This window comes from Melozone crissalis, unplaced genomic scaffold (genome assembly GCF_028551555.1).
Source record: "Melozone crissalis strain CALT ecotype California unplaced genomic scaffold, PUWL_Pcris_2 ptg000132l_1, whole genome shotgun sequence".
Classification (NCBI taxonomy): Eukaryota; Metazoa; Chordata; class Aves; order Passeriformes; family Passerellidae; genus Melozone; species Melozone crissalis.
Window position 1 is genome coordinate 130,296 of NW_026535905.1, and position 68,362 is coordinate 198,657.

The 68,362-nt window shown below is 43.9% G+C and overlaps 4 protein-coding genes across 5 annotated transcripts in view; 3 read left to right on the forward strand and 1 right to left on the reverse strand.

Moving 5' to 3' along the window:
- Window positions 1-3,056, reverse strand: part of TACC3 (transforming acidic coiled-coil containing protein 3) — a 15,899-nt gene extending 12,843 nt beyond the window's left edge. The window contains exons 1-3 of the mRNA XM_054293279.1: window positions 2,877-3,056; window positions 2,597-2,739; window positions 1-289 (exon numbers count right to left, since the gene is read on the reverse strand). The exon at window positions 1-289 is cut by the window's left edge and continues 794 nt beyond it. Of these exons, the coding sequence (XP_054149254.1) occupies window positions 1-289; window positions 2,597-2,739; window positions 2,877-3,056 (612 nt within the window). The remainder of the gene's footprint in view (window positions 290-2,596; window positions 2,740-2,876) is intronic.
- A 5,310-nt stretch (window positions 3,057-8,366) lies between these two features.
- Window positions 8,367-15,064, forward strand: TMEM129 (transmembrane protein 129, E3 ubiquitin ligase). Its single transcript, XM_054293226.1, has 4 exons — window positions 8,367-8,645; window positions 9,456-9,930; window positions 12,116-12,275; window positions 14,760-15,064. Exons 1-4 carry the CDS (start codon window positions 8,441-8,443, stop codon window positions 15,006-15,008), a joined length of 1,089 nt encoding a protein of 362 aa, XP_054149201.1. The 5' UTR covers window positions 8,367-8,440; the 3' UTR covers window positions 15,009-15,064.
- Window positions 15,065-19,483: 4,419 nt separating this feature from the next.
- On the forward strand, window positions 19,484-30,123 carry LOC128948498 (histone RNA hairpin-binding protein-like). Of its 2 annotated transcripts, none has more exons than XM_054293239.1 (10): window positions 19,484-19,542; window positions 21,045-21,161; window positions 22,391-22,495; window positions 22,883-23,002; window positions 23,768-23,917; window positions 24,710-24,847; window positions 25,456-26,079; window positions 26,914-27,027; window positions 27,769-27,959; window positions 28,831-30,123. In XM_054293239.1, exons 1-7 carry the CDS (start codon window positions 19,490-19,492, stop codon window positions 25,604-25,606), a joined length of 834 nt encoding a protein of 277 aa, XP_054149214.1. In that variant the 5' UTR covers window positions 19,484-19,489; the 3' UTR covers window positions 25,607-26,079; window positions 26,914-27,027; window positions 27,769-27,959; window positions 28,831-30,123. The 2 variants fall into 2 exon arrangements, with proteins under 2 accessions (XP_054149214.1, XP_054149215.1); XM_054293240.1 differs by having other exon boundaries at window positions 27,786-27,959.
- A 3,002-nt stretch (window positions 30,124-33,125) lies between these two features.
- Window positions 33,126-40,418, forward strand: LOC128948519 (histone RNA hairpin-binding protein-like). The gene is made up of 8 exons (XM_054293269.1): window positions 33,126-33,378; window positions 33,659-33,790; window positions 35,691-35,795; window positions 36,314-36,373; window positions 36,622-36,753; window positions 37,332-37,481; window positions 38,653-38,737; window positions 39,448-40,418. Exons 1-8 carry the CDS (start codon window positions 33,335-33,337, stop codon window positions 39,562-39,564), a joined length of 825 nt encoding a protein of 274 aa, XP_054149244.1. The 5' UTR covers window positions 33,126-33,334; the 3' UTR covers window positions 39,565-40,418.
- The last annotated feature ends 27,944 nt before the right edge of the window (window positions 40,419-68,362 follow it).

Consider the following 68,362-nt stretch of genomic DNA (forward strand, 5'->3'; position numbering starts at 1 on the left):
GGTTGAAGCAAAAGGAGCTGCATCATCCCGCAGAAGAGAATCATTACTTTTTTCAATGGTTTTCTGAGGGCTGCTGGATACTTTTACAGGAGACTTTTGCAGATTTCCAGGAGAATGAGGCAACTGTACTGAACTTTGAAAAGGATTGATGTCGTTTAAGTTATTAAAATCAAGACTGTAGGAACCTTGACTCTTCACTGGCATCTCATCATCTGGGTAAGCAGCCACGCTGACCTTCTCTGGCATTTGTGTATTGCTTGTTTCAGCTTCAGGCTTTTGTTGACATGTGCTGCATTAAAAAAAAAAAGACAATTACTTTGCAGGCATAGTTTGAAATTAGAAAAATTTGCACAAGTAGATTTGCATGGTCAGAGTAATCAGTTTGGTTTTTTGGTTTTTTTTTTTTTTTTGCAATATGACAGCTGACAGCAAAATAAAACAACAAAAATTCAGTTGTCACCTTAACATCCAAGGCTTAAGAGCTCTGGTACTTATGAAACATAGGGAGATCAATCCCTGAAGTTAACCAGTGCTCTTAAGCTACCTGTTCTACACAGCCTTGATACCTTATGCCAGTCCATCCCTGGACACTGCTGTACTCAGCACAGCATTTGGACACTGCCATTTGGACACTGCCCTTTCACTAGGCAGTGAAACACACACTGCTTAGGAGAGTTATTGACAGTCAACAGCTCAAACACAAACACAATTTGTGGTACCATCTTCATGCAGATTCATCTGAGTCATGACAGACTCAAGTCTGGGACCAAACAAAGTCATGATTCAGGTCCTCCCACACTGGTCATTACTCTGTCTGGACATTCTGGGAAGTATTTCCCCCCCCGAAAACATGCACCACCATTTGATTTTGGAGGGCCTACATACAAAACCAGACCCTGAACTTCAGGCACTCTATTTTCTGTACAACAGCAGATGTGAAGAGCAGAGCAATACACAAGAAAACACTTCTCCAGTAAGAGACCGTGCAAGATCTTCTAGTGAAAGATACAGGTTAAAGCATTTATGTACTCACTATTGCTGAATATTCTACAAGTTACTGCTGCCCACTTTATTTCCCCAAACTCCACACAACTTCTGAAAGCTTAGCCTCAGACTACAGAGAGTTAAGCCATTACTTCCTGAAAGAGGATTTCCTCCCATTGTTTTGTCCCTCCATAAAGTTATTATTTCTATATGCCATCCTTATCTGCTGCAGAACAGAACATGACTAAAAGGCACTCACTAGAAACTCCACTTTGATAAACTCGAAAGCAGAGGCGGGAGATAAGAGCTGAAGAAGTTGTTCTCACCCGGTTTGAGCACCTCTTCCCGGCAATAGCTCAGCCCCAGGCTGCGACTACTCGGGTCCTCCCACTTTCCTTCAGCGTTTAACCTCATAAATGCCAGGCAGGAGCGAGACACCTGCTCGGAACGTCAGTCGCTTGTGACCAGTCCAAAGTGACCCCGTTCAGCAACACGGAGCCTTTTCACCGATTTGTTACAAACAAATCCCCACATTTTAAAACTAGAGAGGACACGTTCAGCACAAGCAGTGCATTGATACAATCGTGCCCTAACTAAAACAATTCGGTGCTGATCCTTTAAACTCACTTGAACTTCATAAGTACTAAGTCTTTGTTTATTTGTGCAAGCAATGAATTTGGGGCATAAATACCATAACATTATTTAGTTGTGGTGATTAGTTCAGAAATAGCTTTCTGAACTAGACTGTACATGGAAATAAACAGTTGAAGCAAACACACTAAACATTTAAGCGTTGCCACCTTTTTGCCTTTCTCCCCCTTCCAACAACAAAAACAGGGATCAAACAAAAGTGCTGGGTAGTTAAAAACAAATAAAAAGGTGTATTTGCTTGCAGAAGGCAAAATTAAGACCTGACACTTCTTGCTGGTGGGAATTACACATGTCTATACTAGTTTAAAGGGGGGCTAAAAGGCAGTAACAAAATTTGCATTTAATATTGTCATGACACCCCCAAATTGAAACATTACAGATTTTATGCTCTTCTACAAACAGCTACTATGAGCCACTTTGAGACTCAGGCTGCTAGACTATAAAGGCACATAAACATGTTTACACTTGTGACTGATGGTATATTCACTTTGTGCTGCTAGATTAAAGAAAATCTTAATATCCCCTGGCTCAAGGTGTCAATTCAATCTAACCCTTCAGAAGATTTATCTCTTTAGATTTTAGTCCTCAAGATGCAACAGTACTTAACATACAAGATAAGATATTTTAAGGCTTAGCTTCAGAATAGTTGTATTCTCACACAGAAACCTTACCTCAAGTAGAGGATAAAAAACTGTTTCTTACAGTATCTGTTCTCAAGCTATTTATCCATACCATTAGTTACCTTAATGAAATCAGTTACAGAGGAGTTAGGACAATCAAGGTAAAATTTTCTTAAAAGTAATGACAGTTATCTTCGGAAAAGTTCATGCATTGGCCAATATTAATTTTGCTCCTCTTGCATAGTTTACATCTTGTTATAGAATATTATACTTTAACTATACAGGATTACATTAGGGAAAGTTAACTTGAGCATGCCCCATGTGGGTAACACACTACTCACTCAGCATCAGAGGGTGCAAATAAAACATCTGCCACATCTTCACGGCAGTCATCAAGTGCAAAAGCAGTCTGAAGTTTGTCTGTCATAGCAGGACTCAGGATTTTTCTAGTGTGAGGATCTCTTTGAGGAGTTTGAAAGGTTACCTTTAAGAAAGGAGTGGGGGGAAAGAAAAAGAAAAAACATGAGCACAGTACTTCTCAAGCACCAAATAACACATGCATTCAGTGGCAACTACCATAGAAGGAGAAAGAATAGAAATAATACAGAACCAGAAGTTTACCTTCATCGCCTTTCCCCCACTTTTTGGTGGCAAGTTTTCTTTCTGGGACAGGCGGAGAATAGAAGGTCTCCCTGTGGGTTCCGGCGGCGCAAAGAAAAAGTCACAGTCTTCCGCTGTTAAATCATCCTTAAGGCTTCCTCCATTTTCTCCATTTTCTGCATTTAAAATCTGCAGACTCATTCTAGAACATCAACACACATAGCACCGCAGCATGAATGAGAGGGTGTGGTTAGCCAGATGCACTTTGAGATAATGGAAGAAGTTGGCAGCCTGGCACTGGCTAGCCAGGACTAACAGCTTCAAAGGGAAAGTTGGAAGCATGGAAAGGTTTCACAGGGAAAGGTCTATCTCAGGAGACTCTGAAGGATCTGAAAGCAGCAGTGCACAGCCCCTCTGCTTTTGGTAGGGGCTTGAGAAGCTCCTTGTGCCTTCCCCAGCTCACACTCCAGCCTGTCTGTCCTCTAAAGGCAGCCCTGTCACCTGCAGGTTTCCTCCTCCCAGCCCCTTCAGCAGCGGCGTTCAGCCGTGTCTCCCGGAACAGGGCACCCGGCTGAGCAACACAACTGCTCCGGCAAGGGCCACCTGAGACAGATGACAGTCACCTGTTCACTCCCATGGCCTCATGACTACATTGCACACCAGCTAACAGAAACAAATGTGGTTAGTTAGGGTGTGTTTGGGATCAGTCCTGGATCAAATCAGCCTTTTCCTGCACTGTCTGAGCGTATGCTGCTCTTGTAAAGCACAGAGTACTTAGGAATCCTTTGCAGCAGAGACATTATTGGTGTGCAAATGATAAAAATCATCATTAAAAAGGTATTTCTGAAATATTCTTCTTACACTGGACATGCACAAGCTTTAGTAGATTGTTAAATACTGATCTACCTGTATTAGTGTGAAGGACTTGAAACTAAAGCCTGGGCTGCTACCAAGAGCAAGGATGAAAATAACTTAGAAATAGAGAAAAAGCACATTTAAAACACACCAGGCAAGACACCATGTAGTACTTGAACTCTACCTGCTTTTTAATCCCATTGGAGCCATTGCTGTTTTAAAGGTTTAACAATAACACTCAGGGATGCACAGCTGCTTTTGAAAAAAGAGCTAGACAGAAGGCAAGGAAGATCTAAACATAACCACTGTCCATGAAGGATGACACCTGAGAAGTGCAGTTATTCATCTGGAAAACTGCTATCAAAGCAACTGATTTCATATGAGCTGATGTATTATCTTTTGTCACCTGTGCAAGATAGCCAGTATCAAGTGGAAGAGACTCTGGGTTTCTGCAATGTGTAACCATTCTAAGGGATCTCAAACACTTGATTTGACCAAACATGTCATCCTTAGCCTGTTTTTCCATCATATATTCAGGATTAATCTATACATACAAGTGTTTTCAGTGTCATAAAGAGGTAACAAGAACACTTGGACTGAAAATTTTAAGTCATGTTTTCAATCTCCTTACCCCTCTGTATTTAAATTTCTGTACATAAGCCTCCAAAGATTTCTGCACATTAATGTAGGCATTAATCCTTATGGGAAAATTTGCTACCTACTCTCCACAGAACTCAGCTGCTTTGTCTGCAAGCCTGACAGCAGCACTTTCAATCAGCAGTGGAATGCAAACAATAGCTGCAGAAGCAAAGGCATGCAAAGCACGCCAGTATTAGCTATTCCTTCATTCCTTCTTTATTCATCATATTAATGCTTCAGTTCAGGTTGGTTTTTGGATTAAGTATTTTTACATTAACCACTTGTAGAACTTGAAGTGAACTTCATTGCTTTCGTTATTCCAACCTAAAATTGAGACAACAGATGAGGCAAATCTTTACAAACTGTATTTTTTACTATAATTACTTTAGAAGCAAGCCTAGGATGTGGTAAAGTTGTCAACACCTTCTAAAACAAGCTCCATAAACAGGGGAGATTTGTTTGAAGACTTTTTCAGCTTTGTCATTGAGCTACTTGTGCACCATTGCTAAAACAAATAAATTGACACCATATACATATACCACTTTAAATAGTAAGTCTAAAAATCAAATTTCTTTCTGGGATTAAAAGACTAAAAGTAATTAATAATTTTATTTTAAAAGTTTGCAGTCAAATTTTGATCCAAATAATATTTCACAAGTTCATTAGCTAGCAGCTGTGATAAAGTGAAAGGGTGGCCTTACTGATATCTTTGTTTGAAGTAATCAGCATCCAAGGCACAGAAGTATTATGAAAAGCAGAAAGTTTTCCCACTATTGCAAAACAATGCTCAAGGCCAGGCTGCATGGGGCTGGGAGCAGCCTGGTCTATTGGAAAGCATCCATGTCCCTGTGAGGGAGGTTGGACCTAGATGATATTCAAGGTCCCTTTCAACCCCAACTTTTCCATGGATCTATCAAAGTTAAGAAAAATGGAAATGCTCCTTATTTTAGAAGGATATTGTTGTGGGCACATGCAGGAACCTGCCATTCTACAGTTAAGAATTGACATAAACTTAGTGACATGACATCAGGAAATTAATCCTCAGTTAACCATCATTTGTAAAGTGCTTCAGCCTAACCTGTTGTTTAACAAATTCCAGGACACAATATCCAAAACATCAACGTGGTCTCAAATGCCTGAAAAGCCACTGAACATGCAGGGCAGAGATGGCATTTTTCTACTTAATTATCCTTCTGAACTCCTCCAGCAGCCGATGTGCAGAGCACTCACTGATGGCAAAGCAAATTGGTACGTGCTGTGAATATTTCCACACAAACTGACACATAGCTGACTGCTGTACATATATGTATTTATTTCAGTGCAAATATCTCACTTCAGAACAAATAAACACTCTCCTGAGAAGCAGCTCTCTCATAATCACCTTCTCCTGACTGCAGGGGAGGAGCAGCAAGGCCCGGGAAGAAGCAGCAGGTCCATCCCTGCCCATCATGGCACCAAGACATGTTTTAAATCAAAACAACAAACTCAAAAAAAACCCCAAAAACCTAAACCCAACCCTGCCTCGGTCCCTCTTTATTCCTGACTCACCCCGGGCTCCCCATCAATCCTGCAAACACACAGAGATGCCCCCAAAATCCTCACCTCGCCCCCCACTTCAGTGGGGCAGAGCACCTGAGCTCCACCCATTACCCCAAGTTCCTGACTTCATCCTTAAATTGACAGAAATAACCCTCAAATATGTTAATCTGAAGCTCTCAGAGCTGTCCCAGACACCCCTAGAAAAGGGGATAGCCCCGGTCCCACAGCACTCAAGCGTGAATTTCACAAAGGAGTCGCTAAACTCCCCAAACACCTCAAGCTCACTGAGGGGCCCTCAGCCAGCCCCTCCAAAAAATTCAAACCATCCCAAGATCAGAGGGGTCACCAAGCCTTCCTCCAAACTCACAGAACAACCCCGGCACTGCAGGGTCTCAGAAAGGCCCCTGAACCCTCCCCCAACCCCAAGCTCCCAAAGGGGCCCCACAGCTCACCCCTATAACACCCCAAGCTGCCAGAGCGGTCCCCGAGCCCTCCAATCTCACAAAGAAGTCCCGACACAACCCCTCCCAGCCCCAAAGCGCTTACAGAGCCCGAACTTCCCCGAGCTTGTCCCTCCCCCTCCCTCACAGAGGGCTCACCGAGATTGCAGCGCCCAATCTCACAAAGGGAAACCCAAAAACTTCGCCCCAGCCTCACACCACCTCACAGCGGGGTCCCCAAGCTCCCCCCGTACCTGCCGGCAGATGCCAGGACGAGCCCTGAGGACACCCAACAGAGAGAACACACAACGCCAACTGCAGCCGCTCCGCCGCCGCCTCACGATTTCAAACCCAACGGAAGCCCCGGTCCGCCAATGAGGGAGCGACGTTCGGGGCGCGCCCGCCAATCAGAAGAGCGCCCTGCGGGAGGGGGTGGGGCCAGCGCCACGCGTGACCGTTGCGTCCCCCCGAGTCCGAGCCCGCCCCCGCGCGGGGCAGAGCGGGCGGTGCGGGCCGAGCGGCTCCGCCCGGGACAAGCCCCGCTGGCTGAACCGTGTCGTCCCCGTGTCCCCACGGACGGACCCGCACCGGAGGCTGAACTGTGTCCCCACGGACGGTCCCCACGGACGGACCCGCACCGGAGGCTGCCCCACCCCCGGCAGCGTTCAGGGCCGCGCTGGATGGGGCGCTGAGCAACCTGGGCTAGTGGAAAGTGTCCCTGCCCATGACGGGGGGTAGGAATGAGATAAGTTTTAAGCTTCCTTCCAACACAAACGTTTCTATGATTCTGCAGTCTCAGCTGTTATGCTTCATTCTTTTGCATGAAATCACAGAAAGAAAGCTTGCTGCTTCAACAAGCCTTTTTTTATTACTGGACTTCACAGTCTATTTAGCACATTAAAACAGTCCTTACTGTTGAGTCATCAGACAGCAACAACGAAGTGATTGTTAGAACAATAAAGTTGTTAACAAGGATGTCTTTTAGAATGAAGTAAGATGCACAGAATCCAAGCATGATTTTACTGATGTAACCATCCTCAAGAGTCACTAAACCACCATGAATTCCCGATCTCCATCACAGCAGTAGCACATCAGCCATCTGCCAGCTTTAGAATGTCACACTCCATGGGTGGCATTTACTATTGACTTGGTTTTCCATCATTAGTAGCATGTAACATCACATGCTGTTTTCTGTGCTGTGCTTTTCCAGTTATACAATCTCCTCTTTCTCTAAAAGAGAGAAATATGGAAGTTTGTGGTTATAACAGGATGTGTGCAGGGGGCTTCCTACATTCTGTAAGAAACAGCAAATCTTGTGGTTATTGGCTATTGTTTTTACTTCAATAGTAACAAGAGATTCTTGTCAGGCCTCTCCCTTAACTGTGTGGGGGTGTACGAAGATACCTTGAAACACACCTCCCTTTAAGGCATTTTAAGTTGCTACATCACTGTCTTATTAGAAAATATTAGAAAACATTACATAAAATACACCAGGAAAAGCAAAGAGAACCTCAACCCCGACGCTTAAATAAAACAGGCCATTTCCCTGCTTCAGAAAGACGCTGCCCTCATCCAGCAGAGCTCTTTTACATTCATGAAGAACTGGAATCAGTTCCCTCTGCCAGGCCTGTGGAGCATGACCTCGAGCACGGACAGTGCTTGGGGCCACGGGCAGGGGCTGCGCGTCCCGGCGGGGCCGGGCCGGGCCGGGCCGGGCCGGGCTGGGCGGGCGCAGGGTGCGGGCTCGATCCGGCCCCGGCCGGAACGGGGACGTGGCTCGGGGCTGGCGGCCGGCCAGGCGCGGAGGGGCGGGAGGAGACGGAGGGAGGGGCGGGGACCATCCGTGCGAGGAGAGGCGGGTCCCGCCCCGGCGGCCCTGCCGGCCCGGCAGCGCCCGCGCCGCGCATCCGGGGGTGCGGCGGGAACTGCCGCTGGAGCGGGGGGAGCTGCCCCTGGAGCATCCGGGGCCGCGGGGGAACCACCGCTGGAGCGTCCGGGGTTGAGGGGGGAGCTGCCGCTGGAGCGGCGGGAAGCACCGCTCTCCGCTGGGGCATCCGGGGCTGCGGCGGGAACCACCGCTCCCGGGGACCCCGGCGCCCCACGGGGCGCAGCATGGAGAGCCCCGCGGTGACCTTCACACTGGCCTACCTGGTGTTCGCCGTGTGCTTCGTGTTCCCGCCCGACGAGGTGCGCTCGGCGGGGCTGACGGTGCAGAGCCTGCTGTCCGCCTGGCTGGGCAGCGAGGACGCGGCCTTCGTGCAGTACCACCTGCGGCGCAGCACCGGCACGCTGCTGGCGCACTCCCTGCTGCCCCTCGGTGAGTGTGCCCCGGCTCCCCTGGAGTGAGCGCCCCGAGCTTTGTAACCAGCGGGCTGCACCGCTGCACATGCACTCACAAAGGAATTGCGGTTTGAATACGGACTGGGGAGCGCGGGGCTGGAGGGCAGTGCCAGGGAAAGGGACCTGGGGCTCTGGGCAGGGGAAAGCTGAGGGTGAGCCAGCAGGGCCCTGGCAGCCAGCAGGGACATCCCTGTGCTGGGGACATCAGGCCCAGCATGGCCGGCCGGGCAAGGCAGGGATTGTCCCGCTCTGCTGGGGCTGGGGCGGCCTCACCTCGAGTACTGGGGCAGCTCTGGGTGCCACAAGGTAACAAAAACATCAAACTGTCAGAGAGTGCCCAAAGGAGGGCACGGGGAGGGTGAAGGGCCTGCAGGGGAAGCCGTGTGAGGAGAGGCTGAGGGCACTGGGGCTGTTCAGCCTGGAGGGACAGAGAGGAGACCTCAGCGCAGTCACAAATTCCTCCTGAGGGGAACAGGAGGGACAGACACCGATCCCTGCTCTGTGGTGACAGTGCCAGCACTGAGGGAACGGCCTGAAGCTGTTATTTTATTCAACAACCGAATTCAGATCACTATCCTTTAGGTATGTAATTCTGGTAAAAATCACTGATGCCTAAGAATTTATCTCAACTTGCTTGAGACGAGAGGCTTGAATTTGAAGTGATCCAGAAATACAATACCTCTCTTGGAGGTGAGCTCACTAGTTAGATAACCATATGGTTATGGGGTATCTGCTTTTGCAGGTGCTTAATTGTTTTCTGAAAGTATGTTTTTTTTTTCCTTTTCAGGTTATTACCTTGGTATGTGCTTTGCTGCACCTGAAAAACATCTTTGTTTTTTCTACCTGGCTTCAAAAGAGTGGAAAACTTTCTTCTTCTTCGCCGTTCTCCTGCCAGCAATCACCAGTGCCCTGGCATATTACTGGTCACGGAAAGGTTGGAATAATCATCCGCTAGCCCGGACACTCGCTGTTCATGCCCTCCCACAGTCGGGCTGGAGGGCAGTGGCTTCTTCCATCAACACAGAATTCAGGAGAATCGACAAATTCGCTACAGGAGCGCCAGGAGCCAGGGTGATCGTCACGGACACGTGGGTGATTAAAGTGACCACCTACTGTTTACATGTTGCCCAGCAGCAGGACATTCACCTGACGGTGACAGACTCCAGACAGCACGAGCTCACCCCAGACTCCAACGTGCCCGTGCAGTTCCTGACCATCCGCGTTGCCAGCGTTAATCCCTACGTCAAGGCATTCGATATCCGGTAAAACAACTGCTGAACCTGTTCTGTTACGTGCATGCTGTTTGATGGTGCTGAAGGAGCACTTCTGTGACCAATCTGGAGACTCATCCCTTCCTTTCTGGTCCCTGCCTGGTGTTCAGTGCTGCTCTGTGTGCACTTCTGCCATGCAATGTAGGGAAGGTTGTTTAGTGCAACACTGAATACACAGTGGATAAACAAAGGGATTGGCCTCTTTGATCCATTCTTAGGGAGAGGATTGTGCTGGATGCAGAAGGAAGAAACTAGATAAAATTAGGTGAGAGATGGACAACAGGAATGAAAGGTAGAATTTTTAGTCTTTTAAATTTTGGGTGAGGAGAAATAGCTATTTTGTCTAAAACTGTCTGTTGTTCATCCACGACACTGGATTTTTCTTTGTGTTTAAGGCTCACAATTTCATCACTGCTCAGAAGAGCGCTCACTGAGCTCCTGCAAACCAACTGCCCCTAAAACAAGGAAGAAATTTTGGTCCCTTTCTGACTTATGTGTTCTCATAGGAGTAAATCATAATAATTGTGAACTGTTAGGGCTTGTTTTGCGAGGGCCCATGCTGTTTATCTCATTGGTCTCTGTGTAACCAGGCTGAAGTACAAGTTCAACAGAAACCTCTGCATGCTAAAGTCTTTGTTGTTGTGTTGTTAAAAACCATCTTGGTGCTCCTAAAATTATATTTGCAAAGGTATCTTTTTGCTATAAATTTGTATGTCAGGAGCATTTATTAGGTAATTAAAAGCATGCAGATCACCAGACTTGTAGGTGTGCAAGTGGGGCAAGCACAAGGAAGGCAAAGAGGTGATTATGGTAGAGATCTAGGTGAACAGAACTCAGGACAAGAGGGTGGTTAAGGTAAGCATGACAATGCAAAGAAAAGAGACTTTTATAGACCTGTGACAGTGATGACTAAATTAGTATTAAGCAACTAATGATTTTCTTCTGCAAGCACTTCAGTGCCAGAGTACACCACAGCTGAGAAAAACATTACTTGTTTGACAATTCCTTTTATGGAAAAAAAGTCCTAAGCCCAAACTGTATTTTGTGACTAAACAGAATAGCATCAAGAACAGTGTTTAAAAGCTGTTCTAATAAGATGTCAGCGATAGTAAATCTCTGCTAGAATGTAGCAGAATCATACAGGGTCATTGTATATATCCAGAATCAAATACAGTGAGATGTTTCTGGAAGAACAATGCTTTTGTGCAGGTGGGCCACATTTCTCTGCATGTTCGGTGTGAATTGTTCCTCTCGTTATAAATGTCTGTGATTTGCATGGACAGCATCTGTTAAATGACATTATCCTGTAGCAGTAAAAACTAAGCCAGCCTTGCATTGTGCTGGGCTCTGGGAATTCAGAGAGTGGTAGGAAAATGAGGGCAATCTTCCAGGGACTTCTTCATGAAAGCTGTTTAATGAGTGGAAGCATTCAGTTGGAGAGTTTTGACACTACAGTTCAGAACTCTTAAAAAGGGATGACAACAGGACTATATCACTGTAGGATCCTGTGTGAGGTCTCAGGTGCCACTTGAGTGCTGTGGACATCACTTAAATTTAATTTACAGAAGCAGCTGGTGTGATACACAGCTTGCTGCAGCCTTAAATCAGCAGTGATTTGTGACCTTTGTGAAATTTCTGTGATTTAGATTGTATCATAAAATCACAGAACCTGATAGATTGACATTCCTCTGCTGCTTTTGTAGAACTGTATCACCTTGTGATGTCTGCTGCATGATACAACTAATTTCTCCTAATTAAATTCTCCAGGAGTTTATAATTGAGAATTTAGATATTGTCTAAGTAAAGAGGCATTAAAAAGGTGACAGAAATGGTGCAAACAGCACTTTGCAGTTAATGCATGATTTACATACCTACATGGCTTTTGTTCATGCTGATTAATTCAAAATCCTTTATTTTTGTATGATGTTTTAGCTGATCTCTGACATACCCTGCTGGCAATCTTACACAGGTATGAATGAGGACAGCATGTTCTGTTGACCAAGTTGTGCCAAAACCAATAACTAAATAGCAGAAGAAAACAAGAAAACGCAATTCTGTGTACTTATTCTGACGAATAAATGCCAGCTTTTCTGTGGATTCACTTCAGATGTTAACCTCTGCAAGGTATTTGGCTGGATAATCATGGTAACATTTTGCTCCATTTTCTCTTCTTCAGGTTGAACTCCACAGAGTATGGGGAGCTCCGGGAGAAGCTCCGTGCTCCTATCATCAATGCAGCTAATGTTGTCATCCATCAAAGCCTTAGTGATTTATTTTTAGAAACCTTTACATCTCTGGTGGAAATAAACCAGACATACCACGTTCCAAGCACTCAGGTGAAACTTTCTATCCATGTCAGACTAACAATTATACTTTCAATATGGATGAGCCTGTGATTACTGTGTAAATGATAAATGTTTACCTAGGGCTATCTCCAGTGAATTATTAAGAGAATTCATTGTTTTGAGGTTAACAAAAAGGTTTTTTTTAAATATGGATTAAATGACAAATTATGATTAAATTATATTTATCATGTGATTACCGCTTAATAATCCTCATTTAATAATCAAGCAATATTCAGCCAGTAATTAAATGGTAATTGAACAGCAGTTGAACACCCTGCTACTCTCTACATTTCTAATAATTCAGCTAGCTTGCATACAATATGTTTGAGATCTAATATAAACTCTTACCTTTCTGTAGATAACAGATACCAAGTGAGGGATCTCTTGATCCCTTGAGAGGTCTCCTACCTACCTGAGGCTGCTCTACAGGAGAGCTCCATGGGCTTGGGGGCTGCAGTCACTCACTTAGAGTCTGACTGGTGGTTAAAGTGCCCCTTGGTGGGGGTGTACAGCTGTAGGACTTACAGTTTCATCTTGTGATACTGATAAGCCCCTGATAAGACATGGCCTAGATTCCTTAACTTCCTGAGAAGATACAGCCAATCACAATTTTTTTAGGGTCTGCACAGCCAAGGCTGACTCCAGTCAGGCCTCCTGGTCAGTGATGCCAGGAGCCCAAGTGCTCTTTGCTCAGTCAGGGTGATGCTTCCTTCACAAATGCTCACCTGCTGTGTCAGTAAATTCATCACAAACCTTAACTCGGGCTGCTGCTTCTGTTCCTGCTCTACAGGGAGCAAACTGTACTGTGAGCATGATGGTTTTGAGACATAAAGTCCCCCTGTAATAATTGCTACTAAAATGTTACATGAACACATTTGGAAATGATGGCCTTGCATTTGCAGAAATGCAGGGTCATCATTTATGGGGAGCCAGAGCCACCGCTGCTGTTGCTGGTCTTTAGGCAGTTTGCTCCAATACAGCTTGCTTTTCTAGACAGCCAGGTTCTGCTGGATCTACTGCTGAAATAAACTAATGATTCTTAACTGGGGTTTGTTTTGGTTATAATTATTATGGCTATTATTATATGGTTTTAATTATAACAGCACAGAGTCCCACTTCCAGTAATAGTCACAGAGACCTGGTCATTATTATACTTGTGCAGCAGCTGGAAGTGTGACTGCAGCACTGTCCAGTGCATCAGAGGGAACCAGTTAAACCAGTACTGGTGACCCTGCAGGGAGTCTGTGCCCACTGGTTCAGCTAATGGAGTGAGGGGTTGGTATCTTTGGTAGTGTTGTGCAGCTTATATGGTTTGTGAACTAGCTAAAATAAAACTGCATCAGGTGTGTCTGCACATTATGTTGTGTGTGTGATTGCACTGCCAGCAAAGAGAGATGGTCACAGTGAAGATATTAAAGTTCCTTTCTTGCAGAGCATTTAATTTGTGACACATTTAAGTGGCAGCTGAGCTTCTGAACTTGGGTTTGACATTGGGTGATAAATTACATCACAGATGATAAGGATGTTAAAAATACTACATTGAATCTTTCCCTATTCTGAAGCTCCATTAATATGTTGAAAAAATTTGTTAATCTTTCTATGCTAGAATTTTTCCTGCTTAAAAGCTAAGGCCTAACTTCACAAGTTAAAGCTGAGTAGCTTGTGTTCATGTGGATCTGCTCCACAGCCCAGCTGACAGGGCAGCTGAGCAGACACTTGAGCTGACAAAGGAAGAGTCACTGGAGATGGGAAATAGAGACCCCATAGAGAGCTGATTTTTGTTCCACCAGGAGTATTTTGAACAGATTCAGGTCTCTGTGCCTATTCAGTGTGCTGTCTTTTGAGCTGTCAAGTTCTTGGACAGGTGGAAGATGTGGGAAATGCTAATTACTGTTTATTATTTGTAATACACTTCACAACAAGATACTGTCCCCATGTGCAACTGCAAGTTCATGTGGCATAATTAACTGTGGGCAAAATCAGTTATTCCAATTTTATCCAAGAGAAATTAAGTAAATTTCTGGACCTTCAGGTTGTGCATACTTGTGTTCAGTGCAGCCCTGGTTTCTTCATTTATGTCTCTTAATTAGAAAAATGGAAGATAGGAACAGCCATTTGCTGTTTAAGCGTTTGTTTTCCTTACTTTATACTGGTCCATTTTTTTGAAAAATAGTTTGAATGACAAAGCTGACTGCTTGCTTACCTTGCTGTGGCTGCTGGAAGCTCTTCAGAGAGTGAAAGAACATTTATTTTTCAGTCATTTACGCTTAATCATTAGTGTCATGCAGCAATTCTGGGTTTTCTGCTCAGAGAAAAGTTTTGCTGTCATTTGTTAGAGAGTGTTCTAGTAAAACCATTGGATACTCTCAGATGGGGCAGTCCTGCCACAGATGATTTTCTAAAAGCCTTTGAAAAAGCAGTAACAGGAACCTTTGTGTGCGGTTCCCAACTCTGACGGTGTTTCTCCTCCCTCAGGAGCTGGAGCCCTGCATAGGCTGTATGCAGACTATTGCCAACATCAAGCTCATCAAGAACTGCCAGGAGCCCAACGAGGGGGAATGCCAGCAGTGCTACTGCCGGCCCATGTGGTGCCTCACCTGCATGGGCAAGTGGTTTGCCAGCAGGCAGGACCAGCAGCACCCCGAGACCTGGCTGTCCAGCCAAGTGCCTTGCCCAACTTGCCGAGCCAAATTTTGCATCCTAGATGTTTGCCTAATACGATGAGTAGTGAACTGAGTATGTTTTAACTTTTTTAATTTGACTGTGTTTCATAGTGGCTTTGGTTTAAGGCCTGCTAGATCAGTTTCTGAGACTTCATGTTTGACCAGGGTACAAACTCTAAAGGTTTCTTTTACAGTGTTGAAAACAGATGTAAATCTTTTCAGTTCCTTTCCACTTTTACCTTATCTGTGGATTTTACTCACATGATGTCAGCTTCTGGATTTTAATTTTCTTTAAACCCCTGTTTTCCTTTCTTACATTTTGGATGGAATAAGGTTATCCTTCTATATTTGCAGTACTGTTGTTTTTTCAGGTTTTAACGTAGGTTAAATTCTTTATATTTTTAAATTTAACTTGGGTTTTGATTCTTTAATAAAGGGCTAACTGAGAAAATTGCTTTGGTTAGACTTTATTGCTACTTTTGTTATTCTTTAATCCAGTTGTAAAATTATTATTAATCTTTGCAGTTGTTTTTCAAACAAGTGCACCAGTTGTGTTCCTTCAGCTGGAAGGAGGTATTTCCACTACATCTACCACAAAGGGTTGCAGTAGGCTGAGAAATGTAATTGCTGAAGATTTACAAATTCTGTATGGATCTTTTATTCCATTAATTTGCCTCTAGCATACCTTTTGATGGATGACTTTATTTCAAACAGAAAGGATTTGTCAACCCATTTACCTACACTGCTAATACGTGGTTAAAATCTGTTGGTTTCCAGGTGCTACATTGCTTAGGGTTTCAGTGTTCTTTAGGTGATGGGACTTTTTTTACATACATTTGAAGGGAGTGCAGCAAACATCTGAGCTTTAATTTGTAAATTAATATCACAGGTCGGTCAAACAGAGAAAGGAATACTTTAAAGCTTTGGTCTACAAGAATAAAACCTCTTAATACCTCTTACCTGAATAATCACAAGGATCTTACCAGTAAATCATGGGCAGAGGTGGCATGCCAGTGATTACCTGACAACCTCTTGATTACCGGTTTGAGCAGGAACAGGTGGCAGGATGTAAAAATGGTACAAGTATTGGAATCACAACCATGAAACATTTCATGAGTCTCAGCTGAGCTACAGGTGGTGAATGCACCTACCTGCACTTGCAACCAGCCTGGAAATGGCTGCAGGCAAGAATCCATAGAGGGGTAAAGAGTTGAAGACAGATCTGGCAGCATTGCTTGAAAATTAACATTTAATTGTTGGATTTTAACTTTGGGATTTTTAAATAATATTCATTTGTAAAAATCCAAACTGGTTGAGCTAAAGAACATTTATTGCTTCAGCATATCTCAGTTGCTTTATATACAACATCTACTATACAATTAAGTAAATTACCTGTTAATAATAGTGGCTTCTGTTTTCCATTACCTGCTGTTTTGGATTGTATGGATGTACAGAGTGAAAATTTGACACTGAGACAGGTTGTGTGGATTTATCTGTCTTTTCCAAAGAGATCTTCAGTGGCATGTCACTCTTCATCTGAATAGAATTAAATTGAGTTCTGGAGTTTCAGACAGATCTGTTGGTAAATCTGAAAACTAATAAAAAATCTAGGAGTCAATTAGCAATTGAATTTAAAATATTTTCTTATTACTTCTGTGGGAAAGTTATTTCCAGATTTAAAGTGGTCCATGCAGGATTTTTTAACCATTGGAAGGGTCTTGCAGGGCAGGGTGGTGTTGTCTGACATGCGCCTATCACTACACAGCAGCCTTCACAAATAAGCATTTTGTAACATTTGCTTCTGAAAAGTTTACATAATGTGGCACTGATACAAGGGATTGGCCCTTGAAATTGTTGCAGAAGAGAGGGTAGGATTTTGGAGATGTAGTTTTGCCACCCCCCATTCAGTTCCTACAGCACTTTGCCTGTTCAGAATAAAAATGTTCATTGTAAAGAATGTGAGGCTAAAATCATAAAAGGCCTTGAGAATCTCAGATGCTGGTAGTTGCAGATGGTTTTAGGGACTAAAGCCAGGTCAGTTATCAATAATATCTCATGTAATAAAAGCTTTAAATTCCTAATTGCTACTGCAGTGGAATCTACTCTGAGTTGACTGGAAGTTTTCACTTCAGTGGAACTTTGCTTTTGTTCATCCTACCTCTTTCCTCAATATAAAAGTACAACAGAGTAACAGTCATAAATGTTTTATACCTTTGCATCTTTTAATGCACAGAAGTGCCTCTTAGAAAACTTAGTAATAATTACCAAAACAAAATTATGATTTACGTTAATGATAATACCTGACTTATATTCCTTAAAACAAGTCATTTTCTCCAAGTTCTCAGAGTAATCTGACATGGATCTGACATTTGTGAGCTTCTTAAAAGCTGTGTTAAAGAAACAACTTGTTAAAATTCCATATGAACATGAAAATAATAGAGTACAAAAATAGGCATTTGTTAGTGTGATAGCTTCATCCAAAGAGCCACAAGGCCATTTCTTTAAGGTCCCTTCCAACTCAGACCTTTCTCTGATAATATAAAACTTGCTAGACTGCAGCTAAGCACCATTCCCTTCAGGACAAACCTCAGTAAGACTGAGGTTGTCAGTGCCATTTTTAAAATTTTAAATTTTAAATGTTTGTGGACTTTGAGCTGTTTAAGGATCTGAGATATAAATACTCAAGCTCTTAAAAGGATTACAAGACATTTTCTTCCAAAGGCATCCTGCAGGATTTCTCATTTGTGGTTTTTGAGGTTGGTGGGGTTTTTTTGCTTGATAGCTTGCCTGTTTAAAATGAACAGTATTGTTTGGATAGCCCTTAGGGAAAAGGCTTAATGAATACATGCAGTTAATCTTAAAACGCTCTGAAGAGCTCAATAAAAATACAGTCAGTTCTTTGTAAGACTTCTGGTTTTAATTTTAAAGTTATGTTTACCAGGTAAAACTTTATATGAGTGGAAATCAGTCTGGCTTATCTGTATGCAGTGTCTTACCTGAGAGCATGGGAGTAGATACAAATAGGGCTTAAATTCTCCTGAAGGTGTTCATGGTAAGTCCTCCTTGGATGGATTTTCCTACTATAGCCTGAATGCAGAGGGTTGCATAAATGGAAGAAGGTGTGTATGAAATCTCTATAAGAACCTCAGGGGAAAAAAAGCCTCCAAATACTTCTCACAAGTACCAGATGGGAAGGGGTGACACTGGATGTCATGAAATCAGCAGGGGCAGTGACTAAAAATTTGTCTTTTCAAGGAAGCACTGGCATTGTAGCAATGGTGTGTCCTATATAAAACATTTACTTAATCATGACCTTGCTCAGATTTATTACCAAGCACCAGCAATAAAGAATCTATTACATTCCTGTATCACATTCCTGTAGTAGTGGACCTATTGGAGTGTATCCAGAGGAGAACCATGAAGATGTTCAGAGGGCTGGAGCACCTCTGCTATAGAGACAGGCTGAGAGCAGGAGGCATTCAGCCTGCTGCATTCTCTTCACCAAGCCTGGAGAAGAGAAAGCTCCAGGGAGACCTTGGAGCACCTTCCACTACATAAAGGGTCTCCAAGAGGGCTGGAGAGGGACTTTGACAAGGCCATGGCAAGATAGGACAAGAGGGAATGGGTTTAAAACTGAAAGGTATTAGGTTCAGATTAGACACAGGGGAAGAAATTCTTTACTGTGAGAGAGGGGAGGCACTGGCAGAGGTGACCAGAGAAGCTGTGGCTGCCCCATCCCTGGAAGGGATCCTGTTCATGGCCAGGCTGGATGGGGCTCTGAGCATCCTGCTCTGGGGGAAGGTGTCCCTGCCCATCACAGGGAGTTATAAGGAGATGGTCTTCGGTGTCCCTTCCAACCCAAACCATTCTGTGATTTTGTGAAACTAGCTAGCCTGCAGCTAAGTACCATCCAGTCAGGATAACCTCAGTAAGACTAAAGTTCAGAGTGCTTTTCTTAAATGTTTGTTGACTTTGAGCTATTTAGGGAATTGAGATATAAATATTCGAGCAAGTTATCTTTAGGGTCCTTTTCAAGCCAAACTGTTCTATGATTCCATTAATGGTATGAAATGTGGGACACATTCCTGTAGCGTGTACACTGTGATGGCCACCAAGCCCTCACGACGTCTAGGAGAAAAATTATTTGTCCCAAGACGAACCCTTCGCTATTGCGTGAGGTAACGCCGAGATGTGGGTTTTCCAGGCACTTGCGGGCGGAGTGGGCCGGGGATGCAGCCAGAGGGAGGGAGAGGGTGTGAGGGCAATGCTGTCCCTGGTGTGAGGGAAGCTGCGCCCGGGCCCTCACAGGGACGCAGGTCGCTTTTCTCTCCTCCGGACCGAGCAGCGCCCCCTCAGCACCATCGCCGTCCTGGGCTATCCTGGCCGCGCCTGCGCTCCCCGCGGGAGGACGGGCCGCGCCTGCGCTGCCGCTGCAGCCGGGCCGGGCCGGGGCCGTGTTGGGCTGGGCCGGGCTGGACCGGGGCCGGGCCGGGGCAGTGTTGGGCTGGGCTGGGCCGGGCCGGACCGCCGCCCGCCCCAGCCATGTCCGGCCGCCCGCGCCGCCCGGGAGCAGCGGAGCCGGGCGGGCTGCGCAGGTGGGAGCGGCCGCGGGGGAACGGGAACGGGAGCGGGGCGGGCAGCGCTGGGCGGGCGGGGGTGCGGCGCTGCCCGTCCGGGGCGGCTCCGGAGGCAGTGCCGGTGTGCAGCCCCTGCTCCTCCGGCACACGGCCCCTTCTCCTGCGGCCTCGCCCCCCGTGCGGGGGCTCCTTCGTGTCGGTGGCGAGTGAGGGACCAGCAGCCCCGGGCAGGGCGTGTGGGCTCGGCGAGACACCCCAGCCCGCCTGGGAGCGCTGGGGTTGGTGTCAGGCTGGAGTGGCCGGGCAGTGCAAAGCAAATACGGGAATGTTTCTAAAAGACATAATTTTCGGTCATCATTTTCCCTTACAAACAGTGTCGTACTTACGGCATGTGTTGTAGTGTACCTAAGCTGGTTTAAAAATTGTTTTCTTGAAGTCGTTACAGCGAGTAGTTGTTTAAGGTGGTTAGGGAAGGATTGTAATCGTTTATTGCCTTGGCGAAAACGGAGCGGGTTGGAAAGGGGACCATTTGCCTGGTTTGTGATTCTGGGGAAGCTGTTTGTGCTGTTTGCGCTGGGTGGTGCTGGTAACTTGAGCCCTCTGGGGAGCAGGAAACTCCCAAAGCCAGGCAGGGTGGAGGAGGACGGGAGAGAAAACATGGGTGGTTAACAAAGGAGTAAAACATCAAAAATCCTTTAATCTCCCTTGCTGAGCTAAGGGCAGAGACCTGGCCCGTACAGTGTGTTTGCTGTTAGTCACACATACAAATCATGGAACAGAAGCTGCCGTGCCAGGTCCTTCTCTCGGGCAGATGTGGGGTGGATGTGCAGCTGCCCTCCTTAGCCCAGAAGCCAGCTCTGGTGTTGGGAGATGCTACGGTTGTGTTTTGTTCAGTAAGCTGTCATTTAAGGTGTCAAAGCTTCCAGAACCAAGGAGGAGAATGTAGAGTGCTCAAGCCTTAAGCAATCCCTGGCTGACCTGCCAGTGTGCTGTGAGCACCACAGGCAGCTCCCTGTCCCAGGCTTCCTTGTGAAGGCTCCAGAATTTCCTGTGCAAAAGTGTTTCCACATAGACATTTGACCTGCTTCTCCGTAGCCGTTATATTAAAATGTAGTTTCTGGACTTGCCTTTTCTGGGAGTTTACTACTGGATGAAACAGTAAATAAATATCAAATAATCCACCGCTGACAGAGGGTGGACATGTCCACAAGTCTATTAATGCTGGTTGCAGTCCTCAATTAGTTTTTTCTTCCCCACCAATTTGTTTGGTCTATTTTCTGTTATCAAAATATGAAGTGTTTCTTTGAAAATTTTGAGGTCTTAATTGCATTAGTCCAAGATATTTTCTGAGCAGTTGCACCAACACCTTTGTTAAGTATTGTTAAGTACTTTGTTGCCTGAGTAAGTGGATATGAATCACGTATTTGTATGCCAAATCAAATTGTTCATCTTTGATGTTTATAGGCCATGTTCAGTGGCTACCAGTGACTTGATTTCAGATGAAAATTCTTCTTTTCTAGTTCTGTGCAACATCCACACTGCTGGCATCAAGAGCAGGAACATAGAAGCTGCAATGATTCAGATTCTCTGGTGTTGGAGGAATATCAATGTGGCCATTCAGACCTCTGGCTGGAGAGGTAAGAAATAATTGTAAATTATTTTAAATCTCCACTTTGCTGCACTTTTTTTAGGACTCCAAGAAAAGCATGGACATGTTTAGGTTGAGTGTTCTCTTGTAATGGAGTGCCACAGAGTTAGGAGATGATACCTGCATCATGCCTAAAGCAGAACATCCAGTGTGTCTCATGGAAATACATGCCACAGTATTAGCAAGTGTTCAGAGTGAAAGGGAGAAGGGCTCTGAGCTGAAGCAGTAGTTTAAGCCCTTTATTGCTGAAGTCTTCAATATTAGTATAAAACTCCCAATGAAGGCATTTGCTGTTATTCTTACACTTTGCTCATGCATCTTTCTGTGTAAATGTGGGCAACCATCTTTGTCTCTTCACAGTCCACTTGGTATATTGAGCTGTACTGCAGTTTTTAGTTAGCATGTTTGTTTTTTTTTCCTGTAGTCCATTCCTGAGGACATTTTGAGATGAGATAGAACTCTATACTTAGGTAATTCTATGAATATTTTGCTTGGCTTTTGGATATTCTAGACTAAAGACTCAAGGTGGAGGAAATGGTTGGGACTGGTATCTTATTGTGTGATAGCAGGGGTGCAAAGTGGTGAGTGCTGAGATATGTGCAGTAAACTGAACACATTATAAGAGGAAATACTTTACTAAGGGTACATGAAAATATTTTTTATGTAATTCATACATTTCTGAGTATTCCACTGTATGAAGGTGATTTTAATTTTGGATGGCATGTTTAATATTGCTTTGTTAAGGAATGAATGTTTTGAAGAGATTAGGAAAGGCCTTGTATTCAGGAGTGTGTTCTGTGTCTTTGATGTGCTCATAAAAAACACTGAGAGTGTGAGCCTGAAGTGGCTGTGCCAGCAGTGTTTTGTGTTTCTCTTTTGCTGAGTGGATCTGTTCCTTTTCAGTGTGGAATCTTTGTCCTGTGTTGAAATGACATTGTGAGCTTGCATGGTAATTTCATCTGTTGATGTGAAACCATTTAGGGAAAGTAAGACTGTCAGCTAAATCTGCTTCTGTATTACTTACATGACTTGTTAAATGTTGAGGCCTTAAAATTGACAGAAGAGGCCAGACTGAAGGTCACCTTAGAACTGAAATAGGGGAGAAACATGCCCGTGGTTTTACAGTTGTGAAGCTGGTTTTGTCCATTATTGATGTTTCTGTTGATTGAATGTGTTACAAGCAGCAAACATTCATGTTGAATTCCTATTATTTTCTAGCTCTACCACATCAGAACCTTCTAGGCCACATTCCAGTTGCCCCAGCTGGGAAGGTAGACCTGAAGAAGGCAAAACAATGAGGCCATCAAATAAAAAAATTACCAAGTAGGTATTGAGCTCTTGCTGCTTGTTGTTACACTGGTTTTAGCAAAAGCCATCTGATGATCTTTGACTCGTTCACATGCATTGATGAACATCTGAAACCACAGACAGGCTGTTTCATATCAAGCCTGAAGGAAGCCTTAGGGAGGGAGTAGCACTGAGAGGTTTTAGCTCCAAAGCTGCTTCTGTGATTATTTGAGATTCAGATTTTATTAGCACAGCTTTCACTTCTGGGAGCTAGTAAGGGGTTCTGTGAGGTAAGGGTTGTGCTCACTGTCTGTCATTAGGAATACAGGGCAGTTATGAGTATGTGCTTATGTAACTTCCTATAATGCTATTAAAGATCTTTTCAACTTAATTTTTATTTTTGTTTTGATATTCTGTTTCAAGCAACTCTGCCAATCCAGCAGAAAGGGAAACTGATGAGGTGGTCCTGAGGAGAAGACAAAAGCAGATCAATTTTGGCAAGAATACCCTGGCATATGACAGATACATTAAAGAAGTTCCAAAGTAAGTTGCCCAGTGTTGTTCCTTTCCAGATGAACCCTTAGTGGTTCCTGGTGGGTGTTTGTGTGTGTAGAATGGCTCACAGCCTTAGTTCTCTTGAAATTCTTCCTGGTTTTTTTTACTGCTGAGTGTGACATTATATGGTGTGTGATATCTCTGGGTAATTTGAGTCAGCTGTCCCAGCACTTTTCCCTCTCAACTTAGTGTTCACCCTCACCTGAGTGTCTGCGGGGTGGGGAGAGGAGAAGGCCTTGAAGCTGTGCAAGCCCTGTTCAGTCATGCCCAAAACTCAGTGCGTTTATCAGCACTGTTTTAGTGATTAATGCAAAACACAGCACTAGCGGGGCTGCTGTGGAGGAAGGTAACTCCATCCGTGAGAGACTGAGTACAATACTCAATAAAAGAAGCTGCACTTGACTCAGGAAAAGTAAAGCAGGAGGAGCTGGAGGTTAGGATAATAATGAAGCAATATGAGTTATGCTTCTGTTTCATCTTTGTTCATGGGCAGTGGGGCTCTGCTTCTGGCAGCTGTCAGAGTGCTGGGCTGGATGAGCCTCCAGTCTGACTCAGCACATTATGGTTTGTTGTTGGTTTTGGGATTTATTTTTGGTAACGTCTTATAATATAAACATTTCAGTGAAGTGTTTAAAAAACAAACATTTTATTTATTAGACCAGTGATGCTTGTGTGAGCTGATGGACTAAGGATTCTTTTGAAGGAAAGCCCTCCTTCTGCTCTGAAATAACAAACGTCACTGTGTGTTTGCAGGAGCCAGCGACTTCCAGGGGTTCACCCTACAACTCCCAACAAATTCAAGAAGTACAGCCGCAGGTCCTGGGACCGGCAGATCAAGCTGTGGAAGATAGCACTGCATGCCTGGGATCCTCCTGCTGAGGAGACCTGGGATCTGCAGCCCATGTATGTTCTGTGGGTGAATCAAGTCAGGGCTTAAGGAATGTGAGGTGGGCTCTGTGGTTCCTTTAGAGCATTCCTGACTGGGAGAAAAACCATCAGACTCAACAATGGGAGTCTGCTTGAATGCTTTGTTTTCCATTAGAATTCTGTTAGTCTTCTAGATATTGCAGTTGTTTAGTCTGAGTTAATCTGCCGTCAGGTTTGCTCTGCCTGCAGTAGCACATTCCCTTCCCCTTTGTATTTACACTGCTGGGCACAAGGTACTGTAACGTTTCTGGAGAGCAAGAGACACGATCAGAGACTTGGCAATTACTGTTCCTTGACTTTGATAACTTTCCATCATTCCTTTTCCTGAAGTCAATGGAACCACATATCTCCTACACTGACAATATGTGAGAGGATTTGAGATGTTTAAGTAGTTGAGAGGAGGATTTCTCTGCTCTCTGCAGGATGGTGGCGGCTGTGTTCAAGAAGGAAATATTTTTATCTTTTCAGATGTTTGAACTTCTGTAACAAGGCTGGTTCTGCTACTTAACTCCATTAATTACAAGATTTGGACTAGTGTATTGGGTGGGGAAGAGTGAATGGAATTCTCTTGCCTGTGTTACTGCACTGTGTAAATAGTTTTACCTGTGTAGAATTGACCTGTGGTAGAAGTTGCGGTTTTTATGCCATTTGGGTGTCATAAGGGATTAAGTGTAACTTCTTACTGCAGCTAAATTGTTTTCTGTTTGGAGCAGTGAACCAGATGGATAGGTTTTTAAAGCTTTTTTTTTTAATTTCTGTTGTGTTTAGCAATACAGAACCTGCAGGTAGTTCCCAGGAATGGTTCTGCAAAGATGAGGATGTTCCAGGCTCTTTTCTGTTTGAGGAAAAGCAGGCGAGTGATGAATGTGAAGACGAATGCACACAGACTTCCCACACACCTGAGAGGTATGAGAGCAAACTTCTGGGCTTAACTTAGGGAAATAATTCTGTACAGGTCAGTGCTGTCAGGTTTCTGTGGGAAATGTTTAGTGTGGAAGGGCAGTTAATACTCAGCTTTGGGGTTTGACACTTTTACTGTTGAATGTAATCCATCAGAGGTACAGAGCAATAAATATGGAAAATTTACCAGCATTGCTGAATTACATGATTTAACAGGAGGAAATGCAGTGTTTTTTCAGCTTCTCAGTTTATACAGCAGGGTACTGAGGTTTCTTTAACCATTGCTGCAATGTTCTAAAAGTAGAGGAGCTTTTTCAGGAGCAGGAATCCCCATCCTTCATACAGTTGCGCCTTTCTGCAGCACAGCAGGGAGGATGACTGTGACATGCACTTCCCTGTTTACTGAAATATCTTGTCCTGGGGGGATGTGTGTGAAGCTCAAAATGGTTTTGCTTCCAAACTGTGAGAGATGTGCTCAGTGTTCCTCTGTGTGACTGAGGAATCCTACCTCAAAAGAAAACTTCCTCAGCAGCATATGCTGTTACTTAGCAGAACAGTGATAAACATCTAAACATAGATCAAAAGTGTTATGTGTGTAAAATCTGTTTTTGTAGTTCCTGTTCTCCCAATTCTTCTCCAGTATGGAAACGCAGAAGAAGAAACAATTCTGACTCCTCTGTGGTTTCAGAGAGCAAAAACCATTATCTGCAGATGTACCACACTCTGGAAAGGTATGAAATGATTCTCCATGTGGGAAGTCATTGATACCACGAACTGACTTTTGGAACATGGCTGGTATTTCCCCCTCCCGTTGTTAATAGCTTTAATTGTGTCTAAATGTGTGCAGTGTAATGAGGAAGGGAGATCATGTCAGAATAATTGTGCTGTGTGATAGCAGACATTTACATGCTCCGTTGCAAAGTGTCAGTAGACACAGCACAGGTTGTGTTTTGTGTGTAGATTTAGGCAACACTAAGGATTTGGGCAGTTTAGTGGACATTTCACACTAACCTTAGTGAAAATGTTCCTGCAGGTATGGTTTCTTCTCTCTGCTTAGCCCCCTTCTGAAAAATTAAGAGGAACTGTGTTACCACAGTGCATGGATTCAGACATTTTCATTTTCTTTCCAGCCTTACTACCTCAGGACATCAGGATGCTTTTTCCAAGTGCTCAGAGTGGGAAGCCTTTGGTGAAAAAGATGAAGTAATGACAATGCAACAAAGTATAGAAATAGCCAGGTAAATACCCCAGTGATTATGTTGTTTTTTCTATTTGTTGCTTATGCTGTAAAGGCATCCTTTCCTTTATTTTTTCATCTTTTCCTTCACTGTTCACTACTTTTTTTTTTCCCTCCTTTTTTACCTTTCCTCCAGCACGTGGTATGTTTGGTTGTTATTTCTGTTCTTTGATTTTACTTGGCTTTTTCCAGTCTGACTCTCCATCTTTTAATTTCTGCTGCCTCTGCCGTCCCAGGTAGTGCTGGAAAATAATGTCCCCTTTCGAACTCTGTCTTGTGGAAAGAATTGAAAGTTTGCCTCTCACTTCCTCAGCCTAAGAGCTGGAAGTTTCCTCTCTGTCTCCCTAAAGATTAAGTTGTTTTGTAGTGACAGCAATGATAATTGTTCATTTTTATGCAGTGACTTGATTCCAGCCAGTTGTTCTTCAGTATGGAACAATCCTAAACAGAAGAAACCGAGCTTCCTTCTGCCTGACAGCAAGACTTGCAGAGATGCAAATTTCAGGCTGGAGAGGTATCAAAGGCAACTCATCAGCTGGGGTTTCAGGGGTATTTTTGCCTATTATTTTAGTAGTTTAGTTGCTTTCTTACTGTAATTCAATCCAAGCATTTATTATAAACACATGATTTTAATTTTTCTTTTGCTGTTTTTTACTATTTTTCTTAGGGATATGTTGATCAATATTTATATGTTGTGTGGTGAAATTCTGTCTCTATGTTTTCATGTTATAGTCTATTTTAATGTAAATGGATTGTAGCTGTATTTAGTGTTCAGCAGTTACCATAATAATGCCACTTAGTCTTTGCTTTGTTTTTTTTTTTTATTTATTTTTAGGCTTAAACTTTGTAGCAGTTTATTGGATGGACATCAGTCAGAATACCCTGACAGAGGATGGGAAAGTGCAAATGCTGAAGATACAATACTGAGGAAAAAAATCTAAATACCAAGGTGAGTTTGTGCTGACTGCTTACTTGATCTGTTTCAGTTGCAGAATGTTGCAGTTTCATTCTGCAGAATGCAACTGTTCAGTTCAGGCAGATCAGTTTATTTTATTTTATTAGTGTTTTATCCCATCCTCTTGCACTTAATACAGCACCTTAATTAAAAGACCTAATGTTTCAGACTTGGTAATTTGAAAATGTTACCTGTCCGCCAGAAAATGTGTTTTTATCTCTCAAATGAAAAGGGTCAATGTTTTTAAGCGTTTCAATAGCACCTTTTCTGTCTCTTAATATTTTTGTGATGAAGTAACAACTTGGCATTTGCAGCAGTAGATTTTAGTGAAAATTTTCTCTTGCACTGTAGATTCCTGTGGTGCATGAATAAGATGGGTGGTAATCTGGGTTAAACAGATTTTATTAGCAATAAGTCTTTTGTGTAATTAGATTGTCTTTGATCTACATTTGATGCAGGCTCTGAAACATGGACTAGGATATAAATGTCTGTTAATCAGTGATCTTTGAAAATTTTGCCTTACAAAACTCATTAAGAATATGGCCAAAATTAGTTCTACACTTAGATTTTGGATTATAGCAATGTGAGGAAAAGGCAGCTAGAGCTTTTAAACAATTATGCTGCTGACATTTTTCTTTTGACTATTGATTTTTAATTTAAACTCTTTGAACATTAATAAGATTTAACATGCTTTCACTTTTTTAAAGTGCTAATTCAATATTTGAAAATATTTAGTCTCTCTTTGTATATAGAAGTATTGAAGAAGGAATTTCTCCTGTGACAGAAAGACTTGAAGAATAGGGATGTAGTCTGAGATCAGCAGATCATGTCTTGGCAAACTGCTGCTGTCATGTAAGATCTGCACTGAAAGAGGAAGAGATTTGCAGTCAGCATAAGTGCAATCAACATAAGGTGAAATTATTCAGGTAAAAGAAGCATCTCTGGGTCACAGTTAAGAGCCTATCTGGTTTCCACATAGTTGATATTTGGCAATTTTGCAGTGGTCTTTGTTGTAAATTAGGCTGTATTAAGGAGTGTATATATGCAGTGGGTTTGTAATCACTTGTTCTAATTGAAAAAAAGGCTCTGTTAGTGTAGAATGTACTAAGTGAATGCCTTCTCTGTACAGCAACACATTAGTTTTCTGGGATGGAAAGATCAGTATTTAGAGCAGCATTGCCTTTACCCTTGGGTTTAAGTTGTGATGAGCTCTAACTCTGAAGTGTCAGGAACTTTATCTGTGGAAGTTTAATCTTGCTTGAAAACCAGATAGTGGTGTTTACATGGTAGAATTCCACACTACCTTCCCTTTGCTAAAAGAAAATTTCTGTTTTAAACAGGAATAAATGTGAATATATCTGGTTGATTTCTAGGGAAGAAACCTTAGTCCATAGGACACTTAAGCTATGGCAGAAATTTGTTTATTAGAATTGAAATAAAAGTTTGTTTTATAAATTAATAATGACATTTAGACAAAAATGATGCAGGGGGTTGGGAAGAATAGGCTCAGCTGCTTCCTTTTCTCTCTGTCAAATACTTCAGGAATGTGGAGAATCTAGTATAGTATTTTTTCAGTAATTTATGTTCTCAAAATGTTCATACTAGTTCTAACACTTTATTTAGTATGGACAGTATGGGTTTCTCCTTTATACTGTGCTATAAGCTCAACCATATGCTCTCTTCCATTTACTGCCACTGTAACACTACAGCTTAAACGAGGAAAAGAAGAGAATATTTTGTTTTTAATGCCTGGATATAGCATGTTTATAAAATGCTGTTACCTGCTTTTTTGTTTAGGTTTCTCCAGACCTTTATAAGGATAGATTGTTTTCTGCAAGCTGTGCCTCAAGTGTAAAACTCCAGATTTCATGAAACCTGTGCTGCAATGACAGTGGATGTTCCTTAAAGCTTTTGTGAGAACATTCCTGCTGTGCCTGCACTGGCAGGTGACACATAATATAATGTGCATTAGATTTCAAAGGCTGCTTCAGGTGAAGGATCCTGCCATTCCCTCTGGAGGTCTTGTTCCTCAGAGTGTGCTGATGCTTCACCAGAGAATTGGTCCAGTGTCAAGTCAGACTGAAAAAAGAACCCCTCCAACCAAGGAACCTCCTCTGCTCCCCTGGACCAGCACTGGACATCCAGCCTGAAGAACTGCTTCAAAAGAATGTAGATCATTTCAGCCTTCTCCAGCCACTAAAGACAAGCCGTTCAAAACTTTTGGATTGGGTGATCACTCATTTGGCATATTTATTGTTCTCTGAGATGTATTAAATTGGCATTTGCCTAAATCAGGTGAGAGAAGAGAAGGGAAAGGTAGATGGTTTATCAAAATCAGATCCGTTTCTTGCAGGGGCTGAGTGACTGTTAGAACAGCAGCACAGCTGAAATACCTGGATTTTGCTTTTATGTGTGTTGCAGCCTGACCCAAAGAGCCAGTCTACAGTTAAAAAGTAGGAGAGGATGCATTCAGTGCCTGTTGTTCACACAACTATTGGGGATAAATAGCAGTATTTGCAGGTGTGGAGCTGCTCTTGTCCAGGCTAAGGGTTGTGATGGTGTTGGGATAGACTCTCCTTTTTCTATTCTGCTAGCACTGTGTGCAGAAGTTTGAAGTGAGAGCTGTGGCTACAGTGCTTAGGACTAAAGCCACGTGCCAGTTACAAGAGTCGCACAGTCCTTGTGTAGCGTGTACTGGGACACCAGTGGCTGCTGGAGCTGGGGGTTGTTTCTCTGCAGGAGTTTGGGTTTGCTTTCCCTTGCTATGGGGCTGGCAGTACCCAGGGCCTAGAGCCCATTGTGCTACTGATTTGGAAGTAAGCTGCTTCCTCAGAAACTACTCACGCTCCCAAAATGTGATTTCCAGGCATGCTTAGGCATTTTTCCCAACACAAGGGTGTATCAGTCACACACCACAGAGCACGTGTGTGTACAAGGGACACATCTGTACAGCACTTTTCTAAGAGGTAATATTTAGAACCTTGTTGTTCCAGTGTGCATGTTTCCTTGTGATTTATGATGATTGTAAATAAGGGAATGTGTTACATTTTTGGCAGTTTGCCTTTATGCAGAAGAATTAAAGACTTGAACTTCAAACATCGTTGTTAGTCTGCTTTTGCAGTTGTGTTGTCAGTTTGATTATAAAAGGAATATGTGGGTTCAGTCGTCCTTTCTTGTTTGTTCTAGGGTATTTACTTGGTTTGGGTAGTGATTTTGGATTTTTAGGCCTTGCTAAAAGTGGAAAAGAGGAGTCTTCAGAGATTAAAATCAGACTCTTGAAGGCAGTTTACAATTCTGGTTTTGTCCAGCCCCTCAGTTTTAAGGCATTTAACTTAGTGTGTGGGAGCAGCTGAAGTCCCAGCACCATTCTGCCATGGAAAGGGGTCCTGCTGGAGAAGATGGAACTGCTAGGTGAGAGTAATGGGCTGTTGAGAAATACTTAAACTCATCTGAGGTATTTTATGAGTATTAAGAGCCCTTAAGCTTTTGCCTGTGATGGACAGGGCCTGCAGTGGATTTAGGGACACATCCATAGGATTTTGCAATTCAGCAGTCCTTAAAAGATTTTTGTATTTCTTGGTTGAAGATATTAGACTAGGCATAGCATAACCAGTCTGCCTACGGCAGTTAAATTTTGGGCAGATTTATTCCCTCACCCAGATTCTGTGTGCTTGAACAAGCTGTGGTAGCACAAGGGAAGGAATGAAACAGCAGATGAAGTTTGAGGTCTGCTAAAGTCATTTCATGCAGTGCTGCCAGTGGATGTAGAATCATCCTGTGTTCTAATTAGTAACCTCATTAGTCTAAATAGAGCACTCAAAACTGGAATGCAGCCTGGCCATGCACTTGTTTACCTACCCAAGGCTGTCTGACACAGAGCTTGCAACTGAGCTAAGTGAAGCAGAAGTCTGGCACTCCACCCCCAGTTTTTCCTTTAATTTTACCCAACTTAATTAAATCTCCCCTGCATAAATCTGTGCTCAGTTTATAATTAAACCAAAATATACCCTGAACTTCAACAGACAGGTTTCAGTTTCTCCCTAGCAGTGACAAGTATCTTCTGTTGGCATGCTTCCACTGGGAGAATCTCCTTATAGATGATACATTATCCGTGTTTGTGGAAACCATCCTTCACTGCCAGTTCTGAAATGCCAGAACTGTTGTGTGTACTTTACTTTGTATTTAAAACTCCTTTGAGGTCACGGCTGAGGATATCTCCTATCATCTCCTCCCCTTAAATTCCCACTGCTTTTCTGAAGGATTTTTGTTGCTGACAAGGACAGAAAGATGCAGTGCAGCTGTAATCCCAGAGCTGTGTCCCAGCAGATAGTTCTGCTGGATAAACTGAATTTAATTTGTAGATTATGTTGTGCCAAAAGTACAGTGTGGCTTCCAGGCTGTAGCTGTCCTCTGTCTGCCTTGCTTGGGTGTGTTCAGGTAAACGTGCTGGTCTAGCTTTTGTCAGAGCCAAGCTGAAGGGAGGGGAGTGAGTTTGTGCCTGTTTTGAACCTCTGCTGTACTTCAAGCATGACCTTGGTGCAAGAGCACAGTTCTGTTTTCCATTGTAGTGTGTGGGAAAGGAGGGGTGCCAGCAGAGTAGACTTTTCTGCAGGAATGTGGATGTTCAGTGAAGATGCCTCACAGATCTGTGAGTTTGTAGAAAATTTACTATAGTAAGGCCGGGCAACAGGAATGGAATTTTCAAAGTAAATATCTTCATGCATAGCAAGGCTGAAGTTTATTTTAAAAAAATCAAAATCAAAACCAAACACCACCTGTTATTGTGTGCTCAGAAGGTTTCTCCAAAACCATTGCGGCACTTTTGATAGTTGCTTTAGTGTTTTAAGCTGATTAGAAAACCCACCAAACAAATTTTTGTTTGCTGCTTCTGCCATCTGTTTTACCAGATGTGGTACTTGGGGACTTGGTTTAGCAATGGACTTAGCAGTGCCTTGTTAATAATGGTTGTACTTGGTCATCTTAGAGGGCTCTTCCAACCTTAATGAAACTGTTACTGTAAGGCTTTTTCAGCCTTCGTAATCCTGCCATTGTAAGGCCAGAAGAAAACCATCTCTCTGAAGTGTCCCACCAGTCTTCAGGCTGTAAATGTATTATTGTGTAAAGCTGCTTGTGTTCTGCTGGAGTCCTCCAGGTTGTTTCTAAATTACTGTTCTAAACTGTGAGTGTATGCCCAATAGCAGGACCAATGGGATCTCACTGTGCAAGTAAAAACCCCTGAAAGGTCCACGAACCAACCACCTCATGTTGATACCCGCTAACTTCACTATTGATAACTGAATTTGGACAATAAGGATTTAGGACAATACGAGACAGTAAAAACAAAGAGTTACAGAAAGTCTGGGTACCTCTTTCTGGGCAAAATAAGCCCAAAAAAGGACCCACGTTAACAGAGGATTAACCCTTAAAAACAATAACCTGTTGCATATTCATACACCTCATACATGCTGCATGAATTTAATTCAAACAAAGGATTCTGTCTGGTCAGTGTCAGCTTCTTCCTCTTAATCCTGACGGCGTCTTCACCTGAGCGAGGCAGGAAGAAATTAGTTTTTGCTGATTAGAGAGCAATAAATTCTTTTTCTCTGAAAGATTTAGGTGTCCTGTGGCTGCTATCTCTGTGTGAGTCCTCTCTTTAAAAAAAGTATCTTACATAGCAGAGTTTCTATTTTAACATTATGTTATAACCTAAAACTATATTTAACACACTACTTAAGAAAATTAATACAGCATAACTTTGTAACATCACACATATAATAGTCATTTTTATATTTGCGAAAAGCCAGTCATAAAATACGCATTTTTCACACCGCGGACCGTCATCCTTCATATTTAAATCGCGGGAATTTCTATTTTCCTTTTTGTTTGGGCTGGGTTTTTCCCTGTTGTTTCACGGGAGTCCCGCCGCCCCAGCGCGCCAAAACCGCGCGCGCCGCGCTCGATTCTCCCGCCAACACGCCCCGGGGGCGGGGCCGGGCGGAGCGGGCTGAGCCATTACTCTGGCGAGGGGGTGGGGTATGTGTGTGAGCGTCTGAGGGCGCGGGGCGGCCGCTGCGCCTTCCCGCTCTCCCCCCCGCTCCGCACCTGTCCCCGTGGAGGCGCCCCGTGGGTAGGCGGAGCGGGCCTGTCGCTCAGCGCCGGCGGGAGATGCGAAGGGGCTGAGCGGGAAGGCAGCAGCGCTTCCTCGGCTCTGCCTCACCGCCCGGCTCTCCTTCCTCCTCCGGCCTCCTCAGCTCCCCGCCGGCTCTGCCTCCAGCCCTCCCTCCCGAGGATTCCCTGCGCCATGTCCTTCCGCCACAGGAGCCCGCACGGCAGCACCAAGAGCAGGTATGGCCGCCGGGCTGAAGCGGGTGTGGCGGCGCCGGGCCTCGCTCCCCCTGAGCTCCCCGGCCCTCGCTCCCGCCGTCCCGCGGCGGAGCTCTCTGAGGGGGTGGGGGGGGCAGAGCCCCCTCAGAGGGCCCGCAGAGCCCCCTCAGGGTGCCCGCAGCGAGTGGCGTCGCCTCCCTGCGTTCGGTGGGAGTGGAACGGGTGAATAAGCGCCGTGTCCGAAGGAGGCTGAAGCCCTGACACCCAGCCGGGTTCTCGTGTTCGCTGTGTCTGTCCCCAGCCCGCAGCACCCCCCGCGCTGGGCCCAGGCGCGGAAACGCGGCGCCGATGGGAAGCGGCGGAGGCAGAACGAGCCCGAGTCCTCCGTGTTTGAGGAGAACAAGGCCAGGCCTGAGGACAGCCGGCTGGACAGGTGAGCATGGCGGCAATGGCAGCGGCTTCCTGCTCTTTTGTTCGCCCGCAGCTGTTACACTGACCCGTCTGCTCAGCTTTCCTAGCCCTGCCTGCTCATCAGCCACAAATAGCTGGTCCTAAAGGAGGGAAAAGGATTGAGTGCAGTGCTCTTATCTTGGAGTCAGTTCTTAGGAGTCAGCGTTTTTCATTCTTACCTCTTGAAATATGTCCTTGATCATTTATCGAGGGCTAATACTGTACAGGCTCATTATGTTTGTAAATACAGGCTGTAGAAACAGTTGTGGTAAAATTGAAGTAAATGACAAAAATTCAGTTTTAGAAATCATCTATTTTCTGTTTCTGAAGGGAGTACAGAGAAGTTGTGTTCTATTTCAGCACATTTGTGGGGGGATCCAGTTTTGAGATCACCCCATAACTCTGCCTTCCATGTTTGTCAGACTTGAGTATCTTATTTTATACCACATTTTCAGTCTGAGCTATTCATGCCACGATCTCTTTAATCACTTTGATCTGTGGATGGGAGTTGTCCCCTCATCCCAGTTGATTGAATCAAGGTTTCTTGAACAGGGGTAGGTTGTGCCCACCCATTTTCCTTCGCTGACAATAAGCAGGAACACGTTGGTCAGTGGCTCAGGTTACATTATCCAGAGTAGCTTAAACTAAATCCAGGAAGCATAGTTGAACAGCAGTACAAGGATGGAACTTTACAGATAGTTTCAAGGTAAATAAGCAACACTTCTGTGTGTCTCCCAGTATTGAATTGTGCCCACAGACTTCCTGGTTTCAGTTTGGATTGAGCTCTGAAAAACATGGCCTGTATTCTCTGCAAATCTAGAAATTGGTATAAGCAAAAGTTAACGATCCTTGGAGCTTGAACATATCTGTGCAGAGGGACCTGTACTGTTTTCTATGGATTTTTAATTTTGCCAAGTTGGTAACTGGGTTTCATCAAAAAATAACTTTTCGTTTGAATTTAACAAACTGCTCAAAGTTGTGCAAACCAATTTAGGAGCAAGGAGGGAGTTGGAGCTGGTTTTAGTGCAGATGGATCTGATTCCCTGATTCCAGGGGACATTTGCACAAAATCCTGGGAGATCTCAAGAGCATTTCCAGATATGCTGAAAAAGCTCTGCTCTGTAGGATACAGTTTTGAGTTTTACTTAGGGGAAATTGGTCATCAGGAAGACAGGCAGGGGAAACACTGAATAACCTGAATGCAGGCAGCAGCAGATGGTTGGGAAGGGATATGGGCTTATTCCCCACAAGAGTCTGAACCTGCTTGTGATGCTAATGGCCTGCAATAAAGTTGTTAAACCAGTTTGCAAAGTCACAGCAAATCTCCCTTTCCGAGCTAAAATAGGATGCTTTTGTGCCTTTGCCTTCTCTACCAGGCATGTACTTAGATGGAGCAACTCCTGGTGCTATCATGTAATTTTAATTAATTAGCTTTGCAACTTAATTCTGTGCTCCGGCTTTTATTTCTTATAAAGCTAATGAGTCTGCAGTCATCAAAGTATAAATAATTGCTGGGTCATTTAGTGGAGTGAAACCAAGTGAGTAAATGAATAAAGTTGGTATTTCATGTGCCATTTTCTGAAGAGCACGAGCTGGAAGTTACTGAAAGCATGGGCTGGGTTATCAGGCTACAGTGATATGTTTCTGTAGACACCTACATCAATTTGAAGAAAACCCAACACAAACCACACAACCTCAAGGTGGAAGTCAGAACTGATGCTTAATTTTACAGTGGTCAAATTTTAATAAAGCACCAGATTTTCACAGCCATTTTGAGTATTGTAATTAATCATGTTTAAGGGATCAAGCTGTGAGTGGTAAATACAATAACCCAAACTTTTAACACAGAGCCTTAATTTTTATTTTTTTTTTTTTCTTTCTAGTTTTACAACACCAGAAGGTCCTGGACCCCTTCCCAGGTGTTTAGACTGGGGAACTGCAGTGGAAGAAGATGAAATGAGGACCAATGTTCACAAAGAAATTGCAAGGTACCCCTGGGTGTTTAAGATAAAGTGGTAAAAGGAAGAGAAATGGAAGTTATCTTGTAGAATCTGTTTCAGCTTGTATTTTTAACTTCACCATTGTAGTAAAATCAGGCCAACCTTAGCCTCTTGTCTGCTGCTTTTAGATCAGCTTTGGGTTCAGTGCTGCAGGAATGTCATGGGATACTCTTGGAGATTGGATGTGTATCCCTAAATATCTCCCTTTTGGAAGAAGCTTTTCCTGAATCTCGTAGATTAAAATACTTAAAATACCCTCTCACTAATCACTGGGTTTTTTTGTATCATTGCTATAAGAAGTTGCTTTAGGGAAAAATAGTCAGGAAAAGAAAATCCTTGTATTTTTATTGGTTTTTAAGGGAAAACTGAAATATCCATTTCATAACAGAAAGGTCTTTGCAGAGCTGCTTTTCTGAAAAGTTAGTTCAACTGTGAGCTGTGACAGTGCAGCCTTCATGTTCCTTTTTGTGTATATAATTTCTTTAAAATTATTTGAATTCTTACAGACACAGAAGAAAACTCCTGATAAATGAATTTTCAAGAGAAAGGAAGTCCTCCTCAGGAAGGTAGGTTAAACTTCTGGCTTCACTGAGGAAAATCTTGAAAATAGAATTTTGATTGTACAATGTTGTTTCTTAAAACACACAGTTTAAAATAGTTCATCTCAAGTCTGTTCCAACACCATGGTTTAGTAACACTCTGAGCATTTGTTTGGGAAGTTTTAACATGTTTATTTATAGTCTTTTACAAGTGGGTTTGTTTGAGTGTCACTGGTTTTCTAGCAGTCCCAAACCTACAATGTTTTTTCCTTCAGTTCTGATTCAAAGGAGTCCACGGTGGCAGTAGAACTCGAGACAGATGAGGTGGTTTTGATGAGAAGACAAAAACAGATAAACTATGGAAAAAACACAATTGCATATGATAGATACATTAAAGAAGTTCCTAGGTAAGCTGCTTGACTTTCTAGAAACTAAATGTCCACCTGCAAGTCATACCTGTTCTTTATAAGCACATTAATGTACTAAATTGGCATCCAATACACATTTAAATAGAAGGCATCTACAAATTAAACTTTTAAGACATTTTTGAACTGTTAGATCACACAGTTAATTGAGGTGTGGTTTAAGGTTTGATTTTAATGAGTTAGTATATAAGAAATACCTCATGCTGCTGAAATGGAAATGAAAGTTCTTTTGGATGTGCTTGTCAATGAGAGGAAATGAAACTACTTTTTTGCAGTCAGTTTTTTCATGAGTTAACTACAAGACAAAATGGGCTACAGTTGCTGTTGAGTTTGAAATTAATTTTTCAAACCTATGAATGATAATTCTTTATTATTATTATTTCATTTGACTTGGAGTCAGAAAAACTAAGAAGCTTGCATGGAGCTGGCAAACCTTTGCTTGAGTGCTGGAATTGCACATTGGTCTTTTCTCATAAATAATAAATCAGCTAACATGTAAAGGTATGTTATGTATGTGTGAATAAAGCACTGATAATTTTTCATGTCTGATATCTGAACAGATGCCATCGTATCCCAGGAGTTCATCCCAGAACTCCAAACAAATTCAAGAAGTACAGCCGAAGGTCGTGGGACCAGCAGATCAAACTGTGGAAGGTTGCACTGCATTCCTGGGATCCTCCAACTGAAGGAGGATGTGATCTGCAGGAAATGTATGTACACAGAGTGTTCAGGATGCTGTTATAGAAATTATGACATGAAGTCTCCTGTTTAAGAAGTAAACACCAGCATAGTTCTTCTTGAGACAAGTCAGTGAGTGCTGGATGTTTTTCCTAATTATTTATCCACACTTAGTGGTGTTGAGTTCCTTCTCAGTCAAAATATCCAGCAGCTCTCTGGTCCTTGCCCAGTGCATATACACATATCTCTCAATTTTTAATGGTGAAAGCAGAGCCAGTTCTGTGCTGCTCTGTAAAATAATCACACCATCAGCAGGAGCCAATTCTTTCAGAGCAGTGTTCAGATTATCTGGTAGGAGCAGTGCTGGAGAGTTCTCACTAATGGCAGGTGTGAATATTGAGCTTGGAACAATCCACTGTACAGGAACCTGCCTCACTCTTCTCACTTGCTAGTTCAAGAACAGTGGTATAAAACGTTTCTTCTCCAGAGAGGGAGAATTGTCAGCTCATCCCAAGCTCAAAGCATGGCCACAAGTGTTCACAGCCCAAGCTCTAGAAGATGCACAGTGATGCCATAGTTGTTTTCCTCTGTAGAAAGCAATACAGCTGATCAGCATCATGACATAAAACTGGCAGTAGCGAATGCAAGGGACAAAGATGGAACTTAATTCCTCAGCAGGCAGCTTTGTGTTAATAAAGTAGTGTTTTTCCTTAATGGGATGCTGACTTTAAAACTACTGCAGAGCAACAGGATGTAGAAGAAAAGCTTCCTTTTAGCTTCCTTTAACTTTCTGTCAGTGTGAGGGGCGTTGGTCCTTCAGCCAGAACCCTGCTGTGTGCTTTGGTGTTGAAATGCTACCTTCAGATGCTGTGTATAATGGATATTAAATCTTTACAAAACTGAAAAAAAAAAATTCATTCCTCTCCTGTAACATTTGCATTGGGGCATTTCTTGAGCACTGGGTTTTTGTCTTTGACAAGTTGCAGTATTCAATCTCAAGACTTAATTCAGTCCTTGGCCATTTTGGCAGTACTGAGCTGTCCTGCAGTTCTGTTTGTCTCCCCAGTTTGCCACCACTGTCCCTGTGATCTCTGTAGGTCTCTTTCTCCTCCTCTGGTCATTTTTTTTTTCAGAACTGCACAACAAAGTTCATCTTAACACTAAAAAATCAATTATGCTGTATTCTTCTAAATGATTTTACAGTTGTCCTGTTGACCTTGGTGAGATGGAGACAGAATCTGTTGGAAGCAATTCTACTGAGTCTCAAACGAGCTGTCAAGATAATGATGTAAGCATATCTGTCCTTTGCATAACTATTTTTTAATAATTGGTTCATTGCTTAGAATTAAATCCAGAGCAGCCTGATACCTCACAGATCCCATCACCTGCTTTGTTTAGGGACTGTTTATACAGCTGAGCAATTTTGAAACTCAGGTATTTTCCAGCTATAGCCATTATCTGTCTGTAGTCTTGGGTTTAGAGAATTAGAACTTAAATCATCTCGAATTAAAAATATCTCATTTTTTCATAGCCTTCAAAAGAAAATTAATTTGTTGGAAGCAAATCAGTTATGAACTGTAATGTACAATTGAAATACTACTTTAGATTGCAATATCTAGTATTAAAATAGGGTGGAATTTCCTTGTCACACAGAAGTAGGCTTCTTTTATGTCCAGAAAGCACTTGGTACAGCTGAGCATTAAAGATCTAGGAATGTTTTTCTTACTGGATTTATTTTTCAAATATTAAATCTCTATAATGTTTTAATGTTTGCATGTATAGGCCCTTGGAACACTTGCAAGGTATTTTCAAATGTGGTTGGATGGGCTTCTGCCTACATCTCTTTAATATTAAGACTAACATTGAGTTTTTATGGCCTTTAAAGAATTTGTAAGCCTTTGTTTTAGGGTGGTCTAAATGAATTACAGAAGCTAATTGAATTACCTGTACTAATAACCTCTACTTAACTAGTAATTATGAATTGCCTTTCCCTTGCAGGATACCTGTTCTGGCACTCCCACCAAAGTTAGACATGTTGACTATCAAGCAGAAGGAGAATTTGATTTGGAAGTGTGTTTGAGTGAGCCACTGAAAGAATTTGATACTGTGAGTTAAATAGTCCTGTGCAAGCTGTTTTAGGGAAAGTTTCTCTTAAATTTGAGAGGTTAGCTTGATCCATAAACTGTTCATAGTAAGAAAGCTTAAGAAAAGTTGAAGACTGTTCTCAAAGCTGTGATTGGTCTAGGTATTCTCCAGACCAAACTTATGTAAAATTGCAATTAAGTTGTGTGACTTCTTGTTAACTTTTAATTTATGTATATCAGATTTTTTTATAAAACTTCTCAATAGTAAAACTAGCCAATGGCAGTGCTATCCTCTAGTAATTATAAATAGCACAGCAAGATCTTATCAATTTCCCCCACTCCCTCCCCTACTCTGAACATGATTTTAGTTGTCCACCTGCAGATCAAGAGCCAAGTTGGGGTGGTTTTTTTATGTTTCCTTGTTTTTACAAATGGCTCTTGTAACACCCCTGACCTGGAGTAAGGCACGTGGTGCTGTGCATGTGGCTGATTAGTACGAGTAAGCCCATCTACTGCAGTCACTGTAAGTTTAACTACCTTACCTTAAAAAACCACTTTTTGCAAAAATTTTTCAGAAACAATTGGAAGTTTAATACCATCAAGAAATTGAAAGTCAACATGGCAAAGTCTATGCAATAATGTTGGGGTTTTTTTAGAAGTAGTAGCCTTAACTTGAAATTTGTAAATAGTCATGAGTCATTTATTCATGCAGTCAAGAAAACAATGTCTAGGGAAAGTGCTTGATTCTTTCAGTTTTCTGGTTTTAAATGTAAAACTGTTGTAAATGTTACCAACTGTACAGATTTTCTGCTGAGAGCAGTTCGTGTTTTTATTGCTTTTGCGTGGGATGTTGCTGGAAAATAAACAGAACTGCCTTTACTTTTACATCTGACTCTTCATTTCCTGCTAGCAGTGCTCTGAGCATAACGAAATGCAGGGAAATGCTGAAAGCCAAGTGTCTGATATTGGTACTGAGCCAGGGTGAATCTGTGTTAGCACCATCCTCTGACTTTGAGGAGACCTTAGAATCTATTGACATGGCCACCAGAGTGAATTTGAGACAATTTGGTTTAGTAGATGTTTAGTAGTTGCCAAGTTCTGTTCTCTAGGAAAAACTGCTAGAAGAGTTGTGTGAACACTTCAATCCTCTTCACTTAGAGAACAGCTTTTTACAGTCACCTCACCTGGTTTTACCTCTTAAAATGGAATTTCTGGGTGTTGATGCTACACCCCTTAAACTCACCAACTCAAGGGAGTATCTTAGCTAGTAATATTGCTTACTATTATTGTCTGATTTGTTAGGCACTTTTGAAATCAGCGAAACTTCAAGAGTTTCTACTCTTGCCACTATAGTGGCATTGGGATAAGGTTGGTGCTCAGCTCTGATGCCTTCCTAACATGTATTTTTTCCAGAGAAGGCAACAAAATGGCAGTTGCCTTCTACCTGCACTCTGCACCCTCTGTCCTTCCCAATTTGCTTTTCTCATGTCACATTTTCTGGCCACACTGTTCCTGGCTGTTCTTAAGTATTTCCAGTGTGTCAGTCTGTAGCTGAGTGTCAGAACTGCCACTAGAATTGGTTTATTTAAAAGAAGTTTTTCTGTCCTACTGTAGCTACCCACACGGGTTGGATCAGTGGGATATTCAGAGTGTTTAGAGGCTTCTGAGGGGTAGGGTTACTTACACCTGCTTTTGAAATAAGGAAGGACATGGGTTGGGACAATCTCTGGAGCATGGATGCAGGCTGGGGGATGAGCAGATGGGGAGCAGCCCTGAGGGGAAGGACCTGGGGATGTTGGTGGGTGGATGAGAAGCTTGAAGTGACTCAGCCATGGGCACTCACAGCTCAGAAAGGCAGCTGTGTCCTGGACTGCACCAAGAGCAGCATGGCCACCAGGGCAAGGGAGGGGACCCTGCCCCTTGTGAGACCCCTCCTTGAGTGCTGCATCCAGCTCTGGGCTGGAATGTGGGGAAAACCTTGTGAAGAACACCAAACCCTGGGCAGGGCTCAGGCAAACACCTGGGATGCACTTCTCTGTTATAATGGAGCACACAACAAATCATTCTCCTTTGGCAAATGGCTTGAGGTGCTTTCAAATTTCTGCAGAGTAACTTCTCAGGGGTTAGTCCATAATGTGGTGTATAATTTGAGATTAGTCCAGCTAACCTGAACTACTCAGACAAGGTTCCTAGCACAGGCCTTGGGAAATGACCCTCCTGTACGTGACCCTGCCCTGCTGAGGTGGGTGCTGCCCCTCACTGTGCCCGCTCTGTTCCATCTCTGCTCTGTTCTGTCACCTTTCAATGTGCTCTGTCACTTCTGCTTCAGACTGTAACATTCTATGTCACTGTTTTTAGGGGGTTTTTGGCTAGTTTATCCCTTGTTTTCCTGTGGGGTGCTCCAGCTTGCTTACAGATATCTTAATTCTGTTGCTCTCATTAAAAGCAATCTGAGGTGCTGTTCAGCTTTCAGCTCTGTGCAGCACACTCACCCCAGAACCAGGTGGGTTTGATCCACACTAGAAGTGTAGCTGGTCTGTGTTCAGTAGCTGTTTGTGAATCAGGCTCAGATTTGTTACTTTGTCCTGAAGGAGCTGGCCACCCACAGCGATATCTTCACCACAACAATTGCCTTTTGTCTCATTACTTAGATCTCTTAGTTTTTATGGTTGGTATTTAAAGAGAACACTCAGTTTGGGTGTTTTTCCAAAGGTCCTGAGCACCAAATTGAAAAAAACCCCAGAGTTTTTGCAGTAGAATTAAGCCCTCTAGTGGTTAAATGTGGGCTAACCCACCCATTTAGGGCAGTATCCGGTAATAGAGGAATCTTATGGAAAAACAATGCCCATATGTTCAGTTGTGCATAGTTGCATGCCGTGAAGTTTGCTTCAGATGGAGAACAAGCAAGTACTGCTGTCAAATTTTAGCCTTATTAGGTTAAATTCCTCTAAAAATAAAACCGAGCAGGTTGTTCTGTAGGCAGCAGAACCTGTCAACCCTGCTTTTTATAGAGCTGTGCCTTCTGGTTTGTGTTTCTCTTACTCCCTTCACGCCAAGGCCTGTCCCCTCTTGTGGCGTGCCTGGCTGAGAGCAGCCCTGGCTGTGGCCAGTTTAAACTCCATCTGTTTGGGCTGGGCCATTGGTGCTCGAGCGTGGGGAGGGTGGCATTGAAGAGCTGAGCTGCCCCAGCTCGTCCTTCCTTGGGCATTAACTGGGCCTTCCTTCATCACTCAGCTCTTGGTACATAAACCATAAGGGAACATATTTACCTTTCTGTTCAGTACCTGGACAGCCAGTTCAAAAATTACAAGCGACAAGACAGAGATTTTGGGAAGGACTTCCCAGTACAACAGTTTAATGCTCTAAGGAAGCCAAGCTAAAACCAGCTTTCTTCCATGTATCCATTTTTTTTAAGTTCAAAATACCATTCAAACAACTTCTATTCGTGCAGGTATTTACTGGAGTTATTTTCAGGAAATCTGTTTTATTGTGTTCCTAGTGTAAATAAGAGTAACTGCATATACCTGAGGATGGATTTGTATGGAAACCAGGGGGATCAGGCACTTCATCAAAACTGGGCTAGTAAAAGACCCCTTTTCAAAGAATTTTGACCTTACTAGAAGTTCTTGCTCTTCTATTTTCTTCTGTATGGTTTCTCATAACGTGAGAAGATTGGTTGCTAGCTGTTGAATACTAAGTTTGAGTGCTTCCTGACAAGTAGGGATAAATTTGCCAAAATATTATATAAATAGTTAAGAGATTGAAGTTACTTTGTGAAGTGTCAAAAATCCATTTCACTTTCAAGGAAAACGGTGTAGTTAGAATGTAATATCTACCCTTTAGTTAGAGAAAGTGATAATGCTGAGCAGAATTTACTCCAGTTGTGCACTGTTTAGTTTTGTGGCATTGGGGTCATACCTAAATGCAAAACATGCAAGGAACCAAGATTTAGCAACTGCCACTGCTGGCCCCCACTGTATTTTTTGATTACCAGTCCTGTTCACTCTGAGCTTGTCACTTACCTCTTGGATTGTGTTCAAGCATGAGAGGAAAGTAATTTATCCAAAAAATGCTGATTCATTTCCACTCTGTGTGGAAATTTAGAACTTGTTTTGTGGGTTAGAGTGGGGCCCAGCTGTCTGTGTTGGGACCTTTCTGTCTGTCCAAGTGTATTGAGAAAGTTTCTGGGAGCTACAGGAGTGCCTCTAATTATTAGCAAAAACAACGTTCCCTTTTGTGTTTCTTTAGAAAGGGGCTGTTCCATTTCTGCTGAGAAATACTTTGTTTTCAGAAATATGAGTGCCATATAGAGATGAAGATTTGGGCCTGCTCTTTCATTCCACTTTCATGTGCTGGAATCAAAGATGCTTTGGAGCACTGCAGAGGGCAGTAAAAGTGCATGTTTAATTACAGGCACACAAAGGGGAGCTCTGAGTTGCTTTACATTTGTTGTAAATGCCAGGAATCTAATTATACTTACTGATTCTGACCTCAGGAGCAACCCAAAGTCCCAATAAAGCCCCTTCAAGTCTGTCATCTTTCACTGTTCTTTCCATTTCCAGTCTCACTTGATCTTAAGCCCATTATTACAAAGAATGGAAGATAATAGTAACTTAACAGCAGACAGAGGAAAAATGGACTTCAGGGGGGGAGGAAAAGTTCTCCTGACAGACAGTACGAGCCTGCTTGCATTTAAAATCCTCAGTGATCTACACTGGAACTATCTGAAAATGCTTATTTAAGTTGTTTGAACTTCACTTTTGTGAAGAACAGAAAACTAGTTTTTCCCGAGGAGTTAAGATTTCCCAGGGAAAATTAATTTCAGGATTTTATCCGCAGCTGACTAGTTTCAGAATATTCCTGGATGTTGAATCCATATTCCTTGACATGTGTTACAAAGAGTTTGTCTCACACACCTACCAAGCTGCTCTGAAACTGTTGCTGTCTGAGCTAAAATTCCCCCTTGCAGTTGGAGTGTTGGATGTGAAATCATAGCAGGGAATTAGCAGCAATGAAAGGAGCTGTTGGTGAGGTTACCTCGTGTGTGCACAGGAAAGAACATCAGAAAAAGGAACAGAGAGAGTCAGTCCCTCCTGGAGACTGCCCATAGCTGAGCAGCTGAATGCTGAATTGCATTCAAGGATATGGCAAAGCTAGAATTGACAGGTGTATCAGGAATAGAAAGCTAGAATTGATAGGTGTATCAGGAATAAAATGTCGTTTTGGTGGCCCCTGCACTACAGGACTTATCTTGAAAAGAAAAAGACAAAAAATTAAGCCAGCCAGGCTTATCTGGAAGCAGACTCAGGCCTCAATATGCTGCTAAAATTTCTGGAACAATGTACTCCAATGATAAGACTAGTAAGAAATGTGCAGTATTGATTAACAAAGAATGGCCTGATAGTGCCTAGAAGAATTTGATACTTAGTGACCTGTCAATTTACCAAAATAATAAATTATTATTTTTCTGACATTTGAGAATAAAACTCCTTCCTCTAATTTTTACTGGAGAAACTAAACTGGCAGCAACAACCTTGATGCTAGACCATGTGTAAGGCACAGGGGTGAGGCTTAACCTGATCCTTAATCTATTTGTAATGGATTCTGACCATTCCTTAGAATACTGGTAAAGAAACATTCTGATCTGCTCGTGTTGTCCTCTCAATAGTAAGTTTAGATACATCAATTATTGGAATTTTAAAATATATATATTTAAATATATATAGATAGATAGATATAATATATATATATATATATATAATATATATTTAAAATCTTCTGAATTGTTGGCAGAAGTGTTTCCAGTATGAGTGGATCCCATTATTTCTCTGAATTTTAATAATGCCATGGACCAAGTGAGAGCTAGTGCAGTAGTGCAGTTTTGCTGTTGGGAACTGAGGGGCTGGATGGATGGAATTGCAAGTTTTGCAAATCATAATCCAGTGTGGTTGAAGTAATTATGTTCAAGCAGATGGTGAGCTCCTCAGAACGTGTCTACAACTGGGCAGGGACAACCTTCTCATGGTGTACAAAATATCTACAGACAAACCTTCTGATTTTAATGAAAAAAGCAAAACTATCACTAGGGAAGTTGGATTCAGATCCTTGATGTGCCTGCTGTGGGAAATCAGATGAGTTCTTAGCTGGGGACCAGGGTCTCCTCATGGTCAGAAAACATTCCCAAAGCCTGTAAATTACCTGCCTGTAAAAACATCACAAAGTCTATGTTTATACATCAGTTAATAAATTATTTCTGCTAAGATATTCCCTCAGAAGAACTCCACAGCAAATTTGAGATGAATTTTCAAGCTCCAATTTGAGGAGGTGAAGTAGATTTGAGTAGTGTGGAAGAAGACACACTGTCTGCCAGCACAAATCTGCTTCACTGGATCCACAGTTAGAATTTAGGCTGTTTGCTGGAATTCAACATAAAGTTGTTTGTTTGCTTTATATTAATGCAGTATTTTAAAAAGTTATGAAAATTCATGTCTCTAAGAACAGCAAGAAAATGGGAACTTCTTTCATTGAAGAATGTGGTTTCTCTTGCTTTCATAGCCTTTCTTGGTTTGGCTGTGATGCATTCATAAGGGAACAATACCAGCTTTGGAAAAATGCGTTTTACAAATTAAAATGGGTATTGATGAGGGGGAAAAAAAATCCACATTCTTGCTGGTCAAATAAGTCTGTCTGACTTAATAACAAAGTAGAGCCCCTGCGTGAACTTTGCTGTAAATCAACTTATAATATATTAAAGCTGAGAACAGTGTTTTGCTTTCAGAGTCTTGCTGCTGTGAGTTCTGCTTTTCATGAGGATGCAGATGAAAAAGGGATGATCCCTTTAAGAGTTTGATAGGTTAAGTCACAAAATTCATATCTCACACACCAGGCAAAAAAAAAAATGCCAGCAACTGCTGGGAAAATGACAACTGCAGTGTCTGATCGCTTGTCAAATCAATGAGGCTTTTCTCTCCTTTTGGTGAGAATTTATTTGCAGGGGTTGGTGAGCTGAGAAAATAGGATTCCTGACCTAATGGTCACCCCCATTGGTATCTCATTGTGGAAAATACTCTCTGCTGCAGTCCATTCAAGTGATTGGCAATGACAGCTTGGATGGATATTGTCAGTTGACAGGGCTTTGCACTCTCTCTGTTTTGAAAATGATGCGAAAGATCCCTTCCCCAGCATGCCGTGCCACAAGTTGGGTTTATGAATGAATGGATGAATGCATGCTTCTCTCCTGTCATCTGCAACAACAAAAAAAAATATTCCAATCCCATCCCTGAAATGATACGCCAAGTAAATTCACACACATGCATTTAACACGCAAATGGTGCCTGAAGGCAAGCTGAGCAAGCCCTTCCGAACACTGGGGCTGTATTTTTCTTGTAGTCAGTAGGAATTTCATGGAAAATGTGAAACTGCCCGTTTGATATGGGAAATCTCCATGAAAAATGTGAAATTCCAGTGTTTCCAGCGAGGTTTTGCTGACAGCTCATGCATGGAGAATAGCCTGAAAGACATGCATGCAATTAAGGGATCCACAGAGGCGAGCTGGGGAGAACAACACAGGCAGTGGGGGATGTGGCCTTTGCTGGGGCCAGCTGGTGTCTGCTCCTGGGCTCGGCGAGGGCACCCGACCATTGAGAGAAGCGGGTGAGAGGGGAAAAAAGAGAACACAGAGGCTTCAGAGAAAATGAACCAAGGCTGGGAGAAAATCCTGGAGCTCCTAGATAACACTGTCCCTCCCTGCTCCCAGCTCTGTGCGACAGAGTTTCTGGTTTCCACAGGTGGGACAGCAACCAAATAACAAAGCAAATGACAGAGGTGCTGGGCTGGGAAGGTGAGGATCAATGGTTTGGGAGGGAGGGCATCCAGCTTGTGCTCTGTAATCATGTCAGGCCTGTCAGGCCACTGCTTGTCTGCAGCCTCTCCTTTCTTTGCTCTTTCTGAAAGGTTTAGCCCTTCTGATGCCTTTTCCTGGTCTTAAAAATTGAGAGTTAAGGGATGCGGGGTTTTTACCTTGGTATTTTAATAAAGATCCTTATTGGTCACCACTTTGCCAAGGTGGGATGCGCCACTATGCACACACATGATAGATCACATATACAATTTATAGACCTTACAAATTATCTTATCTAACAAGGATGCCCCAATGGGAGGAGGATGAATGGCATGATATTCTCCATTCAAGGAATTCCCCCCCGGATGGGCCAAATCTCCAGTTTACAGGACGTGTTCCAGAGAGGACCTTGGTTTCCCAGGATAGCGTGGGGTTTTCCAGCCTCCTACTAGGAGGCCCTTAGGATGTTTGGTCTCATGGTGTAACAAAATACTAAGTTACCAGACTTAAAGAATTACAAGTATGCATGCTAAGAATACTGAGGATACATAAAAGTTATATAAAAGGTATATAAAAGAAAAGGAAAAAAAGTCTTGGCATCACTTCCACTCATTGTTCCCATCTGGGTGCTATTCTGCTGTTTTCTCACAAAGCAAATCGGGTTCACTTGTGCTGTTCTGATTGCACTGGTCAGGGAATGTTCCTGGTGTGCCATGTTTGGGAAAGAAGGTGGGAGATGGGGTCATAAGAAAGGGGAAAATGAAGCATGAGTTGTTGTGTGGGAATTTAGAACTGAGTTCTGCTGTGCAGGCAGGAGAGATTGGCTTGAGAAGAGACTGACCATGGAAACCTGATTTCTAATTAATAAAGGACAGGAAAGCTATGCAGCTTCTGAAATAGAGCAAAATCATCTCAGTTGCCCTCTCACAGCTGCTCTATCAAAGGAATTACATTTAAATGTTCTGTTTGGACTCTTCCCCCTTCCTCCCTTCCTCCCTCCCGTCCCAAATCCCTGGGCTCTCACTCCCACACACACAGAACATATAAACCATGCAGAAAGGGTATGGGGGTCCTGTGCATGAGCTGTGCAGTTGCAGAGAGGAAGGTGAGAAGCTCTTGCTGTACTCCAGGGCACTGTTCTTGGAATTGGAACAAACTGTTAACCCACTGACTTGACCAACTTCTTCCAGAGAAACTTGGGCATCCTGGCAGCAGCAGTGCTTTGTGTGTAGGGTCTGTCTGCTTTGCCTGCAGCCCAGGGGAAAGGGAAGCAAAGGGGGACTCCTTGTAAGGAGCTGGCTGAGGATGCAGCACAGCTCATGGCCTTGCTCTGGCTTTTGGGGAGTCACCTGCTTCCACCTCTCTGGTTCTTTCTGCCTTCTTTTCAAGGGGGTGCCTTGTGTGGCCTGAGGACAGCGAGGTGAGAGGGGAGAGCACGCTGCAACACGAGGACGGGAATTACAGCTCCTACAGGTGTTTCTGGTAAAAGAGAATTATGTGCAACGGAGAAGATGCTGGCTGCTGGAAGGGTCCTTGGGGAGGAAAGTAAATCCAGACATGCCCTCCTCACAGCAGCGTCCCAGTGAACACTCCTGCCCCGTGGGATGTAATGTGGCACGTCTGGAGGATCCTGCATTGCCTAGCAGGGAGCAGTGTGCCTTTATTAACGTCACATTCCTCACAGTTTGGAAGGTGAGCATTTGTTTGATCACCATGGATGTGCAGGGCTGTGGTTAACTGTGGGATTGGCTCAAATGGTAGGTACTGTCAGGGTTTTGACATAGAAAAGCTGTGGAGTGAGGTGGTGGCTTAAACAGGAGTCAGCTGGGCCTTTACCCAGGGTTTGGCTGTGGATTAGTGCATCTCATCAGCTGAGTGTTTTATATTGATAAACAACTCGGTGCTGTTCTATACTTTTTTCTCATTTTGCTTGCAGAAGACAAACTATCTTTAAAAGGCAAAGAACCCCAGCTCCATAGCTCTGCAATATTAATATTACTTAAATACCTGATTTCTCCTCTTCCATGCAGAAAAGGCTGACTTGTACCAAGCAGGGCCAAACAATGAAAAGAAGTGAATTTCCCTTCATCACTTAATGTGCACAACTGGAATAACCCCACACAACACCAGCCTGGTGTAAAGGTTCTTTCACTCTGTAGATAAAAATAATTATTCACAGAATAAGTCACTTATATTCTGTGACAGAGCCTAGATTCTTCTATAAAAAACACACTTTTGCTGTTGCTGCAATAGCAACAGCCACAAATAGATCTATCCAGAACCAGTTGCACCAGCCAAGCCTCTTCCCCTTGATTAGTGGGCAGAATGTGGGTGAAATGATAAGGAGTGCATGGCAAATTGAAGTAAAAACGATGCATTGCTCTGTATTTCTGAGGATTCACTTTCTGCATATGTGCTCTTCATGCCATCATCTTTTCGGGGGAAAAATATTCTGATCCTCTCAAAATGCTGGGGGTCCCTCAACCATGGTGAACGTACTTGAATCTTAAGATTTATGATCACAATCCTGTTATCTGCATGTCAGGATGATTATCCCAGCAGTCCTGCAGGATCAACCTAAAAATTGTTGTACAAGAAAATTATTTGTCAGAAATTACACCAAGAAGATGGTTGGTTCTGAATTTGCATAGTTATTTGCAGCTGCTCTGGCTGCCCCCTCCCATCTTTCCCCTGCTCTCCAAACAAGATGAGATGCAGGTTCTTGTTTTGTCAGCACGTGATGAAGAAACTTTTTATATTCTCACTTATTTTCTTTATTTTACAGCTGTGAGTATGCGATAGCTTCACCATATATTAAATACAAATGAAATACATTTTATCTTCTGTGTCCAAGAATTTAATAAATTGTATTGGGGTGGGCATATTTAATACATGAATGAAATACAGAGGGGTCTCTTGTGACTGGAAATCTGAAGTGTCTCTTTGCCATGCAAAGCTTACACTGCCTGAGCTCTGATCTTTAACAAACAAAAGACAAGCCCAGTGACAACTACACTACCTGTTTCAGTGTAATTTCTTAAAGCCTCTGTCAACTTTCTGCAGCACTTTCTCAGAAAATAAAAACTGCTCTTCAGACCAGTGGAGTACAAAAAACTATGATTTTCCTGGCTATAGGAGAATCACTTTTATACTTTTAAAAGTAATTTTATTAAGATTCCTTCTCTAAGCACTCTCTCCCTTCAACTATGCCTGGACATCAAACTGGAAATCAGCTTAACACCTGTACAAATTTGACCAGGGCAGCAAGTTCTACAGACTTCAAGAACTGAAAGACACTGATTGGTATCCCAATGCTTTTTAGATAACCTGTCTGGTGTGAGATCTGCAGTGAATGGAAACCCCCACTGAGCTCAGGTGGCTCCCAGACTGGGTGTTTTGGGAAAGCCACAAGCACCCCCTGGGACACACAGGTAATTCAGGTGACCTGTGCCAGGTTTCCTGCCTCTGTCTGACTCCTCCCTCTGGGCTGCAACAGTGTGTACCTGAGCTGGGCTGCTTTTCTGAGGATTTACTGAGTGTGGTTGCTGAACACAGGGCTTCACCAGGCCCATCTGGGGGCTGACATTTGAATTCTTGCGTCTGTGGTTGTGACCTGATTGGCTTTAGCATCTCCATGGACAGCCATGGGTGAGGTGGGGATGGCTGTGCTGATTCCCAGCAGTGCTCAGCAGACCCCTGGGAAGCCCTGAGAGATCCATGGGCATCACTTGCTCCTTCATCCTTCGCCTTGGACTGTCAGTAAGTGCAGCAGAGCAGGTTCCTGCTCTGTCCATGTTGCACTCTCAGGACTGTGCTGTGCTGAAGGTCAGAGCCACCTGAAAACTGTTGGCATAATCACAACCCAGCAGAATTTACAACCTGATATTTGCTCTGGCATTCTTGTGGTCTTCACTGATCCCTACACTCTGACTACGATTTACCACCACATCTGGTTTGGGGAGTGGGGTGGAAGAGTCAAATTCAACAGCTGCAGCAAGGTCTGAGTAATGCCCAACATCATTCAAGGCTGGAGGAGCCCTCAGGACAGCGCCAGGGCCCTGCTGGTTTTGTGCCACCCCTTGTAGGTGTCAGATCAGGGGGGATCAGGCTGAGAGCACAGAGCCAGCGTCCCTCAGTGCTGGGGGCTGGAACAGAACACAAGGACAGCCCTGAGGCTGGGATTTCTCTGGGATTTCACAACCCCACTTCCCAGCTATCCATGGCTTAAAGGCCTCCTGACTTAGACATGATGCTTTTGTGTTTCGTGGCCCTTGGCTTGCTTTCCTCCTGGAAATTTATTTTTTATGTCTTTAAGCCCATGAAAGCTTCAGCATGATAACTGATAAAAGATCCTTGGATGAAAAGAACCACAGTGATATAAAAACAGAACTTGAAGGATTTCTCCAGTATGATGAAAAATTCATGTAAACAACACAAATGGTTTTTCTAGAATATGTGTATATATATATAAATAAAACAAATCCAAAAATATTCAAGTATTGGTAAAATCTATATACCTCTTGCAGAATCATTCCTCTGCTTTTCACTGAGATAATGAGGATTTTGTTCTTTTTATGCTGCCCCTACATGGCCTAGGGGGTTTTGCCCATATTAACAGTGACTCTGTCTCTCTTCCTGCTGTGAGCACTCGCAGTGATGGAAATTCAGGAGCCGTGGCTCTGCTAGGGGTGCAGGTACCTTGGTGGGTGCTACAGGTGCAGCTTTGAAGTGCCAGGCGCAGCCAGCAGCACCTACACCCCAAGGCAGGGAAAAGCCAAATTGTATCATCACCACCAGCAAAACTTCCAGAAACTTCCCAAGCCTAGGACCCACCCAGCAAGGAGATGGATGCTGAGAATTTCTGTAGGCTTCCAGTGTCCCACTTGCACTTTCCTGATGGAAAATCCTCTGTGTGGCCCATGGCATTGTACTGCACCAACTGCACACACACAGGTCTCTTAATATTTTCTTTTTGCCTTCTCTCTTCAGGGAGAGTGAACAACGGGTAATAGCCAGGTGAATTTACCAGCTGTGTGACTTTGGGACATCAGGAAAGCTGGCTTCAGAAAAGAAATTTCTGCTGTATTTTACTTGAATAAATCAGAATAAGTTGACAGGGACTTGAAGCCACCAGATCAAACCTTCACCCTAGTGAGAAGGCAGACAGCTTCTACATTAGATCAGGCTGTTTGGTGTCTTATATGGTTTAGTTTTGATTACCTCCATGGATGGAGAACCAGCTTCTCTCTGGCCTCCTCTGGTTTAACTGCTCTCATCATTAAGTAACATCTCCATATTGACTGGAATTTTACTGATGGAGATGGGATCTGCTGCCTCTCATCCTCCCCCAGGCACACGTGAGAGGAATCTGCTCCATGTTCTTTGTAGTCCTCATCAACACTGACAACAGGTGATGTAGTCCTTTCCACTCACTGAAAAGAGGGCAGAGTCATGAAACAAAAATATTCCAGTCCCATCCCTCCCCTCTCTTCTTTTTGGGCTTGTTTTCATTGAATACTGATTTTCTGTGTGACTTTGGGCAGGTGTTCCTTGCAATTCTTTCGCTTTTTGGCTCCTGCTGACATTGCAGTTTTTTCAAGTGAGCTACACTTTACCTGGCTCCTTACATAGCCCCTGTTAACCATGAAAGCATGGCATGAAAGCATGGTATGAAAGCACTGGTGTGGCTCTATCAGCTCCTGCAGGGACACTGGCCAGAAAGTGCAGAGGTGCAGCAGAGCCCCTGGGCTGGGTGAGAGGTGTGGAGCCCCAGAGCCCAGCCCAGCTCATGGCCCTGGGTGCATGTTGGAGGCTCATGACGATTTTTTGTTTTTGGTGGTTCCAATCTCTGCAGAATGCCTGAGCTTGTCCCCGCAGGGAGTGAGAGCAGAGCTCTCAGTGAGAACTGCCTGGCATCATTTGCATCGCTCTGTGAAACCAGAGCAAACCTGTCCATGGGCGCTCCTGCCTTTGCTTCAGTTTCTCACCAGATTAAAGCGAACCGATAGGGGCCCTGGGTTTAGCACGGGAGCATCCCTCCCTCTGCTCCGGGGTTTGTGTTAGCGTAATGAATTGGTTTAAATTAACATCTGCTTGAATGGGCGCAACTCTTTCATGTAGATGAGGCCTGAGGCTACGAGATAAACAAGAGATTAGGTGAGAAGACCTTTAAATTATTCACAGCCCGGCAGAAACCCGAATGAATGGACTGAGAGCTATTTTTGTGTTTATTCTCCTGCCTTTTAAAAGACATCATAAGATGGCTGGAACAACTCTCAGCAGACAACCGGGGCCGGGGAGTGGGTGGGGAAGGCCAGAAGGTTCTGGGTGCACCTTGTGGGCCTCCACCTGTGAGTGCCTCATCCCAAACAAAGCCACGGGGCTGCCAGAGAGCCACACATGTGCAGCACGTGAATGGGGAAACAGAGGAAACAGGGAAAGGCTGCAGGGCTAAATCCCAATCCCATTTAGAGTCAGTGGCAGAGCTCCACTGACTAAGATTGGCCCTCAGACCTGATTTCATTTGTTCTGAGGGTTTCTTGTGCAATTGCTGCTCTGTGCTGATGAGCAATAATTGCTACAGGAAGGGGAAAGTGAGGAGGAGGCAGCACAGAAGCCGTGGAATCTGTCCTGCCCCTGCCTGGACTCGGCATTTCACGGCAGGGTTTCACTCTGTTCATGGCCGGAGGGTTTCAGCCTGCCTTTGCCAATGCCACATCAAAGGGCAGAGTGCTGCAGGATTCCAGCATCCCGGGCTGGCAGACAGGAACAGCCTGAGCTGCCTGGGAAATGAGCTGGGAGATGGCACCAGCAGGACAGAGGTTCCCTCTGCAGATGGGGAAATGTAAAACCCGACCAGTCCTACAGGGGGATTCAGGGAACCCTCGCTGTAAGGAAGGTGACAGTGTGACAGTGACACCGGGTTTTACATCCCAGTGCTTCCCCAGGAAGGCTGAGATCACCCAGAGGTGTGACAGGAGCCCAGATATCATTGGCAGGGGTCAGGTGCGGTCTGGGGGTGTGACAGGAGCCCAGCAGTCACCGGCAGGGGTCAGGTGCGGTCTGGGGGTCGGGGATGATTCTCCTGGATGAGATTGCCCTCCCTCCATTGTGCTCCAGCTCCACCATCCAGCTGGGCTCCTGCACGGGGCTCTGTGTCCATCCCTGGCTGTGCTGGGCCCGTGGCACGAATCCATGACACAAACCCATGGCACAAATCCATGGCCTGGGAGGCAGCACAGCACAGAGCAGCTGCTCCTCCTCTCCAACCTCCATCCCATGTGTGGAGGAGCTGGCAGGCTCCCATCTTTTATGAATGCCTGAGAGTGCATAACTTCTAATCTTGGATATCTGGTGCATGTTCTTCTCCTTATCTTCCCTTCCTCCCTCCAGCCAGCCAGCTTTAACATCTGGAGTGGAGTTGGGAGGATTACCAGCGTGCAAAGGCTTGAGATTGCTCCAAACCAGACCATGAGCAAGCTGTCCTGTACTGCTGTTTCCCCTTTTCTCACAAAAACATCCCATCCAGTGCTTGCTGCAAACAGTAGGTGCCTATTTTTGGTCACTAATGGGACTTCTCACCCAGCCTTTATTTTCAGACTGGAATTAAAATACCAGTATTGCTTTAATTTGCATAAATAATCTTAGCAGCTGAAAGATTGGGCAGAACTTCTGCAAATGTTAGTTCAAAGTGTGTTTTCATACTTTTGGTTCTTCAGATAAACACCCAGACCAGGTTTTTCTCATGTCCTCTCTCACTCTCATTTCAAGCATTGAAAACACAATAAATATGTAACAAAGAAAATAGAAAATATAATTAAAAACTGACTCTTTATTAGATCTACAACCTTCTGATTTACTCAGATCTGCCCACTAAACTAAATTAATGTTTGCATTTTGTATCACACAGTTTAACAGCTAATACTAAACAGCTGTACAGAAGTGTGCCAGAGTTTAATAATTTTAGTTTTTACATTGGAATTATTAAAATCTTTACAGTCTGGTATTTATTTTCTTTGTTTCTGTGGTATTACTGTCCTATAACACTTCAGACTCCCAGGCCTGGTGTTTCAGAGCTTCTGACAGTGAGGATGCTGCTCCTGGCTTATGTGGTTTACTTGGCAGTATTAAGGATGTAGAGCAGTGGAGAAAAGACCTGCTGATGATATTTCTGGGTAAATGAGAGGGCAAAAGGGACATTTAAGGGGGTTGAAAAATGAGACAGAATGGGCTTCCAACAGCCATGGAGGGCAGAGCAAGGAGGAAGATGTCAGTCATTTGGAAAACTGCAAGCTGGAGAAACAGTGAGGAACTGGGTTTGGCTCCTGGGCATCCTTGCAGAGGCTGGCAGCTTTTTCAAAATGGGAAACATGCCTTCCTCATTGCCTGTTATTCACTTCCACCTCCTCCTGCTCTTGTGCAATAGGAATTGTTTTCCACTGAATGCACTGACCAAAAGTAAGGACTTTTCCTGGATGGATTGTTTTAAATCTTGTGATCTGGGCCCTTCTTACTCTTCTTACTCTGAAGGTGTATAACCTAGTAAGGTTGGCCCACTCAGTTAGTGAAATTGTCCTTTTGTTATATACAACAGAGCATTTTCAGAGGAACTTCAATAATTCCTAGTTATAAGAAAACCCCCCTAGAGCTCAGTTCAAGGTGTACTTCTCCTCCATTTGTTCTCCAATGTGCTGTTTCCCTCTTTGTGCACCTCTTTCAAACCTGAGCTAATCCTTCAAAGGCTCATATGTGTCTCTGTTGCAGTGGCCAGCGTTGGTCAGGTGAGATCTCATTTTCCTCTGCAGCAGTTGGAAAATGCAAATCAAAATGGGAGGACCAGAGCTCCTGCTTTGATTGAAGTCTGAGTGTTTTTGCAGCTTTTATTCCTTTACACACTTTGTTTTTCCTTGCCTGGTTACAGCTGAGGGGCAAAGGCAATGCAGTGCCCAAGTGCATGCAAAGGAGCAGGTGTGAGAGGTAAAGGTTACAATCCATCTCCAGAGCAATCCAGCTCTGGATGGATGAGGACATCCCTCACACAGTAACCACACCAGGCATTGGTAGGCTAATGGCTCTCTGTCATTTAGCAGCAGTGTTGTATTTATTTTTACTTTTCCGTTCATCTAAGACTACTTTTGTGCCATCAGCCATTCCTATCCATCTTCTAAACTCCTTGTTCTCTCTGCCTCAACCAACAGAAGAGACCAAGTCTTACCCTGTGATTTTTTAGTGTTTCAGATTCAGACTTTTCTCCCTGGTAAGTCCTAGGAGGTGAAAATGTTCCTTTCCAGGTGACAGCTCTGTTCAGCCCCAAAGAAAGCCAGTCATGGACAGAAGGTCCGTGCTGCTGTGGTCTCCCATGTGTGGCCTTTAGGCCTAAGACACAAAGTGTCCAAGAATCCCTGTCTGTGCCGTGCATACCATGCAGATGGCGTTTCCCAGTGTGGAGCTGCAGGTGTGTGTTTGGTGAGCCCTGGTGTGCAGCATGGGGAGGGACCTGACGTCCCTGAGGATGCAAAGGCTGCTCAGGCAGGAGGAGGAGCATGGAGGGAGCAGAGCTGGCCCTGTTCTGCCCATTCTGCCTTTCAGGAATGGCTGCTGTTCCCCAGCCATGCCAGGCATCCTCTGGGAGGGGCACAGGGCGCAGCTTTGTGATGAAAGGCACTGCCAGATTAGCAGGGTGCACAGTTAATAGTCCAGAGCCGAAGTTTGATTTGGTTCTGGAATTAAACACACCTGATCTGTCTCCAGTAGAGGTGATAGTTATTTTCTGTGATGTGATTTTGGGTTGAATTCATCACATGTAATGTTTTGTTGGTGGTACAGACTGACCCAGAGCACACAGCTCATCACAGGTACTGTGACATTTCTGTGGGCAGCCTGTGATGGAAGAGAGGTTTCATGGAGGAATTTTTTTTCAGACTTGCTCAACACCTCCAGCTGCTCCAAAAAACAGATAAAGTTTGTAGGGAATGGCAATTCTGAGGACTGGGCCTGAAGAAATTATTGTTAAGCATTTTGCTGTGGAAGGGAAGAAAAAGGGAGGGGATGGGAAAAGTGAGATAAGGTTTGCCATTCAAAAGAAACACAGAATAGCCTCACCTGAAAGCTTTAAATCTGCATCAATTATAATGCCTTGTTCACTTGCAAATTTCACTTTAAGATAAAGAATCACGGCTGGTTTGTTTGCCATTCCTATAGCCAGAGACAAGCTTCACTTACTCCCCTTTTATTTTCAATGACTAAGACTGAAAGAGCTAAATTACATTTCCTCCCGCTATGGAAACCTGATGAGCCAGTGTGAACCTGCACCTGAGGAGCCCGGAACGCCAGCCTCTGGCCACACAGATCGGACACTCGGATGCTTAATTGCACTCCGGGCACAAAGCCTGCCTCAATGTGCGTCTTTTATCAAGTGTGTGGGAGGCCAGCACAAAAAATGAGACCCCAAAAAGGTGCCAGAAGGAGGGGAGTGGTGCAAAAGCCTTGCAGTGCCTGTCTCTGCTGTGCTGGGAGCAGCACCAAGCTGGCTCTGTCAGAAGCCCTCTGAAAATTGTACAGTGTCAGCTGGGAGCTCGTGAGAAACACACAAGGATTTGCTGCAGGTGCTGGGAGAGACCTGTATGAACAGTTATTTATGGAGCTGATAAATAAGGCTGGTGCCAGGAACAAAAGGAGAGCCAGACCTTAGGGAAGGAGAACCAGAATGGATGAGAGGGGACAAGGAAAGCACAGGAGTAGCTGAAGTGTGCTGGGAGCACATACACCCTACAATGGAGGTGATCCCCCAGTAAAAGGATTCACCCAGAGATGGAGGTGAAATTCATTCTTGTGACAGAGAAGTGAAGAACAAGGACTGGCATAATCAGATGAGTTCAGGAAGTGCATATTTTGTCAGATAAAAGGGCCATGATTTTTCAGTTTGTTCAGTTTTTCATCTACTCCAGGTCTGTGTTTGCACTTTCCCAAGCTTTGCAAAAGTAGATGGTAGAGAGCCCTTTTCTGGATGGGAGCCTCCTTAATCTGTGTGTCCTTTCAGGAATGGCTGTGGATTCCCGTAGCTGGAGCAAGATCTGTGCCTCGCAGACAAAACAGCCCCTCTGTGTGCCCCCTCCTACCACCTTGGTGAAGACACATTACAGTGCTGGCACACAGACGCTGGTTCTCGCTTCAGTCACCAACCAGCACAGTGTGGTATAAACAGGCACGTTAATATTTTGAGTTTCAGGACCTTTTCAATCACCTCCTCATTATATTTCGTAGTCACAACCCAGCTGAAGCACAAAAAGCCAGTATAGTTGGTGTCCAATATATCTTACGGTGCTCACTCGGGATTTGTAACTCAGGGCCGTCCTTGGGCTCTAAATCAGGCCATGAGCGAAGCGCACTGAATGATCCCATTAATATAAATAGCGCCCAAGTTGAAAGCGGGGCTCGGTGAAAGCGCTTTTGAGGCAGTGTCTGCCGCCGGCCCCGGGCCAGCAGGTGGCATCGCGGAACAATCGGGGCGCCCGAAGCGCGGCCGGGGCGCTCGGGGAGCGAGCGGGGAACGCGCCCGTGCGGCGCGGCCGAGCGCACAATGAGCGCTCCCAATTAGCGCGGGGCCATTGTCTGCCGCAGGGCAAGGGCTGGCCTCGCTCAGATCTTTCAACACCGGCGCTCCGTGCGTTTCATGCGGCTGAAAACTCGCTCGGCCCTGGGCTGGGCAGAGCCAGCCTTTCCTCTGCCCTTCCCCCGAATTCCCCAGGCTGGACATACGTGCTGGGAAAGCTCAGCGAGGGAGGAACCTGCCTTTTTAATCTGCTACCGCCTCCCTCCCTGTAGGTATTGTGGAAGAATTGAGTTGTTGGCAGGGCGGTAGTAAAGGAGGTGGTTTGGCGACGCGGGCCAGGGGAGGGTGTTTGGGACTGGGTTTGTTTTACCATCTCCCAAGAGATTTTCTTTATAGCTCTGGGGGTACATGTTTTTACAGCTTACTACTTTTAGTATCTGTCACTTGAAAAGAATAGATGGTCTAGATACATGGGGAAAAAAACATGTGCAAGCAGCAACACGTAACCAACAAAAAGGAAACTTTCCCATGAAATACCCGAGTGATACAGATGTTGCAGGGTGCTTAAGGAACCGCGGGTTAGGGAAAGACTCAGCGCTTCTGGCAGGCTTCTGAATCCAGAGGCTGCAGACGAGAGCATTCCAGCTCGCTCGGGTCGGATGCCGGATGATCCATCAGCCCAATGGCCATGCCAAGACATGGCACCTTCCAGCAGCTGAAAGGATCTCGTCCCAGACTCCGAACCAGAAACTGGAACTCCCAGTGTGCCTTTAGCCCCAGCTGTAATTCACTGCTGCATGGAGGAGCATTGCAGGGGGATCCTGGTGTCACAGGGGTTTGGGTGGGCACGGAGGCAGAGCTGAATCCCCTCCCTCAGTTCCCCGTGGAGATGAACTCCTGGCGTCACCCCTTTTGCCCCTTCATTTGGGGACAGCCCTTATCAAAGCAGATGGCTTTGGTTCCCAGGCCGCAGTGATCAGTGACTGCCGTGTCCCCGCGGGCTCTGGGCTACAGTGTCCTCTTGGGGCTGCAAATTCAGCCTTTAAACCCCTGCACAGGAGCTGCCCTTTGTTTCCACCAGCGGCACAATTGGGGTGGACTCAGGGTGGTCCTGGGGAGACCTCAGCCTCCCTGTAATTGCTGGTGACAACAACCACAGGCCAGCCTGGACCCGGCCCACATTCTTGCATTGTCACTACCGTGCTGTGTGACTTTGTGAGGACGTCTTCCAGTGGGCATTGGCCGGGAGCCAGACCACAGCCCGAGTTACTGGTTAAACCCATGGTTTTAATGTGCTAATCCCAGAGTTTGAGCTACACGTAGTGTGTGTCTGTGTGTGTGGTCTCCAAAACTCACCAGTCTACTTGCAAATTAAAAAAAAAACTATAATATTTGCCCATTTGTTGCCATGGTGATGAAGGAGTGTGGGACAAAAGAAAGATATTCCGGTTGCCCCCGGGCCTGTGAACAAGCAGAATCAGAGAGAGTGGGTGAGAATGTGCTGTTAATTGTAACCAGAAATGCAGTAGGTCAGCCACCATCACTGCAAAGTGTTCTTCAAACCTCCTTTCGCGTCCCAAAATGACATGCTGTAAAAGCCGGTGCAAGCACCGACAGCGGGACTCCCGCTGTACCAGGCGAGACCTGGCCCATAAATGAGGCAAACTGAAGGCAGGCCTCGCTCCCTGCAGGTATTCGCTGTCGTGCCTGTATCGATAAGCGGGCAGGAGCCGCTCTCGGGCCGAGTGCTATCGGGCGCTGCCGGGGCTGGCCGGGGCGGCAGGGGAAGGCAGGCAGCAGGGGGGACGGCAGGCGCTGCTTTGTCTGCCGTGACTGGCGCTGCGAGCCCTCGGATGCTGCCGGGCCCTTGGCTGTCCCACCTGCACACCGTCCTGCCAGCCTGGACAAGCGCCGGGAAAGAAACCCCAGGCATTTCACAACAGCGCTGAAAAAATCCATAGCCCCCTGTAAAACCCCTTCCCCCATACAGTTGTTGTGCTAAGGAGGCACATTGCTGCTTCTTGGGTACAGAACATGGGCTCAGAAATTTACTGTAAGCCTTGGTTCTCGTTCTGTACGTGCACAGCACTTGGCATGAAAAGTGTCTGCATCTTCTGTAAATCCCTCTTCAATTATGTGAAGTGTTGAGTTTGATTTAAACCTTGTCTGCTCCCACCAAGCTTAAAAATAAAATAACATAAAAACAGAACCACCCAAATCAGTCAAAGTATCTTGGTCATGTTTTGTTATATATATATATTGTTAAATTTGCCCCTGTATAAATGGAACCCCGAAGCCCGCTCTCAGAGCTACCTAGTTTGTAAAGTTTCAAGAGGCTATTGGATCCATGTGTAGTTGGTTCTTTTGAGAAATTATTTCCCTGTCTCAACCTACATTCTTCTACTTGCAAGAACCCAGAAGGTAATGCAACCTTCAGACCAATTCCGCAAACACAAAAAAGCCAGTACTCTTGGTTCATGGCCATAAGGATGTCCAGGCCCAGAATTTTTAGAGGCAGAATTACATACCTCTTGCTAGGTAAAATGGATTTTTCAGAAGTGAAAGTGCATTAAAAATGTGCCCAAATTAAATGCAGTCTTATTGATGTAGTTTTAAAACACAAAGCTGGTCAATATAAAGATCACAGGACTTGGCTTACAGTCATCAGAGATGGAAAAGTACCTATCAGACAAAGCTCTACAAGGGCAGAATTTGGTCCCTCCTAAAAGAGCCCTGGCTCTCATCTTTCACTGTTCTTTCTTCCATGAACTTGATCTTTGATCTCAGCTCCTGTTGGAAATATCGGTAAACAGTGATGAAGTCCTAGGCCATTAACCAGATGTTTAACATAATGAGAAGATCCCTGCATTCACCAGACCATCTGATAAAGAAGACAGAACTATACAAGAACTATTATTATTATTATTATTATTGTTATTATTATTATTACTACTACTACTACTACTACTACTACTACTACTACTACTATTATTTTCAGGAAAGAAGACACAGCATTTTCATTTCCTGAAGGATTTGTCTGTCACCTTTGGAGCAAATCAGGCTGCTGGAAGTGTGGTTCACATTGCAGAATCATCTTTTTCAGAATCATCAGGCTCAAGGATCCAAAGCCAAGCTAATATTTTAGTTTAACAAATATAAGAGTTCAGTTCAACTCTATTAATTTGGCACTCAATCCACCGCCAAGTTCTTGACCTAAAAGACACTTGAATACTGAATACAGATATTACAGAAACTGACCTTGTAACGGGGTGTTGCAGTTATTTTGGTTTAACTCCATCGATAAAGGGTTGAAACCCCTGAAGCTTGCAGCCCCACACAGGTGACCAGCTGGGAGCTCCTGGACCATGCTGTGGGAAGATGTGTTCCCAGGAGAGCAGCCTGGAAAGCCTTCCCAGAAACCATCCACCTTAGCCCAGGCCGATGGTGCTCAGGGAAAGATGCAAAGTGCATTTTGAAATTCACAAAGTCTTCCCCTGATCAAACTGATGCATAAACCCACACTGGCAGTGCTCCTCTCTGAGGAAGGAAGCAAGGAAAAAAGCCAACAGTTTTCCTTTATGTTTCTATAGCCCAGTAATTTTGTGCAGCATGTAGGAAATACACAAAGGAAAGGTGTGTGGAACCATCAGGTTAGAGAATTAAATTCTATGTATTACATAGCCATGATTTATAAGCTATGGCTAAGGCATTATTTAGTCCCATTCACAGTCCTGAGCATTTAAAAGTTAAAGCCTATCACTGCAAAAATGAGGCAGAGAAGGAGATCTGCTTTAAATGTACTCCTAATTACTGCTAGAGAGCTTTTATGAAGACCAGACCACAGCACTTCCTATTGTTTTACATCTTGTCCTGTTTTAGAGCCTCGAGAGTGATGTCATAACAGGGGGAAACTTGTCATGGACACACATTAAACCCTGGACACAAGGAGAAGACCTTTGATAACAGACATTCAGATACAGAAATGGGTAATTCAATAAGGGGAGAAAATGCTGAATTAAAGGCATTTTTAAAGTTACTTATATGCATGTCTCAGAAATTCTACCTCTGTTCAGGGGCACATGCTGAACTGCAATCAAATTACTATGTCCAGCTCTGCAATTTCAATCATTTATCCCATTTATAGGGGTCTATTTGTCTTGAATTAGGCAAAATGTGAGCCTAACAGGAAATTAAGCAACTAAGCAAAATCAGGAAATTCACTCAAGTGGCTTAGTCAGTGGAATGTCACTGCTATCTTCAAACTAAAACTCCAAAGAGGTTGAACTGCAGTTGGATTTATTTTCAAAGTGGCTAATGTGCTTTTAATTTGCACAAGGTTGGTAACCAGGAAAAAAATACATTGCTCTCATGAAGCTTGCCTTTAATTTTTTTCACAGAAGGCCTCAGCATACAGACATACATAATGAGTTTAAAAATGTAAAAAAATCAGAACAGCTATTTTAATGACAAAGTTTGAGATGCTTATTTTAAATAAATACCCACTGTCTTTAGAACATTAAAAAAGAACTGAAACAGAAAAAATACACTCAAAGATGATTCTTCTTCCTCAAAACACATATTTGATGATAGTTCTTGGGGTGAGGAGAGCAGAATTCTTTTAGCTGCTTACAGTGCCTCCCTGCATTTGGGATCTACAGATCTGCATGCAGAGTATTTTAAGTGATTTTTCTGAGAGGACAAACCACAGTTTTTGCTTCACAGAAAACACTCCACTGCCCTGAACCCCCCAAACAATTTCTTGTTTGCAGGTTAGCATTATTATTTACCTACCCAAAGTACCTAGGAACTCCTGTGATGGTGCAGGTCCCTGTTGTGCTGGGCAGTGCCCCAACACAGAATAAGTGCAGAATCCTCACCAAGAGGCACGCAGAAGCCAAGAGGTGCCTTTTTGTAGTTTAAAAAGAAGACAGAGGTACCACAGCTGATCTTTATTATAATTCTGTTGGTCCTCACTCTGTTGACCTATTGCAGTCTGAAATCAGACATTTTCTGGTGATTTAAAATAATTCTTGCTGCTTACACAGCAATGCAGTGCGCTTGCCTTTGATTTAAACGAAGCCATGGGATGTTTCATTAGCTTCAAGAGGAAACCATGGAGCCTCGTCCTGTGGGTAACAGGTTTGGAGCTGGAGGGTTTCAGTGCTGCTTTCTGAGCCCAGTACCCGTGCCACACTCCTCCTGCTCAGTTCCCTCCTTCTCAGAGTAAGTCTGTGGGCAGCCTTTGCTGGACTTGTAACAGCTTCTGTTCAGTATTCAGATAACAACTATAATTGAATCTTCTACTTTTCACCAACAGTATTAGAGATGAGGGAGGAAAAAAGAATAGATGTGGGGGTACCAATTGTGGGTTTCTCTGGGTCTGGATTGAAGGCACTTGAGACAGTAGTTCATGTTCAGACTCATGTGTTTATTATTTCTGTTCAGTAAAACAGTCTCACTGCTGTGAGTTCTGCAGCTTTTCAGTAGAAGGCACAAAATGGTCAACAATCTCTTGTTACAAGGGCTTTTAAGACTAAACTATCCAATTAAGAACTGACACCTGGATTATTTTCCCTTTTAACCCAATAACTGATCCCCCAGAGCCCACAATGCAGACTGGTCTGCCCAATTACAAAATGCCACCCAAACCCATGGACAAGAAGGAAGAAGAAGCATGAAGGAGAAACCCAGGACGACACCCTGTGCCCTCCATCTTGCTGCCATCCACAACACACTAAAAATCCCAAAACCTAAATTTCTTACCAAGCGATACACCTACACTACTCTCTATAATCTATTTCACACTTTTGTGGATTTTGGTCTATCTTGAAGTCTGGGAAACCTTCTCCATGAATAAGGGTGAAAGTCAGTGCTGCCCTGGGGGTCAGGACATCCCAGAGCAGACAGAGAAATATTCCCAGTGCCCTGGGTTTCCACAAGTAGATTTATACTAGATATAAATAAGAATTTTTTTTATGATGAGGCTGCTGGAGCACAGGTTACCCAGAGGGGGATGCCCCCTCTCTGAACACATTCAAGGCCAGGTGGGCTGGAGCTCTGAGCAATCTGAGCAAGCTGAAGACATCCCTGATCATTGCAGGGGGGTTGAACTAGATGGCCTTTAGGGGTCCCTTCCTAGCCAAGCCATCCTGTGCCTCTGGGATAACACACAGGCACTGTTGCGTGTCATCTGTGCCTGTCTGTGCACATCTGTACACGATGTAACAGATTTAAAACCAGTTGGGCAACTTCAACTGAATTTGGTAGAGGTTTAGAGACCTTCTGGAGATTGCACAAAATTCATGGAAATATTCAACTGAATAGAAAACACCCACAAATATTTCTGCTGAAGACAAGGCCCTTTAATCAGCTCCTGTGGTCTCAGACGACAGAGAACACTGAAAAGAAAACCCCAAATTTGTGAGGCTTCCTCCTACCCCAAGTGCAGAAAGTTTCAGCCAGGACTTGCATCTTAGTCAGTCAGCCTTGAAACACATTCAAAAGACACCAAGTTTCACTAAAACAGATTTTAAAATGTACTAGTTGCAGTATTATCTCCTCCCTTCTTCAGGAACATCCTACATGTCCCATAGTTCAAAACACAGAACAGTTTATGTGGGTGCTTGGAGGGGATGAGGAAACCCCTCTTGCTGCAGGACTGATAGATGTCTCTTGCTCCCTTGCACAGGGTTGACTGGGGGTCAGGAAGACATTTCCCTCCCAGTCAGGGAAGGAGGGACATGAAGATTCATTTGTCTTTTTTTATCCCTTTCCTCTACAGCCAGCTGAATGGCTGACCTCCTGAATCACTCAGGTCATCATAAAAAAGCCTCAGGTCATGGTGATCACTCTTGTTTTCTGCTTGTGAAACACAGGTTACTCTCCTGAGAATGAAAATGCTTAAGTTTAATTGAAACCTTTGGGCTTAATATATGAGTACCTTTGTTAAATGGAAAGGCCTGAGGTAAGCAGTGGTCACCCTGGTGCACTTCAGTGTCTGGGGGCTCGAGAGGCAGAACAGCCTTTGCTTTAGTGAAACATAGTGAAACAGGCTGTGGAGGGCTTTGAACGAAAAGATGGAGAGTTTGTGGTTGGTAAAACTAAAACAGAGCACAAAACCAGAGCCACCAGAGTCAGGAAGAGGAGGAGGCTCATGTGGCTGAAGGACATGGCCAGACAGCCACTGCAGCAGCAGGGAGTGGGTCTGGGGGCCATGAGATTGTGTTGGTTGAGGGGAAAACTGAGAGAAAATGGAAAGTTCTGTTTGAGATACAGTGGGATCAATCTCCCATGTGTCAGGGGCAGGATTTCTCACAGGCTGGGATTTCAGCTGGAGCAGAGCAGGCAGGTCTGGGAAATGAGTAGAAATGTGGTGTTTGAATTGCTTTCTGCATGGGAAATTATCCAGAAATATAAGATGTAAGAGAAAACCCTTCAATACTTGAACATCCCCCATGATGAGTATGCATAAATCTATGTGAAGAATTCATGGTTAAAATCTTGGGTACATTTCACTCTGCTTGGCTGAAACACAAGGAAAATTCATCCCTATACTCCTGTCTTGATTTGAGGATTAAAATAGTCCCTGCTTTATCTAAGCACAGACAGTTTAGGAATGAGATGAAATGACATACAGATATTATTGGCTTGCAATCACTTTGTTCTCCAGTGAAGTTTCACGTTTGAAAGATCTTTGTTTCTGAGAAATGGTAAAAGATATTAAGGCCTGACACTGCGACACTGTGACACTGCACATCTTCTACCACTTCACAGCCAAGGCTGAGGCAGAATAAAACAAAGCAATACCCATGCAGGTATAAACAATTCTAACATTAAACAAATATTTATCCGGTGTGTTTCCACAGGAAAATTAATTTGCTAATTGCTCTCTCAGCTTCCTGGGTAAGTAAAAGCAAAAAACTATCAGAACAGTGCTAACTACCATCTCCTTGAAACAAAACCCAAAATGAAACAAAACAAACAAACTGCCCAACAACAACAACAACAACAAAACATAAAAAAACCCCACAAAAAACCAAAAACAACAAAACCCCTAAAAACCCAAAATGAAAGAAAACCAACCAAAACCAGCCCAAACCAAACAAAAAAACCCCAACCTCAACTCATTAAAATGAGAAGCAGATGAAATGGCTCATACAGTAATTCTACATTAAGGATGGTGAACCATAACTAAGGTGATATCTTGTGCAGAGTGGGCTTTAAGTAACAGGGCTGACTAACCAAATTTCTTTGCTAGCTCTATGCCTTCCCTATGCCTGGCATTGGAAATCACTAGAGGAGTTTGCAGGAGCTCTGCAAGCCCTGTCCTAGAGGAAAAACTGCAAACCTGAGAACTCCAGCAGCAAGATGCAGGTACCTGATGTACCTGTGCTGCACCTGGCTTTTTCAAGGAAACACAAACTGGGGAAAAGTTCTGGGCTGAGATAAAGTTCAGTCAAGAGATGAACAAGCCATTTGAAAAAGCAGACAAGTGTTGGAAAGTGCTGTACACAGCAAAGAACAAGGCACTTGGAAATGTTTGTAGGAAGGACTAGAAACCTGAGGAGGCAGAAGAGGCTTTGGCTGAACTCGTAGTGGTTCAGAGTTCTCAGGAGTGGGGCTGCTCCTCAGGGACTGCAGTGAAAACTGAGCAATGCTGTATTGGCTCAGCACATGGAGCCTGCTTGGCCCTTTTGGAAAGCTGGTGGCTAATTCATACCCGGAAAAAGGAAGTATATCCTGGCCAGTTGGCTCAATTTAACGAACAGGCAAGTGTGTAGCTGGAATAACAGGTAATGGAGGCGAAAGGCTGGGTGTAGGAAAAGTGTGCAGGGAGCACGGGGTGGAGTCACCCATCCATGAAATCTAATAAAAACTGATCTGGTCATCATTAACTCAGCATTTTCAAAATCCTTCTAAGAGTTCCCAAGGAACATACTATCTAGCCAGCTCACAGTGGTATGTGAGAGATGCCTAACTCTAATGTCCCTGGATGTCAGCCCTCTGCTTGTTTCAGATTTTGATGCTAAACACTGCTCTGCTTCTCAGTTCCAGTGTATTTATTTAGCATTCTTATTGCTTTATCTGATTTATAGCAACTTTGTGAACATAATTAAGGAAAAGTACCTTATACAAGAACTTCATCTGTTTGAGCAGTATGAGCAAGGTCTGCATTAAACCCACCAACTGATACATACAAGTAGTGGCAGAACTTCCTCTTGTGCCCAGAATCTGTGAAACCACGCAACAGAGAATGGAGAAGTGTGAAAAGCAGCTTTGATGGGGCTCAGCCATGCTCAAACATCCCCTCAAAACAGGAAGAACATCACAGTGAGCTCAACAGCCAGGCAGTGTCTCCTGTACCTGCTCTGTGTCAGACTCCAGAATCATCCAATGTCTTTCCCCACGCTCTGTGTGGGGACTGCCTGGGCTGGGAGA

Coding starts and splice junctions, on each gene's coding strand:
- TMEM129 (XM_054293226.1), top strand. CDS start 8,441: ATGGAGAGCCCCGCGGTGACCTTCACACTGGCCTACCTGGTGTTCGCC. Junction 8,646..9,455: donor GCACTCCCTGCTGCCCCTCG/GTGAGTGTGCCC, acceptor TTTCCTTTTCAG/GTTATTACCTTGGTATGTGC. Junction 12,276..14,759: donor ACCACGTTCCAAGCACTCAG/GTGAAACTTTCT, acceptor CTCCTCCCTCAG/GAGCTGGAGCCCTGCATAGG.
- LOC128948519 (XM_054293269.1), top strand. CDS start 33,335: ATGTCCTTCCGCCACAGGAGCCCGCACGGCAGCACCAAGAGCAG. Junction 35,796..36,313: donor GTTCACAAAGAAATTGCAAG/GTACCCCTGGGT, acceptor GAATTCTTACAG/ACACAGAAGAAAACTCCTGA. Junction 36,374..36,621: donor AGGAAGTCCTCCTCAGGAAG/GTAGGTTAAACT, acceptor TTTTTCCTTCAG/TTCTGATTCAAAGGAGTCCA.
- LOC128948498 (XM_054293239.1), top strand. CDS start 19,490: ATGTCCGGCCGCCCGCGCCGCCCGGGAGCAGCGGAGCCGGGCGGGCTG. Junction 19,543..21,044: donor GAGCCGGGCGGGCTGCGCAG/GTGGGAGCGGCC, acceptor CTTCTTTTCTAG/TTCTGTGCAACATCCACACT. Junction 23,918..24,709: donor ACCTGGGATCTGCAGCCCAT/GTATGTTCTGTG, acceptor TGTTGTGTTTAG/CAATACAGAACCTGCAGGTA.